General features: G+C 43.3%; 8 protein-coding genes and 1 pseudogene across 9 annotated transcripts; 1 reads left to right on the forward strand and 8 right to left on the reverse strand.

Annotated features, from left to right (window-relative positions):
* Positions 1-218: 218 nt before the first annotated feature.
* Positions 219-8236, reverse strand: LOC133922576 (probable cellulose synthase A catalytic subunit 1 [UDP-forming]). Its single transcript, XM_062368341.1, has 14 exons — positions 7995-8236; positions 7199-7394; positions 6822-7012; positions 6283-6367; positions 6006-6195; positions 5321-5587; positions 4859-5204; positions 4635-4772; positions 4417-4542; positions 4115-4327; positions 3783-4041; positions 3428-3624; positions 2929-3279; positions 219-1107 (listed from the first exon to the last, which is right to left on the reverse strand). Exons 1-14 carry the CDS (start codon positions 8070-8072, stop codon positions 520-522), a joined length of 3225 nt encoding a protein of 1074 aa, XP_062224325.1. The 5' UTR covers positions 8073-8236; the 3' UTR covers positions 219-519.
* A 7643-nt stretch (positions 8237-15879) lies between these two features.
* LOC133923510 (transcription factor HY5-like) lies at positions 15880-17278 on the reverse strand. The gene is made up of 3 exons (XM_062369100.1): positions 16905-17278; positions 16378-16742; positions 15880-16275 (listed from the first exon to the last, which is right to left on the reverse strand). Exons 1-3 carry the CDS (start codon positions 17020-17022, stop codon positions 16168-16170), a joined length of 591 nt encoding a protein of 196 aa, XP_062225084.1. The 5' UTR covers positions 17023-17278; the 3' UTR covers positions 15880-16167.
* Positions 17279-21742: 4464 nt separating this feature from the next.
* LOC133922433 (uncharacterized protein At1g15400-like) lies at positions 21743-22108 on the reverse strand. Its single transcript, XM_062367777.1, has one exon. It carries the CDS (start codon positions 22106-22108, stop codon positions 21743-21745), a length of 366 nt encoding a protein of 121 aa, XP_062223761.1.
* Positions 22109-23668: 1560 nt separating this feature from the next.
* On the reverse strand, positions 23669-28150 carry LOC133924346 (NADH-cytochrome b5 reductase-like protein). The gene is made up of 13 exons (XM_062370231.1): positions 27929-28150; positions 27755-27794; positions 26931-27006; positions 26561-26620; positions 26052-26102; positions 25789-25843; positions 25519-25589; positions 25392-25443; positions 25136-25213; positions 24772-24861; positions 24582-24695; positions 24307-24375; positions 23669-23965 (listed from the first exon to the last, which is right to left on the reverse strand). Exons 1-13 carry the CDS (start codon positions 28049-28051, stop codon positions 23909-23911), a joined length of 936 nt encoding a protein of 311 aa, XP_062226215.1. The 5' UTR covers positions 28052-28150; the 3' UTR covers positions 23669-23908.
* A 3478-nt stretch (positions 28151-31628) lies between these two features.
* On the reverse strand, positions 31629-34756 carry LOC133922740 (probable prolyl 4-hydroxylase 7; annotated as a pseudogene).
* A 1278-nt stretch (positions 34757-36034) lies between these two features.
* LOC133886670 (zinc finger CCCH domain-containing protein 1-like) lies at positions 36035-36904 on the reverse strand. The gene is made up of 2 exons (XM_062326449.1): positions 36424-36904; positions 36035-36294 (listed from the first exon to the last, which is right to left on the reverse strand). The coding sequence occupies exons 1-2, from the start codon at positions 36902-36904 to the stop codon at positions 36035-36037; spliced, it is 741 nt and encodes a 246-aa protein (XP_062182433.1).
* Positions 36905-40665: 3761 nt separating this feature from the next.
* On the reverse strand, positions 40666-43467 carry LOC133925151 (protein kinase PINOID 2). Its single transcript, XM_062371355.1, has 2 exons — positions 42254-43467; positions 40666-41800 (listed from the first exon to the last, which is right to left on the reverse strand). Exons 1-2 carry the CDS (start codon positions 42814-42816, stop codon positions 40927-40929), a joined length of 1437 nt encoding a protein of 478 aa, XP_062227339.1. The 5' UTR covers positions 42817-43467; the 3' UTR covers positions 40666-40926.
* Positions 43468-58390: 14923 nt separating this feature from the next.
* Positions 58391-62284, forward strand: LOC133927357 (monothiol glutaredoxin-S4, mitochondrial-like). Its single transcript, XM_062374084.1, has 8 exons — positions 58391-58538; positions 58925-58999; positions 60031-60207; positions 60350-60449; positions 60538-60604; positions 61623-61701; positions 61789-61864; positions 61973-62284. Exons 2-7 carry the CDS (start codon positions 58931-58933, stop codon positions 61852-61854), a joined length of 558 nt encoding a protein of 185 aa, XP_062230068.1. The 5' UTR covers positions 58391-58538; positions 58925-58930; the 3' UTR covers positions 61855-61864; positions 61973-62284.
* A 511-nt stretch (positions 62285-62795) lies between these two features.
* LOC133926091 (uncharacterized) lies at positions 62796-66775 on the reverse strand. Of its 2 annotated transcripts, XM_062372250.1 has the most exons (11): positions 66612-66770; positions 66301-66386; positions 66120-66215; positions 65908-66013; positions 65303-65339; positions 65113-65182; positions 64852-64956; positions 64423-64573; positions 64254-64336; positions 63179-63272; positions 62796-63092 (listed from the first exon to the last, which is right to left on the reverse strand). In XM_062372250.1, exons 3-11 carry the CDS (start codon positions 66151-66153, stop codon positions 63005-63007), a joined length of 768 nt encoding a protein of 255 aa, XP_062228234.1. In that variant the 5' UTR covers positions 66154-66215; positions 66301-66386; positions 66612-66770; the 3' UTR covers positions 62796-63004. The 2 variants fall into 2 exon arrangements, with proteins under 2 accessions (XP_062228234.1, XP_062228997.1); XM_062373013.1 differs by lacking the exon at positions 66301-66386 and having other exon boundaries at positions 66612-66775.
* Positions 66776-69330: the final 2555 nt, after the last annotated feature.

A 69330-nucleotide genomic window follows, 5' to 3' on the forward strand; every position in this document is an offset into this window, starting at 1 on the left:
AAGCCGAACTGCTCCTTTCGTCGACAGCGAGTCCAGCAGTTCAGGAGAAGGTCCAGCACCTGCTGCCGTGCGTTTTTCCTCTTCACCTGAGCTCACCCTTCGCCGGAGCAGTACTCGGATCATCAGACCCAACAGGGAACAGATACGCTGGAGCCATGCAAGAGACCACTATACAGATAGGGAATGCCCAAGCAGTTACAGTGTTCTCAACCGAACAGTTTAGTAGCTAAAGTTCTTATATAAATAACCTCACGGGAGTCTACAGTGAGCACATAGTAACCAAGTTATCGTCAGTCAGAAGCTGCTGCTACCTAGCAATAAAACAAGCAGCACACTTTTATGCAGCCACCTCCCATGGGCAGCTGAGGCACGGAAGAAGCTAACGACCAGAGGCATAGCTCAGATAAAACATCTTCATCTACCGACAATCTCACCTAACCTCCTCTGGTATTTACATGAGGGGGTAGGGTCGACTTTGATCGGGACCATGCCAGGTTACAATTCAGCAAGCAGTTCTGATCAGCAGTTTACACCGCATTGCCCAAGGGAAACAGCTTTCTGAGTAGGTGATATGAAAGGATCGATCTTCACCCACAGCAATGAGAAGATGGAAGCGAGGAGGATGGACCAAACGATGACAATGGTTGGTGTGCGGTTCTGCCTCCCCATGAGACCCTTTAGGAAAGGGTAAAGATGGAGGATCACCCAGACTGAGAAGAAAAGCTTCCCGAAAAGCGGACCCCAGGACTGGTAGCCACTGTTAATAGCGTAAGATACTCCTGCCACTATACCCACCAGGTTAATCACAAGCACGGTGGTTGGGGGAATTATAAGACTTGTCCACTTGAACACGTATAACTCAGAAAAATCACCCTCATCATCAGTTGCCTTTGATGTAACCGTGAAGTTTGTGTCAATCCCTGCCAACACTTTTAGTAGACCTTGGAACACAGCAAACAGATGTGCAGAGGTGCCACCAATGACCCAAAACTGCTCATTTCTCCACCAGTCCTCAATACCAACACCACTCCATTGAAGCTCCAATATACCAGTGAGAAAGATGGAAGCAAAAAGCAGAATGAACAACATTCCAGCATAATTGCTAATCTGCAAAGTACATGAGAGATGGATGTAATTTATAAGGAATGGCTTGTCTGAGAACATAACCTATGGCAGTTTCACAGCTTCAGTGATTTCACCACTATTGTGAACACTCCCTAGAGGTCTAGACCGGAAAATTGCAATAGAAAATCCTGTCTTGCTATACTACCATGCACCAGCATATATTGATTATTTGAATGGTAGTCTCAAGCACTATCACAAAAAGATATGCAAGATATTTAAGCACACAATGCAAAAAAAAAAAAAAAAGCCTTAGCCCAAGAAAACATGATGGAGCCTGTACTCTTCCCAACAAGTCTCCAACCAAGAAAGAAAACTGCAAATAAAAGTAGATAGGGAACATGGTTTTTAAGGCGGTAAGGCAAGGCGCGACGACCCACCCCCTTCCAACCGCCTAGGCGAGTATGGCACGTGGCGAGGCGACGCCATACTCACATCCTAACCTATAACTACTCTAGATTTTAGTAGCAGTTTCGCATATGTTCATGTCTTTTTTGAAACCTATGTTCAAAAATCAATTAAACAGAGATCTATGTTCAATTCTCAAGTGCAAAACAGGGCAGAAACAGGAGCTAAACATAGAACTAGAAGACCTAAACAGAGCTCAATTGCAAAACAGACTAAACATAGATTGCAGCAAACAAAAAAAATAACAAGGCAGCAATGCCATACATTGCAGCAAATAAAAACAGAGCTAACAGAGCAATACATTGCAACAAACAAGAAAACTAACAAGCATCTTTTGGTTTTCAACTACTTTCTACTGAAGTATAGTAATCAAGCATACTCATGGAAGACTGTCACTGATGAAAACTACTCATCTGAAATAGATCATATAACACAGCAACAGTGCATATGGGTTCTATTGCTACTAAAGGAGTAGAGATCTAAGAAACGCCACAAAGATATATGCATGAATAAGGGGAAAACATGGAAGACTTATGCAGACTGCCTTAAGAACTTATCGACATGGCGACAAGAGCCATTGGGTGGAGCAGCCGCTGAGCAGACCTACCGAGCAGAGCCACGCCGAGCATAGCCACCGAGCATAGCCATGCCGAGCAGAGCAGCCGAGCAAAGACACCGACCAAGAGTAGACTCACCGAGAAGGATCGGAGCAGAGCCGCCGAGAAGGACTGGAGCAGACCCGCCGAGAAGGACCAGAGCAGACCCACCGAGAAGAGACACCGCCGCCGCTGCCAAGTTCCTAAAGGTGCGTGCCTGACGCCCTCTCTCCCTCTGTCTCTAATTGAGTAAGTCTATTCCCTCTCCCTCTATTTCCCTCTCTTTTCCCCCACTCCTGTTTTCCCCGCGCGGCGCGTCCTACCTTTCCCGAGCGGGACTAATTTCCCCTCGCACGCGCTGTCGTGCTGAATGGCGTCCACCTCAAGCATTTGGGCGCCATAGGGATGCCATACTGCGCCTAGGTGACGCCACAGATGACAAGGCAAACACCATACACCCGGAGAGCAAGGCGAGGCCGATGCCCAGGGCTGCAGCCTGCCCGGGCGCCTAGGCGACGCCTTAAAAAGCATGATAGGGAAACAACAGTATGCATACTTCAATAAGAGGACTTGCTAATTTTGAAAGGTCAGAAAGAAGCACACAAGCAAACATACCCAAGGAGGAACAAAACACTAGTTTGCTTGACGTGCATATATGTTGTGCTAGTTAGTTCAATGTCATGAAACCATCGGGACAAGCCACTGTATGACAGGAACCACAAGATTCAAGTGCAGAAGAGTAGGCAGCTGCAAAGTTTTGGAATACAGTATAACGGGGCTTAAAGGATTTTGGGTGACTTACCTCGGGAATAATGAATTTGTTGGTGAGCAGACAGATAGCAGGAAGCACACAGTAGGCTATTAGTGGAATGGATGTAATTGGATAAACAATGGTGTTTATGTAGGCCAGTCTCTCCAGAAGCTTTAGCCTTCCATTGTAACCATACCAGATAGGACAGTGTCTGCTAAGAAGAATTTCAACTGAACCAAGAGCCCAACGTAGCACTTGGTTGAGACGATCGGAAAGGTTAATTGGAGCAGAACCCTTGAAGCAAGGCCGAAGTGGCATGCAGTAGATGGACATCCAACCTCTTGCATGCATTTTGAACCCAGTTAGAATATCCTCAGTAACAGAGCCATATATCCATCCAATCTGAAAGCATACAAGATGAAAGAAGAAACTCATTTATGGTCATAGCAAATTTATTAACAAGTAAACTCAAGTGTATATAATAAAAATTGTATAACCAAAGAAGAGAACTATTAAAGGGCAACAAACGAACTCTGCCTTCCTCACTGACCTCTTTCCCCCATTCTGACTTGTCCTCGTATCCACAGCTAATGACATGGATGGCTTCTTTTAGCAGGGAAGCTGGGTTTGTTGAAGGTGGAATGCCACCTTGAGTCATGAAGGTGGATGCAATAAAAATTGGGGACTGGCCAAAGCGTTTCTCCAAGCTCTTCTGGGACATAAGCAGTGACCTTTCATCCTCATAACCTAGTGGGATTCAACAATCCAAATTAGTACAAGCTAGCATATTTTAGCATGACAAGAACTTTAGTACCAGAATTGCAGTTGCATTCAACATCCGGAGTTGCTATTTTGAGCTTCCAGGAATATAAAGCAAGACTAAATATATAGCAACTAGGGCAGACCTTCAAAACCCTCTTCTATGTCTTCCATGTTGAAGATAGGAGCTGAAGATTCTGTTCTCTTCGTAGCACAGTTTTTGGTATCAATATAGCTCTTGTCCTTCTTCTTTCTGCCACCACAGCAACTTTTAATGATAATGTTCGGCTCCAAATCAGCTTCAGTCAACACAGGATCATAGCCATACAAGGCCTGCCTATTGAAACAGCAACCTGTTCCCACATACACAGGGCCTTGAATGCCATCTAAACCCTTCATGTTAATCTGTACAGGAAAAACCATGTAAGGAACATGAAATATTTGCAAATATAGTAAACAAAGGCACTACTGTACTTACATCAAAGAAGACAATGTTCCGGTTTGCATATCGATCATGCATGTCTATACCATCAAATCTTTGTGGAAACTGGACATAGCAAGTTTTCCTTCCTAGCGCTGGATCCATCATGAAGCACATAGCTTCTCTAAGAGCTTTGCTGCTATTGAAGTAGTGGTCACAATCCACATTAAGAAGATAAGCACCATTTGTCAGGACAGCAGATACGCGAATCTGTTCATTAATAAAAAGAGTTAGATCATAAAGAGATGGGCAAACAAATCTGACAGTTGTAAAGCTGAATAACTATTGTGAACATATACCAAAGCATTCATGGCACCAGCCTTCTTGTGATGCTGGAAACCTGGCCTCTTTTCACGAGAAACATAAACGAGACGTGGCAACTCATTTCCATCAGTGTCAAGCCCACCACTGTGCCCCAAGAATACCTGAGCTCAAAACAAAAGGAGTTGAAAACATAAGGACAAGATCTATAATGAACTGAACAGTAATGTCCATTTCAGAAGTTAAAAAAATATACCTGGATCATTCCCGGATGATCTCTTGGGTTATTCCCAGGCCAAGGAGTGCCATCAGCCATGGTCCAGCCTTCTTCAGGTATTTTTTGTGCTTTTGCTACAAGGGCATTGATCCGTACTTTGAATTCTTCGTACTCCCTCTGTCACAAAACACCTCCAGGGATCAAAATCACCCGACAAAAGTTCTGTAGAATCAGTAATCTAACTACTTGGCACCTTATCTTACCTTCATAGCCCGCCTTTCTTTCACAAAAGATGGTTGGATTTTGTCCTTCAGGTAATCTATCTTTTGAGCAAAGTAAAACTCTGGAGCCCTGGGTTCAATGTTGTGTTTCTTGCAAAAGGGAACCCATTTCCTAGCGAACTCAGCAGTTTCTGACAGTGATTCGAAACTCAACATAGCTGAACCATCATCGGAAACATAGCATGATACTTTGTCAACAGGGTAATCCACAGCAAGAATGGACAAGACAGTATTGGCAGTAATTAGAGGAGGTTCCTTAAGTGGATCCACCGTACTGACAAAGACATCAATTGGAGCCAACTGAGATGGCTCACCCTCCCTATCATATCTGCAAAAGTGCAAAGTTAAATCAGAAATCTCAATATGTAAACATAAGGACTCCTAAACATAAAGATTGATGCATTGCCAACATCCTGTAGAAAAGCATCAAGAAGTGCAACTTGCCTCAATGCAAGCCTATCAAGGTAAGTTTCACGGTTGATAGGATGCCACTTTGGGAACTGATCTAGAAGCCAAGACAAGGCAAACCAAACTTCACAAATAACAGAGACAAGCCACAATCCATAAGCATCACGCACTGGATGAGTTATACGATACTGGAAGAAGAGGCAGAGGATGATAAGCCGGAGAACGATCACTACTCGATATATGTTGATCTGATTAGCAGATATAGGCATTATGCGGCTTAGAGGCAGCCGTGCATCATCAGCCCTGCAGACCAGAGAAAAATGTAAGTAACTCAACAGCAACATTAGCTGAAATGGGGACAACAGTAAGCACCAATTTGCAGTTCCATTGTTGCAAAACAATAGTGGCAAGAGCATCATACATTCTAGTCAGCTCAGACAGATAAGCTAAAAAGGACTAAGTAGTTATTAATAAACACAAAATTAAGCCTGTAGAAAAACTCCCCCGCAAATTAAAACTAATGGAGGATTCCTTTTGTGGAGCTGAATGAAAAGAACAGGTTTCTGATAATATGACCAAATGCTCCTTGGCTTGCTGTAGTCAGCACGCAACACTACTGAGTTCCCAGGTTCAATGTGAATATTTTCTGTACAGAAGGTAGCATGCTAATCCATAACAAGAAAAGGCAGAGCAGATGAAAGGGAGGTCGTAAGGACCATACATTTGCAGATCTTCACCATTTGAGCCAGTTCCTTCGATATCCCCTTTCCCTTCTGCTGGATATTTATTAGTCACCTGTATCATATTTTTCTCCTGTTTAACTCTCCAGCTCTCGACTCTTTCTTTCCAGTCAACACTTCCAACCCCATAAGAATTCAAGTCCTTCGAGGGGTCCACAATCCTCACAGGTACTGATATCATGACAACAAATGAATGCATTCCAGTGAATCTGAAGAGGAACTGATATCAAGACAACTGTATATAGCATGATAGCATACCTGGAATGCTTGGATCAACATAGCTTGGTGTTGGGCTGCGGATAGAATGGCGATCAGGAGAAGCATCAGGGATATCTCCAGAAATCTGAAGATATGTGTCAACATTTCAGTGCACAACAAAGCAAAACATTCTTATCGCAGCATTTAAGTTCAGAACCATGAACAGCTAATCCATGGGAAATTATGTTGTGAAAAACATACTACAGGTTGGAGAGTATAGTTTCCGAAATAAAATGTAGGTTTCAAACATCAGTAGCCAGTATTCATTCGGCCCAACCATTTTTATCCAGTAACAGGTAGGGGCACCCATTCCTTGTATATGGCCTTATGTACAGCGTAGTAGACTCGTTTTTAAAACACTGAACTACCAGTGAGGCAGTGACTCAATGGCTCCATACAAGTTTCATGCTACAAGGCTAAAGCATGCTGGCACAACCAAGAACAATCTTCAATAGTGGGAACTTGTTGCTAAGATTACAGGACCAATAGCCCCTGCAAGCACCTGACTGGCATTGTATAGTGACCATATATTGTTATACCTGCTGCCCACTTGTCAGACGCGGAATCCTATGATGTGGTTCATGTCGAGAAGATGAAGAGAGATCAACATCTTCTCCTTGCCCTCGCAGCTGCCACTGTGGACCTTTGCCATTGCCTTGCGCATAGTTGAATTCATTATCCAAATCATCAACACCCTCCTCCTCATCATCTCCTGGAACTCGAGGGCTCCCTGAATTTAAAGTCCATGATTTCAAAAATTCAGGGTGATGACATACGTCATTCATTATCATTTAGACAATTAAAACAGTTGAATTTGCAATGTGAATTAGTAAAATTCATAAAGAAGTTGTGATTTTGATATATGTGAGTATGTGACGAAAATTAGTAAGTTCATTATGTCCCACAAAGAACAGACCTTTGTGCCTCTTGTATCTAGTCTTGCATTGTGGGCAGCACTGATTCCCCTCCTTGCGCTCATATTCATAACATGGCCGACAAACTGGGAAGGCACACTCATTGCAAGCAACAAAGACATCGCCCGTAGCTGCGAGCCCGAGAGTGTCACCGCAGATTTGACATATTTGTTCATTCTCGTTTTTCAATTGCTTAGCCTGCATCACAAACGCAGATGGGGAATAAATAAATAAAAAACTACAAACCCAAACAAAACTATAAAAACTCCTAAAAGCCAGCAAGCTGCAACTAATCTCCCACGCATAGTGAAGTGTATTAAATCGACCGTGTTGTGACTTGTGAGAAGTAGGATACACAAGAGAAGACATAAAGGCCGGACACATAGCTGAACAGCTTATTTTAGTATTCGAACTGAGCTACAAAGTTCAGATAAACCCCCAAAAAGGCGAGGCTGCAACGCGCTGAATTGCAGGACTTTGACCACCATCTGGCAGTCCATTTCAGCTCACTTTGTTCTGCATTTTTCGCTGACGCTGCCGCACACTGCTATCAACTGACTCGCCACCCGACAAGCACCCCGGAACGAAATCGGCCACGCGAACGCAACAAAATTTAGGCATCCCCACAACGACCGCACGGCCAGCCAATCCGCACGAATCCGACGTGCAGCAGATCCAATCCGAGCGGCGGCGTACGGCCACCCGCCAGATCCACGCCCCCCCCCCCCCCCGGCGCAAATCGAAACGAGACGGGTCGAAGCAGAAGAAAGTGCGAGCGAGCGAGCGAGGCAAACGCACCGCGGCGCCGTCGCCGTCGTGGCGGATCGTGACGACCCCGTCGCGGGAGCCAGCCACCATCCCCGCGTTCGCGGCCATCGCCGGCCGCGCCCGACGCCAATGCTCTCTTCCGCCTCCCCCACCACCTCGTCTTCACACAGCACGCATCCGCGTGTGCGTCAGTGCGTGTGAGCTGGTGCAAGTGTGCCCGACCGCTACTGCTCTCTTCCGTTTCCTCCACCCGGCGTCGCCTTCTACCGCGGCGCGTTCTGCGCCGTCGCATGGGGAGGCGGGTGGAGCGTGGGCCGTCGGATGGGGGAGGGTCAACATCGCCGCACAGCCTGTCGGCGCGTGGCGTCCTTACTTGGTAATGGACCCAATCCGAAATACCCCTCCTGTGCATTTATGGAACTTCGAGTCTTAATTTAATATGGATGCTTATATATTTTAGTGATTTAATCTCGAGAGAAATAATACGTACGCATGTGTGTATAAATATGTGTGTCCGATTTATACTTTAAAAAACTTACTAAAAATTGGCAACGCTCATAAATTTTAGCTACCAGTTGATTTGTTATCGAAGTTTGGCGTTTTGGCTGAGCGTCATAGCACATGCAGCTAAGCTACCAGCAGCTTATTAGCAACATATAATCGGTACCAACGCTCTGTTGGCTAATGTTGGCTGACTTAAGGCCAATCCCAATACAAAATGTCTTAAAAGGGATATTTATTCACTTCCACCTCATATGGCCATTAGTATAGAAATTCTCTTTTTAATACAAAGTTTGTTTCACATCTTATAAAATATGTCACATATTTTCTATTGGTTCATATTTATTTGCTTTGTTTCATAGAACACATGAACGTAGACATTGATCATCCTAATGCATTTCTTAGCTTATTTCTTGCGTTAGATTTTGTGCTTAGTTTATGTCTTACGAAAGACACTAACTCCTCTCTTCTTTATTTGTTTGTCACATCATAAAAAATTCTATGTGGTATGACCATTTAATATTTAAGAAATAAATCAAGGTAAAACATTAGAAGTGGCCCAACATCAATCTTATAACAAGAAATATGATAAGGTTCACTGCTTTTTATATGAAAACACTCTAGCAAATAAGCTAAGCTTGTCGACATACATGCATCAAAGGCCTCCTTAGGTACCATTTTTTGTCATGCTGCTACTCTTATTCATCCTGATCCCTGCAATATGCAAATTTTATATGAGTACATAAACAAATAAATTAACAGTTGTAGTAAACAAACAACTGAGGCATGAAATCTTTATGAGTGTACGTGCTTACATCTGAACCCGTTGAGATTCATATTGGCTATACAGTTAACATGCATGCCCCACTTCATTTCTGCCCATTCTTCTTCTTCACGGCTCATACGATTGTTGACCATCCGATCTTCTTCTTGAAGTGCTCGTTTTTCTTCTTCAAGCTCTAGTTTTTCTTCCTCAGTCTCTTTAAGTTTTTCTATCAATTCGGCCTTAGTAATAATTGGACTATGCAGATCTCTTGATTTTATTCTTCCACCATATACAACGACATGGCCACGCCATTTTGATGGAAAGCACTTGTCGATAAGTTGCGCGTTAGAAAGAGAATGATCTGAACACATTTGCTCCCCAAACTCTGCCTGTGAATGAAAGCAATCTGAATTCAGCAGCTTTGTACCAATAAGTATCTATTACTATATTGATGCTGATTTGATAATTAATAATAAATAATTTATTAAAAATGCAATATAGCATGATGATAGTGTACCATTACACATGTATATGTTACCTTGTACGATAGGTTTAATAGCCTTCATGAGGTAAACAAGACATGTACGAATATTTCAAGCAATTCATCGTGTTCCGTAAGAAAACTAGCCCCGCATTATGAAACAATCTTTCTGATAACACAATCCGAAAAAGTTACACTCAAGATTTTGAGTATGATACTCCTTCTCGATCCGATTATACAATAAGAGGGTGTCTAGGAGAACATAGGTCGGATAGAAAATAGAAACAACCTATTAAAATTTACAACATATTCGAGTCATGATTGGATACATCTAACATGAGTTTCAGGATCTAGAACATAAGAGTAACTCGTTGTGATTCATAGGAGTAGGTCTATACATACGCTCATTATAATTGTCTTCTCCTGAGATTAATAAAGGCAATACAGGACGTAGAGCTATTATTTTAAAGGAGGTATGAACCTGTATAAAATATCATGACTTACTCTTTGATACGCATAGTTGATGAATAGGTATCTCTACTTTAAATAAATATTTGCATAATTGAGTTTACTAATCATCAATAACTATGATTTAGCATAGAAAAAAAATCCATATAAATCTATAAGCTTAGATGCTTGTTGTAGGTTTCAGCATCCGCGGAAGTGTCACCCTTTATGTGAGTGATAAAAAATAATGCATCCAAACTTGGAAGGTTGTTTGCATTAAGAACATATGTATAATTAGAGTTGATATGAAATGAAAAATTAGTGAGCAAGGTAGTCAATACATACATTGTCCCAAATGATCTCTCTGTATAGTTTGCTACCGCTGTGATGAACAATTTTTAAGTTGGGACCATTTTTGGAAATTGTCTTCCTCTTTGCCTACAGTTTTATTAAAAATAACATTATTCTCCACACTCACAACAAGAAATCACATGTAAACCACTAAAATTATTGTTATATAAGCAACAAGATTCTTGGGCATAAAACACGTGGCAAGGTATGTGTTCTGATCTTGTGCACAAAACACGTGCCGGAACTACCGGGACGATATTCTGATTAATCGTCGAGGTTATGATTATGAAAAATGATCCGCTTGATGATTAATTTGAATACCATTTGAACAGTTCCTCATATAGTGAGTCCCCTATGGGCAATAGTTGTTTAATCCTAAGTGTGGAGGTTGCTCGCATTCCGTACAAAAATCCCTCATATTCGATAGTATTATTAGCGGCTAGAAAATATAACTGAACTACGTACCTGAGAATGTCGCCGGTAGGTAAGGTTAGAACCACTCCAGCCCCAGCTCCCTTTAGTGTGAACGATTCGTCAAAGTGCATGGTCCAGTGTTCGTTTGCCTCTGGTCGTTGCACCTGCTCGGGCTCAAAGGACGACCACTCGGCTATAAAATCGGTTAGTGTGTGGGTCTTGATAGACGTTTGGGGGATAAACTGGAGATCGAGTCCCCCAAGCTCTACTACCCACTTTGATGTTCTTCCTATCGCATCTCTATTATGGAGAATTTTTCTAATTAGGAATGAGAAAATTACCTTGGTTCTGTGAGTCTAAAAGTAGTGTCTAAGCTTACAAGAGGTCATTAGGATGGCGTACAACAGTTTCTGAGCCTATGGGTGCCAATCCTTCACATGGTGCAGGACCTCATGACGTAATACATTGGTCGCTGGAGACCTTCCCACTCGACGACCAGGACCATGCTTGCAACATGTGGTGTTTAGGTAACATAAAGCAAAAGTTCCTCGTCAGATCGAGGTGCAGTTAGTATGGGAGGGGAAGAAAGGTACCTTTTGAGCTCTTGGAATATTGTCTCTGCCTTCGGCGTCCATTAAAAGTGGTCGTTTTTCTTTAAGAGTTTGAAAAGCGACAATCCCTTCTCCCATAACTTTGAGATGAACATGCTCAAAACAGCAATGTATACTATTAGTTTTTGAACCTTCTTTAACCTGATCAAGGATTTCATCTGGTCGATGACCCTGATCTTATCAGGATTCGCCTCTATCCCTCGATGATACACAAGGAATTCGAGCAACTTCCCTAACGGAACCCCGAACGTACACTTCTCCGAGTTCAGCTTCATACGGTATTTCTGGAGATTGTCAAACATTTCTTGAAGGTCTATGACCAGGTCTATCTTGGTCCTGCTTTTAACGACCACATCGTCCATATATATCCCAATATTTCTTCCAAGCTATGATCGAAGAATGAGTTGAATATACCACACTAACTCTTGGCAGCCGCACGGCAAGCTCACAGCCATTCGCCGTCAACCACACCTATACTCTTGCCTCAAATACCACATTTATACTCAGCTCACACATCTACGTCACTAACTACACTATCTAGTCTCTAGGCACTCCATGCATAATCCAACTAACACACACCACGTCTCCTCAAGACATGCTCCACTAAAACAACTGACCGCATGCAAACTAGCACTACTGCAAGGCTAGCACAGATACGTGCTCTCGCTATACAATATCATGATTATGGCTAACAAGTACCTGGTCATTTTCTTTTATTTCCTTTTTTTACACCTCACGAGGAATCTGGTTCCGATTTGAGGCGAACACAACAATAATCGTGAGGGCGATCTATGTATACATCCTCACGTAATCGTAAAGCGTGGGAAGTGACTATTATATATAGATTTTCGGAGAAAGTTAAACTGGCCAATAGCTGGTAGGATCGGAGCATATAGCATCAGAATCAGTTCATTTATCTTAAAGCACGTTTGACAATGTAATGACTAAAGTTCTGGATAGACCAAAACCAAGCCTTGGCTAGCTTTGACTTGATGGTTAGTAGAGTGATAGTATATTTGCTCATTACAGATTAAAACCCATATTTGTTTTTTTTTTTTTTTTTTGCGCTTCACTAACACAGAATTATCTTTCGATAATAGATGACATACCCGGTGAATGCGTGCAAGTTGTATTGGTGTTTGAATGTATATGCGTGTCTACAAATTACATTAGTGTTTGAATGTGTGTGTACGCGACTACAAGTTATCCTCGTATTTCTAAAAAAGTTTTTGATTGGCAAGTCGATTAGCTGATCATTATTGGTCGCACGATCACGGCCGATGCATGTAGAAACAGGGCGGAGCTAGGGAGGGGCTATGGTTGATAATTTCTTCTATATGTTACTAGATCTTTTAATATAAAATAGAAAAAAAAAATCCTATTTGATATTCTTAATATTCCGCTCTTCCTATTTAGCCTCCCGGTGATTTTTTATCGCTCTGTCCCCCTCCGTAGAAAGTTATCTTTGATTCGTCCCTGGTTGATGAAAAGGTCTATCACGGGGTACCAGATTTCAGATTTGACAAGTCCCTACAGCACTGGCTTTCGGCAGCTAGCTAACTGAGTAGGAGTGCTGCACGAAGGATATGTGACCCAAAAATGGCACCTACAAAATATATGGAACCCCCAAAATATGATAGAGGGAAAGCGGAGCAGTTTAGGTAGGAATTGGATCCACATAGCACTACTTCACTAGTCAAAAAATGTTGCTGGGTGTCACTAACATTATACTATGCATAGTTGTATGCGTTGCGCATGGCTCGTAGCATTCCTAAAAGTTTAGAAGGCGCCAATTTGTTACACTGATAGCAATTCAATATTTTAGGGGAAGTCTATGTGATTTCAGTCGACGGCCGCTGCTGGGCGACCGCCAACCAAGTTTGGTACCAAGTTTAGGGTTCAGGTTTGGGTAGGCACCAGGCTTAGAGGAAAGATAGTGTAGGTAGGCCCGGTGGGGGTAGGACGTCGATCGCCTCCACAGTGATGCGGATGGGAGCTGGATCGAAGTGAACGGTGGCATTTTTGTGGTCGGAAAAAAGTCTCTATTACTGTTCACAGAGTATATACGTGGATACAAGAGAAGAAGAAGAGTAATGAAATGTAGAAAATAGAGTAGCGGTTGAGGATAGAAAAAAATAAGAATACTGTAATAGTGTTAGTGGATATTATAATAGTGTTATAGAGAATAAAATTTTAAAGTATCTATTGAAGATAGTCTAAATCACTATAAATAATGGAGTTATCCTCCCAAATTCCCTTCCTTGTTCACTGAAATTCCCATACCCACTAACGAATTAAGAAATTTTGAAATCTTTATTTTTAAACTCGCATCCCGTTCAACCAAATACCGTGTAACCATCGTTATCACATTTTTTTAGAAGTATCAAGGCCAATGCAGCTGCAATATATCTCCTCCCGGGGCCAGGGACGAGACGAGCAAGGTTAATCAACCTCTCTTTTCTTCCCCTAACCATCTTCCTCTTTTAATTCTTACATACGAAAGGCATCGCCCCATGCCATTACGAATGCAATCGGAACCGAAAGATCCCGTAATCTTTTTCCACTGCAGTCTTTTGGCCTTGTCACCTGTGGTAAATCGAGTCGCCGAGGGAAAAATAACCCCCTCCACCGTCACGGTTCGATAACGAGACACTAAATAATACGTTGAATATAGATACTAAATTTGTAAATATGATAACATGTTATCTATTTTAGTAAATACGTTTATATATGTTGTCTAATTTTGGATTTTTTTACCTAATTTACTGTAGAGTCGATTTGTACTATTCATCAGTTTTTTATCCGATGACTCGAGTGGCCTTAATGCATTACACCGTAGGTTGACAACTGCGAAGAGGATCCGATGACTCGAGTAGCCTTAATGCATTACACCGTAGGTTGACAACTGCAGAGAGGATCCGATCCGACTTGAGGGCAGGGGTATTTTAATTTTTTGCTATTTTTATGAGGTGAGTGGTAACAAATTTGACATCCTAATCTACATTCAGTGACTTAGGTGGTCCCACATATCAGTGAGAGATCGAATTAACACATAATAAAAGTGACAAATAGTTAAATAATCGGGGGCGTGGGGGCGGCAATGTCTTGCACCACAAGAGCCAAGACGCGCGTAGCAGCCGCCTTTGACCGCCACCACGCGCGGCGACGTGTCGCCTACATAAGCCCTCGCCTATCCTATCCTGCGCCTCGATACTGACCTGAGCCACACATCGACAGATGCCCGCGGCCACGACTGCGCCGCCTTACACGACGGCGATGTCAGCGACACCGGCGGGCGTGGGACCCCTCGTCTTTTTCCTGCAACATCTCTTCCTCCACAGTGCGGGCACCGTGGCCCACGTCCTCCTCGCGCTCGCCGTCGCGGGGCGCATGCTGTTCCGACGATGCCGCCTCTCCAGCGTAGGCCGCGCCAAGAATAAGGAGGTGCGGGGAGGCGCCTACCACGGCGGCGGAGGCGGGTTCCAGTGCCATGGGCTCGTGGTCTCCACCACATGGGCTTTGGCGGCTGCCGAGGTCCTGCTCATCGCGTATTCATGCTACCTGGGTGTTGGCGCCGGGTGGTCGCTCAACGCATTCACAGACCTCGTGGACGCGGTCACGACTGCTACTCGCGGCATACCTGCAGTTCGACTTCGCGCGACAGCGTGAGGAGCAGTTCCCCGCCCCTCTCAGGCTCTGGTGGGCGCTCTTCCTGCTACAACGAGTGGCTATATACCACTTGCCCTGTCGGTCTGTGTCATCGCTCCCACACGCGCGCCATTCTTATCACCTGGTCTGCCAGATCCCGTCCTCACGCGTCGTCTATGTTCTTGCAAAACCTACTGTCACGTCTTGTTAGATCATCCCGTAGTGTTTAATACTACAAGACGAAGCACGATAAGCCTGTATCGACTACACCCAGGTCTGCCCGGAAGGATGTCCTGGGTAGGACTCAAGTACGTAATAAAATTAGACTCATTAGTTATATACTTGCCCCGCGATCAGAGAAAACTAATCGTGGGGTTTCTTTCTGAGACCTTGGAATTGATCGAAGAAACTGGTTGCATGGTCGTTGGCTGGACGCACCGAAGGATCATGCTCCTGCCCAATCATAACATGTAGAAAATGCCAATATTTAACCGTTGTAAATCCTTTTTCAGAGGACCTTATTATTCTTTACACCGATAAGCTTATTTGAGCTTTAACTTTGCATTCATTTATACCAATATATCCACTCATCAGTGTTATAAAATTTTATTCATTCGAGTAACCAATTATCTCAACTTTTATATCTACTTATACGATCTCAGATTCTATTACCAAATAAAAATTTAACTCAACCTATCCAAACAAATACATCAATCAAAATACTCTTTTAAATATGATCCTACTCAATATATTCCCGCTTATACCATTCAGCTCTACAATACCTCTTCCGGGAACAAAGACACTCTACTAGTAGTACCACAACAGACAGGCCTGCGCTAAGCCGACGAACTAAGGCACAGTAGGAAAGGGGTAGGGAAAAAGGAGATAAAGAAAACGTCATCTGCAACAGCAACAAGCAAACAATGTCCTAGCATAACGATGGTCAGATCAGACGAATAGTTCAGCTCCTAGCACACACCAGCATCAGCTCTTGGCGAAGTGGTGCTTCTTGCCGCCGTCTCCCCCCTTGCTGCTGCTGCCGCCGCCGCCGCCGCCTCTCTTGCTCGCGTGCGCCGTCGTGTTCTTGAGTATCTGCGAGGCATCAGGGGTTCAGGGTTCAGAACAGCAGCAAGAAGAATTTTCTCATCGGATCGCGATGAAAAGTGAAACCAAAGAATCGAAGCGATTCCGCACCTGGCGGAGCGTGTTGTTCTCGTTCTGGAGCGTGGAGACCCTCTGCTCGAGCTCGGCATTGCGGACCTCGAGGTCCTTGGCCTTCGCCTCCAGCTCCGTCAGGTACGCCTTCTTACGCTCCCGTGCCTGCTGCGCCGACACGCGGTTTCGCAGCAGCCGCTTCAGCCGGTTCTGCTCCTTGTCCCCCGCGGTGCGACCGCGCTTCTTCCCCGCCGCAGGTGGCTGCCCCTGAGCCCCTCCGGTCGCCGCCTGCTGCCCCAGCTTGCCGTCCTCCTTGGTCCGCTCGTCCGCACCCGCCCCCGACGATGCCGACGCGCCGCTGCCTATCTCTGGCACCCGCCGTATCTCCTCGTCGCTCTCCACCCCTGCCACCGCACAAACACATGCACGAATCAATTCAATCTGCAGAATTTAGCGGCAAAAGGAGCAAAAAATCTCAGTTTCTGAGGGCGTGGCGCCTCTTTGTGAAAAAAAAAGGAGCAAAAAAATCCAGGAGGCTGATGGATGGGCGCGAGCGCGACACCTACCTCCTTCCCTGAGGTTGTTGGGAGCGGAGCTGGAGGAGCGCTCGCTGCTGGAGGGAAGCGAGCTCGTGGTGCTCGTCTTTGCCTGCTGCTTCTCCTGCTCCTGCTCCTGCGCCGCCATCCTCCTCTTCCTCCTCCTCTCTCTCTCTCCTCCAAGAACAGATCAAGATCTCCTTCCTCCCACTACCAGTCCTCCTCAGACTCCGCCTCCTTAACAAAAATCAAATCTTTGGGCACACAAGAAGGGACAAGGAACAAGAGGGGGAGGAATAGGATAAAAGCAGATGCAGATCAGATGAGAGAGGGAGGGAGGAGGGAGAGGAGAGAGAAAGAGTCGGTGTGCGGAACGAGGAGAACAGGAGGGAGGAGAAAAATGGAGGTCGGTGGGGTTGGGGGGTTTTGGATGAGACGCGATCCCCGCCGTGCACGGCACCGCCATCCTACGGCTGTGACGACGGAAGCGTGGCGTCTTGCCGCACCATGCACGCCTCCACCGCATCTGACGGCGACATCTCGAACGCGTAGCTGCGTGCCCATCCCTCCGATCAAACCCACTTGTCACTTCCAATCACGCATGCCTTTTTCTTCTCACTGACTGAAGTAGGGACTAAAATTCTGTTTGGTTGGCCCTTAACTCTGTCATAATTCCTTAAAAAAACAATGTCATAATTCAATTAGGGAAATTTACACATACCAACAAAGTGGCACGAGTAAAATTGGCGCCACAACGATAACAAACTTAGCAGAGAAACTAAGTCTTGTTGCGTAATAGTTCATTGTGTGTCTAAGGTCTAGCGTTGTGGCAATACCAAGCTTTAAACTTTTTCTAAAAAAATGCCAGACTTTAAAACAAACAACCTCTAATCCTCAAGCACAAACTGTCAATAATATCATTTGTACAGATAAAATACGAAGAGAAAAAAGCGAAAACCCATAGAGAATATTTTTAAGATGATGCCCCAAGATGTACACCAATTATAAGGGTGACAACTATGCTACATAATGTATTCCTCTAAAAAAGAATAAGAAATGGAATAATCTACCGACACTGTGGTGATCATGTCCACTGGCTACCTACATCGACCATGCGTGTTCTCATTCCCCTATTTTCTATTTTTTGGAAGGAAGTATGAAACATGTGACATCCAAGTATCATTCGTCATGGGTGGCGGTTTGATAACAGGCCATGTGACTCTTGAAATTTTAATAATCATATATGTTTTTTTATTTTTTAAGATGCTCGCATATCGCAGCAAATTGTAATAGTGAACTAGCTTAGGTGCACTAAATGGTGTGGAGACCGAAAACAATGTTTCTATATAAACAAACATCAGTCATACGCATAGCACCAATTAGAGTAAAGTGTTCTTAATTGAGAGTATTAGTGCATTACTTAACACAGGTTCCTTTGTACCCAAACAACAATTAGGATGTTCCCGAGAGTTACTAATGGCGGCCTTTTCAGTTGGTTGGAAGATACTTGTCTTAATCATGTGAAAGCAACTTAGTACTTTTAATTGTCTGACATCATGGTTAGAGTGCAGTCCCATAGCAGTCATAAATCCATTCGAAGATGCCCAAATTAATACTATATTAACATACAAAAAGGTGTATAGAGCTACAAAGCTATTGAAGACTTAACCAACCTGCAGATCCATTCATATGCTGACTTCATTTGCTGTTGAGGGTAGTATATAAAATCCAAAATAGAAAAAATGTATTAAGCATGCTCCAAACCAAGGATTGCAGGATGGCTGGCAGTCTAATGAAGTCAATACAAAATAAAGCAATAAAAAATGTAACTCTTTTCAGTCCAGAACAACGAAAGGGCAATAGGAGGAGATCTAGCAAACTAAAAGCAGAGTCAAAATCTGTTTTGCAGGTAACTCCAGCATGATAACTACTCCCTCCGATTGCAAATGTAGGTTGTTTTAGATTTGTACACAAGGATTAAGAAAGTAGATCAAATGATCTTGATACCCTTTATTTATTCTGCATTAAAAAAATAACTTATTCATTTGTGAGAGTAGTAATATTTATTAAACAAGAGTAAGATGGGAATAAAATAGAGAAAAATGTATAAAAGTTCGAGAATAACTTATATTTAGAGAATAGTTGAGAAGGCTAAAACGACATACATTTACAAATAGAGAAAGTATTAAGTAAAAATGGTTCACAAAGATACCCATGGTAGTACTTTAGTGGTTAAAGAACACAAAGATGAGCCAGGAAAGTACACATCACAAGCCCTTTCTCAGTTTCTAACCGGAAGAAAAGTTGCAATATTGCAATAAACATGCGCAACGAAAAGAAATATGCATATGAGACACACTTTTTAGCGAAAAAGGAACTAAAAGATCTATAAAATAAAATTATATATAAGGAAAAAAAGATGGATGTGTGGAGATCCTGCTTGACCTTTTAAGCAATTACTGACCACATTAAGTGCCAGAAAACTCGTGAATATGCAGGAAGGTCAACAGCTGGTTGCATGTTCCGAAAGAGGATAGTGACAGGGACTTTACAAAAAAGCAACATAACTTTATGTAATCTAATTATCCTATTTGTTCGACATGTAAAATATATTGCTTGAGCATAAACAGTATGGAGAGCAGAAAAAATCATGTAGAGGACAAACAGAATCTCTAAGTTTTTGTTAAATCAACTTCAGACGAAAAGGCCGTCACGATTCTAGAATTAGCTGCAGTGTCAATACAACTCAAAACTTGAACTCAGCATAATTGCCTGGTGCTACTCTCACATGTTTTCAGAATTACCATCCAATTGTGCTTTCTACGAGTAATCTCATGAAGTATTGCTACTAGCCATTTCATTTTCCTGGTGATAATATGAGAAAATCGATGTACCTAGACATACATGACAGGCAGGACTGAACTACTGCCCTCATCAGAGTTCTGGTTCCTCTGCTGCAGGTGAGGAACGTATTTAGTTGACCACATTAGCTAGTTTATTATAGAATTATCCAAAGTAACCCCGAAACAAACATATTTTGTTACCAGAAAGGAAATGCCTATACTAGGATATAGCCCATTCGTCCTGGAACCAGGGGTAAAGTGCATCAGGCCAACTTGTCCACTGAAAACCACTAAGGGATAACTTTATTTGTGGAAATCCCATTCATACTCTTCAATCGTGTGCACATACTCTTCTACTATTTCATTTCAAGTCTGCATGAGACAAACCATACGCACGACTTTCAAGAGTTCCATAGCTACGCCGAGAGAGAGAAAAAAAAAGAAAGACACTGAAGAATAGCCAGGCATACAAAACAAAACTGCACTGTAACCAGCGTTGTTCAATGTATAAATAATACTGTAATCAGTGGCGGACCTATATCGGCACATGGGTATGCAATTGCATACCTAATTTTTTTTGGAAAAAATCGATTATATGTAGTATATATTAGATATACGTGTAGTACACAGTTAATTAGATCTAAAACTCAGAACATTAGTTTTCTATCAGGCGTCCACTGTCGGCTCATCTTCACTTCCGCATGCTCCCATCTGTCTATGGCTCACACACGAATGCATCTAGTCACCAACCAGTTTAATTACCCTTCGTTAATTCGCTTCCTTGTAATCTTGCATACCCAGCTAGAAATACTGGTCCGCCACTGACTGTAATAGCAATACCAGGTGCTTGTGCTACTTACACGCATCTGAACACCGAAAGACAAGAAGACCAGATCGAAGATACTATGGGCAATAGACTTCAGGTTGCTTTTCCGAAGAAATCATTCCAATCATTGACTAGGCAATAATTGAAACAGCCAAACTACCAAGCAGCACATCCAATGCCAGCCTCCTTGACAATCAACCGGTGAATATCCTAATGTACCCACTGAGTATTTTTTTTTTTCTACCAGGCCCCTTACCCGGGGTCTGCATTTGAGGCTAAATCGGGATGTTTGAAACCCGGGAACCGAACCCAGGTGAGCTCGGCCATATCCGTGTGACTTGCTACCGAGCTCTGTACTCGTTCGTCCCACTAAGTATTCTCATTTCTCACAGTGTTCTATGATAGTTCTCATCCTAGAAACCTGGTTTTAACTAATAAAGGGAAATTCATTGACTGATCGGGAAAACATTCAAGATGTCCTTAAAAATCGATCAAGATCATGAGATTGATTTCTATCAAAAAGGAAGGGATGTTGCAGCATATCTGGCAAAGATAGACGCTTCTTTTACACCTACTCTTGAATGGTTCCTGAGGGGGCATAAATGTATAAAATTCAGAACGACTTAGAAAGTCGATACAAGGTCAAACAAGAGAATTGTGTTCATATACAAGAGCATAGACACAAGATCGAACAAGAGCATCATGTTCATGTACAAGGCATAGGCACAATATCAAACAAGAGCGTCATATTCATGTACAAGGGTGTATCTGTGTATACATATATACAATATGCTACAAAGAGATGTACATACTCTATCATGAACAGGGTGGAAGAGGCGGTCATTCGAGAATACAGTTTCTGGGTCGAACTGCAAGAGGTAGAGCGATAGAGGAAAATATAGGAGGTAGATCGATAGAGGAAAATATAGGAGGAAGAAACACACGAACTTGTCTAAACTACACACGACCATATCTCATATCTAGCATTCATATACGACGGACTTGAACTTTGCAGGCTCAAGAAAACCGGAAGTCCTGTCCCCAGCTCCCCATATAGTTTTGTTTCGAGGAAAATACAAATGGGAAACACCGGCATCGAGCAGACTCGAACGCGGTGACATGGGCACAACAACGCACACTGACTAACTGCGCTAGGCGCAGCTTCAGCTCCCCATATAGTTGGAAAGATATACAGCACCCTAGTACCTTCTGGGCTTAGATGGCTCTGAAGCTCCTGCCTTCCTGAAAATTCCACAGAAGATGCAACCAGGAACTTTGGGTGAAGGTGGGTCTAGAGCTGGGGGTACACGTCGAGTATGGAAGCCCTGGTTGTTGTTGTTCCACCGGCTGTGATCCACGCCATCGTTGCGCCTGCGCTGCAGCCCAATAGACCCAACACTACGGGAGTGCCTTAGCTCCTTGAACTCCACGGCTTCATCCTCTGGTTCCCCTGAGGTCCTTTGGTCCCTCTGGTTGCTATCCCCTGACATGAGCATCTCATCCCAGACCAAGCCTGATGAACCAGACCTCCTGAATGTCTGTGAAGATCTCTGCAGCCCTGCCATCTTCCTCACTCTGTGGTTTGTGTCTAAGGAGTAGTATGGTGTACAATGAGGACCGAGGGAGAAAGAGAATTGTTTGGCCTTACTAAGTAGCATGCATATCCATAGATGTGAAATATGGCAAATTGCAGGGATAGGGGTCCGATGATCGTGACGGGCAAATATGTGTATGGATTAGGAAGGCAGAAGGCCTGTCTGCACTCTGAATTGACATCAAGCAATGAGTTAAACCAAGACAAACCATCATCTATCTTCTTAAACTAGTTGAGCTGCACCAGGATTTTGGTTCTTATCTATTTAAGTGATGACGAAAGATGAGCGCAATGAATAAACCCTATGCAGAACTGGACCGATCTTGACTTGCATATACCAAAATTCTCATTGAGCATGGCCATCAAGACCGCTGCAGCCATCCACATTAGCAGTTCTGCATATCAGTCACCTCACCGATCGATTAGTCAAATACGAATCACAGTAAGCGTCGGCATATGCCCCAGTCGCTGCCATGTTCGGCGCCTGTGCCCCAGTCGCCCTCGCCGCCTCGCGTCAGTGCCCCAATCGCCCTTGCTGCCTCGGCCCGTCGCCCATCAGCCCGTGCTCCAGTCGCCTTATGCCCCCATCGGCCGCTGCTCCCCTCCCGACCAGTTGCCTCCCAGCCGCCGTCAGATCCCAACCGCTGCCTCTTACACTCGAATACGGGTGTGGGTAACCTGTCGGGTACGAGTATGGGTAAAAATTATACATATGTGTGGGTATAGGTATTATAGCGATTGTGTTTGTTTGATACGGGTACATGTATAGATTGCTATTACCTGACAGGTCTAGACCTCTTGCCATCCCGATGAGGCAGGGCCAACAATTACCAAGGTATGCACAGTTTATGGTGAGGTTAGGGGAATGGGGTTTGCTGTCACACCGTTTTCAAGAAAGGCAAGTGTGGTGAGGACAAGGAAGTGGACACGTGTGGTGGCCACAATGCTTCTCCCCTCCTCATCTTCTATTGCCGCCACCGCCCCACCCGCCCCCCTCCCCCACACCAGGCAAGAGGAGTTGGATATAATATTACCTACAAACGAACACGGATGTCTAATCTGACTCTGATTCGAGTATCATCTTAACTAGACAAATCTATCTCTCTCCCTTCCTCATTTCGATGATTGCGTCAAAACGTTTGGTACCAGTAGCAACTTCACATACAGCAATGTCGCCATGTCGGGCAGCAGCATCCTCTCGACGAGAATACGAAGCAGATCAACCTTATTTAGGCTCCGTTTTGCATTAGATGGATTATGGTAATCTGGTTCAATACAGCTAGTAAAATTTAGCGTTTGGCTAACTGCCTTTTCTTTTTCTTTTTCTTTTCTAAATAATGTCGTAAACAACGTTTATTAAAAGAAAGTGGTTGAATTTGAATGCGAGAGAAACAACAATCGATAAGCAGAATTTGTTAACTCGATCAGATTTGCCAAACAAACAACTAGATTTTTCATAACTTTCTTTTGCAGTAGATTCATAGACAAACACCTGGGCAACACAGCAAACCAATCGCAAATTGACACTTACTGGTCCTCATCAAACATGTTATAAATGGCCAGAACACCCGGCGTTGGATAACCAAACGTCGCAGGACTCCAGTTATTCAGGCACATGGAATGCAAGCACAAGGAATGCAGGCACATAACCAAACCTCGAGTTCTCAATGAACATTATTCAAGGGAAAAAGAGTCAGCGGCATAACAAAAGGTGTCTTATTTCTTGCCATGGCAGCAAGCATGTCAGCGTTCTACTGTCTTCATGATTCGCTCAGAATTTGTATACCATCTCCGCCGTGTACCCTAAATCTTTCAAAAGGCCAGAGAGCTGCACAGTGCAGGTAAACCAAAATGGATGAGCACATGAGCATGAAAGAAAAGCGCTATAAAAGGATAAGCAAGAGGTATGTTCGTGTTCGGTTGGCAATGTAAATCTAGTGCACAACCCAGTGCTTTAGTTCACTGGAATGCTCCCTGATAACTGAAGTGCAAATCTAGTGTACAATCCAGAGCTTTACTTCACTGGAATCCAGTGCTTTAAAAAAAAGGTATTAGTGTACTTTCCTGTTATCCTACTTCTACTGTCTTTCTCCAATTAAGAAACATTGAATTACTAGGTTTGTAACTTATTATCAGAAGGAATATGAATAACAAAATAATGGGCAATACCTCGCCCTGTAATCTATCCTTTGCCTTATCACCAGATATATGATTCATCATTCCTGGAGGACCACAAACCTGACCAAACAAATACCATGAGTGGACAAGGTTTCTAAGTAATCCAATATTAATAATGAAGTCAATGATATTCATAAATGAAGATAGTGTTGATTGAGATAATAAGCAAGCAAAAGAGGAACACAATTGATCATGAAAGTTTGTTAGAAACATAAACATTCAGCATAAGTGGATAACTCTACGCAGATATGTCATAAACCACTCACAAGAATCAGAGAATCCTCCCCTGGGCCTGGCAAACCCTTCAAAATCATGTCTTTTGATACAAAACCAACACCACCCCTCCAGTCACCAGATGGTTTATCAACTGTATAAAAAACCTGAAATTTTGCAACAATGTTACACTCAGAAATAATTTTATCCAGGTGCTGGTGGACAACTCACTGCAATACTAACCTTGAAATTTGGATAGCTACTGGCAAGTCTATCTAATTCCCTTTTCAGCAAGATATCATCTGGTGACACATTGGCATAAATTAAGGAAACCTAGATAAGAGTAATAAAAAAACCCATAAAAATACTATTAGAATACAAAAGAGGAAAATTAATCCAATGATGAAACTATTATTATTATTATTTGTGAACATTATATAAAAATAGAGACACCAATCTGCTCTGGTAGGATGCCTAACTGAGGCACACATTTACGAGAATAATGTTAAGAGTAAAACAATACTTTGTCAAAAGGATGCCGAAGCGTCACAGAGATGCATGGAAGAAGCAATGGGAAAAAGCTTCTGAATTTGTGATGACAACTTACCTGAGTGTTGTCATCAGGGTTTTTGAGGATAGCCCTGACAACCTGCAGCATTGGTGTTATACCAGTACCACCAGCAATCTGGTATCAAAGAAATGCACGTTATTAAACAGCTACAAAATGGTCACAGGGTTATTTTCTAATAGAGATATTAAACAGAGTTAAACCAAAGGCATGAATAAATATCATTGATCCAGATTTCTCCTTTCTGGGATAAATTCAAAAGCTAGTTCCTTGGGTCTAGTTGAGGCTGTCTTACCATGCCAATTTGTCTTTTCATATTTGGGCTATATCTGAGCTTTTCAATGGGCCTAACAAAAGAACAAAAGGGTTCAATGACATGAGGACATCTAGAGAAAGCCAATCAAATTTTCACGCCACTTCACCCTTTGACTTCAACAACATCTCCTGGCTTCAAATTTGAAAAATACTGACTCATTTTCCCATCAGGATAAACCTGCACAAAGTGCAATCAGAAAAGAGAAAACAGTGCAGAATTTATGCAGGCCATTGCCTATGAACAGAAATCAAATATGGCAGAGATCTCTTTTCTAGTATTTCCGATTCTGTTTTCAAGACAAACTTACACCAGAAGTCTGATGATTTACAGGAAAATAGAAGGTTCTGGAATTTAGACAATATTTTTTTGTGGGTACCTTGATTAATAGGTCAAAATATCCTTTAGAATCTGGATCGGAGATAGGTGTGTACCTGCAGAGAACAGGATAAAATACTAATTCAAATCTTATCGAAGAAAACGGGAGAGCAGCTTGCACGTCTGCTTCTTCCTTGCTTGTGCTAATGTCTTTCCAAGAACTCATGTAAGTTTCAGGAGGATGTTTAGGCAGATGGCATGTGAGATGGGCTATATCCACATTGGACTCCATCACACTTTGATTAATTTAGCATAGTGACTTACGGGCGAATAACAAATTTTCTTCTTCCCTCCACTTCCTCACCAATAGGAGCCCTACAATGAGTTCAATTACGTAGTCAGCACCCAGGAAAGAAATACATATAAATAACTAGCTCATAGCTCTCAGGAAACGAGGTACAAACAAAACAAATCATCCTTTTGGAAAATTAGAGAGGAGGAAGGCTCATCAGATTGGTTGCTAAAATGTACGCAAATGGTCTACAAGGCAGTCCAGCACTCTCTAGAGTCTAGACTATATATACTAAACTGCTAAAAAATTGCAGTGATAATGAACAGATAACAAAAAGCATCGTGTTTTTATTTACGTAATACAAACAAAGTCTTGCTTTGCGCAATGACAGTTATTATGTAGAACTTTGGCTTCAATCAAGATAATAAATATCATGGGCATATATATAGCAATTGAAAAATAAGCTTGATTTCATTTAAATTCGATAGAAAAGATTCTCCTAGTAAAGATATCTATGGCACCTAGCATGTGAAGGAGATACCTTGTGATGAGACATGAAGCAACATCAAGGCCCAGCTTAGTTGATGGGTCAAATGAAAACCTGCAAGGCCAATTACTAGCATAAGTCTCAGGTTAAGGCAAACAAACTTAATAAAATAAAATGATATGATTAAGATGATTATGAACTGGTCATCTTCATCAACGAAATTGATTTCGAAGTTGAAAAACACACAAAAACAAATGGTAAATGCAATAACCAATACTTACAAACATCGCACTGCAATACTACAGGAGATTACAAAATAATCCACTCAGTAAAGACATGACCGTCTATCCCATCAAACAACAAGAAAGTAAGAGAAAAACTTATTTCTGCAACTATGTTATCCAAGAGCTTCTGCAGTCATTACCTGAACAACTGTGAATTGTGGCTAACTGTGGCCTTCTCTTGGAGCTTGAACTCTAACCACTTGTCAGGGTTAAGTGCTGAGAAACAAGAGGATGATCACATAAGCTTAAGAAAAGCAAAAATGATACAGCGTGTGCTGAATTATCTAGATTTTCGGACCTGAGAAGTGAGAACTACTTCAAAAGATTTAAGAAAAAACTACAAATCTAACTCACAATATGGAATTAAGGTTCCCTCACTTTGAACATCGATGTATTGGTGGTAATAAGTAATTGTAGGCAACAATACCCCTTAAAGCAATATCTAGGATGCAAAGAAATTCACTTTGCAGCAACACAAATTGCCAGAGTAGGGTGAAACGTACAGACAAGTCCACGACAAAACTGTTAAACAGTTGTTCCCTTGTTGGCACTGGACTGCACCATTTATATAAGCTCATGTTAAAAAGTCTAAGTTCATCACTGACAGTGTTAGTTGATGCATTATTATCTGTTTCTCAAAAGAGGCCAATTATCCCTTTATTATTCAACAGTGGTATGCCTTGAGCAACGCATTAAGTCAATTAGTCATCGTTAATACAACAGCCACGGTTTATTTTTCAATTAGCTCTCAACTGCCGCATGTCCGTTTCAATCCCAACGAAATTCCTCCAGAAATCCTATGTACCAAACAATGTGGAAATCCGGGCAAACATCGATTGCAGCTCGCACAAGCACATGACAAATGGAGCATAATTTCATAACCAGATACATAAAAAACTTGACCAATCTACACATGCATGAAACCTATATCGGAGAAAAAATTGGAGGGTGGTCTGCAGCTCACCAACTTTATCGGCGGCTTCTTCGCCCTTCTCCAGGTGCGCCTGCAATCATCCGGCAGCGTGAGTCAAACAAAAAAGCGCATCACCTTCTCTATCAGCAGCAGCTAGGGCCTAGGGGCGGAGAAAACAAAACAGGGACACGAAATGGAGGCGATGAGTAGTTCTCAGTTTCGTACGACGGTGAGGGGCGACGAGGCGCAGAAGAGCGCGGCTCCACCGCAGGCGGCGGCGGCGGCGGCGGCCAGCGGCACGCGGCCGCGGTGACTCCCGGCGAGCCTACGCAGCAGCAGCGCCGCCATGGCGAGGGGATGAGAGGTCTTGCCGAGCGATCCGATCTGATGGGAGCGGAGGCTTTCCACACGCTGTCACGCACCGGCGTGGCTTCGGCTACCGATGGCCTGCTTACCAAATTAACTGGTGAGAGAGATTCTTACCGGATTCTATATATATTATTTATCTCATAATTTAATAGCTAGATTAGATAAGAGAGAAAATAGATACGTGTTACTATAGATGATAGTATCCTATACAATTTGTTTCTATAGTCTATAAGTTTTTTCCGGTCACAAAGTTTGCACAAAATATAAATTTAGTTCATTAGCATTTTCACGCTCGTCTACACAAACATTTTAACACTCGTCCATTGTTCATAGCTAGATACACTTAGTCTATACTAGGAATCGCAAAATCTAGTATAGTTTTTTTATATTTTGTGACTCCAAGTGTAGTTTTGTAAAATTTGTAATTCAGAGTGTACATGACAACATACTACTTATATCACTGTAGTAGGACAGGACGGCAAATATGAAACAAGTTTGTTTAGGTGTTAGACATGTCTTGAAGCTGTCAAATTAATTTGAGTTTCGTATCCGTGCAAACCCTAATAACATCATCCCAAACCCTAGGTCCCAACCTTCTACCCAGTCTCCCCTACCAACACAATCGTGATTAGAACTGTAAAAAAAGCTCGATGTTTACGAGCTACTCGAATTCGGCTCGCTAAAAGTTTGATTTGAGATCGACTCGTCTGAGATTCGAGCCTAGCTCAAAGCTCGCAAGTCTAAACGAGTCGAGCCGTGAGCCTCTTATCCTATTTAATAATTTATATGTTTGATTAAGAATAGAAAAGAAAATCTATTAATAATTTATTCGCTTGATTAAAAAAGAGAAGAAAATTAATGAATATTATCTATTAGCGAGTCTACTCGAACCTACTCGTGTCAAGCTTCAGTTGAACCGAGCTTAGAGGTTATCTCTAGGCTCGATTGGAAACTCAGACTTGCTCAAGCTCAGCTCAAATTTCCATCAAGCTCGAGCTTGCCATATCAGGCTCGCTCAAACTCGGCTCGTTGATAGTTCCTTTCTTTTTCTTTCATGGACTTCTAAATCTTAATAAGAGCACCAATCTTCTACCTTATCTTCCTGCCAACACAATTGCGTTGCCTTTTTCTACCCCACCACAATTGTCGCCGCCTCTTCCTCCACTCAAATCTCGCTGCTATTGTAGCGGCCCCTCAATTTTCTTCATGTGTCGTCAGTTCTTACCATGTTGGCTCTACTTGTGAATACCACTCCAATCTCCCTATCGCCCCAACTCTACTTCTCCTCTTTGCTCGCTAATTTTTTCTGGAGAAAATCTACGATTTGCCATCGAATAACTACTGATTCTACAATCCGCCATCGAATAAATTCTGTTTACTTCTATACCATCGAATAAATATTTCAGTTACTTATATTCCATCGGCTTCCGATACTACCCTCCGCTGCACTGTTCATGAACAGTACCCGTGAATAAAAAAAGTCACAAAAAATATGTCGATTTTTGTGCACGCTCTATAATTCATAATCAACCCGTTTTAACTGTATTCACCTAAAAATACTGTATAGAATTCAAACTAAAATTCTTCAAAATGTACTACTTTTGTAACTTCTTGCAATTTTTAAGCCTCATAAAAATTTACAAAAAATCTGAGAAAATTTACTAATATTCCTCTAATGTGATGTAATAATTTCTAAAATTATCTCTCGCAGTGAAAAAATTAGTTCTTTGTAATGCACAGTATTACAAAAGTAGCTCATTTTGAGAAATTTTAGTTTGAATTTTACATAGTATTTTTAGGTGAATACAGTTAAAATGGGTTGATTATGAATTATAGAGCGTGCATAAAAAGCGACATATTTTTTTGATCTTTTTTATTCTCGGGTACTGTTCATGAACTGTCAAAAAAAAATATGTCGATTTTTGTGCACGCTCTATAATTCATAATCAACCCATTTTAACTGTATTCACCTAAAAATACTGTGTAAAATTCAAACTAAAATTTCTCAAAATAAGCTACTTTTGTAATACTGTGCATTACAAAGAACTAATTTTTTCACCGCGGGAGATAATTTTAGAAATTATTACATCACATTAGAGGAATATTAGTAAATTTTCTCAGATTTTTTGTAAATTTTTATTAGGCTTAAAAATTGCAAGAAGTTACAAAAGTAGTACATTTTGAAGAATTTTAGTTTGAATTTTATACAGTATTTTTAGTGAATACAGTTAAAACGGGTTGATTATGAATTATAGAGCGTGCACAAAAATTGACATATTTTTTGTGATTTTTTTATTCACGAGTACTGTTCATACTGTTTATGAACAGTGCAGCGGATGGTAGTATCGGAAGCCGATGGCATATAAGGAACTGAAACATTTATTCGATGGTACAGAAGTAAACAGAATTTATTCGATGACGGATTGTAGAATCAGTAGTTATTCGATAGTAAATCGTAGATTTTTTCTTTTTTGGGGGCATATCTCACTGCTTCCTTGTATTTCCAATAGAACTGGTTCTAGAGCCACCTACGACCACGTCCATCACCATGGCAACACCTAACTCGCTGTTGCCTTCCATTGACTCTGCCCTCTAGGGTTTGGACTACACCAAATACAAAGATCTAACTTTGTGAAGTCCGACTCTACCATTTAATCTGAAAGTTAAATGATACGTTGTTTGCATTACAAAATGGTGCAGCCATAAGCCCATAAGGCCAGAACACCAGATGACCAAACTATTTATGCACCAGAAAAATGGTGCTTAAATGTAATTCTGAATTAAAAAACTCGATTAGCCATGTCGGCATAGAAAAAAATGTCTGATAGAACCAAATTTACTACACATTATTTTTATAGTCTGGGAAGAATCTAAGAACTCAATTAGACATCGAGACTAAGTCACAAACAGAATACGGGCAACTTTAAACTACCGGCTATTTGGTTCTCGCCACTAATAAGTAAAGCCAAAATTTGGCTTCCATTTGGTTAAGAGGCTATTTGGTTAGAGACTGAAGGGAGTCAAACCAAATTTTGATTGTGCCTCAAAAATTTAGCTTTAGTTTGGTTTGAGATCAAAATTTAGTCATGTCTCCAAAAAATTTGACCAGCCAATTTTTTTTTATAGTGTTTCTAGTCAAATCTCGAATGACAAAATCGTCCTCCACAATTTTTAACCGACCAAATTTTAGCTTAATCTCTAACCAAACGTCATTGTGACGGCTAAAATTTAGCATTGCCTCTGATTTAGCCTTTGGTCAAATTTTGGTTTAGTCTATTAGGATCAAAAACCAAACAAACTCTAAGTCAAAATTTGGCCGTGTTTGGAAAAATTGGCAGGCCAAAAATTTTTTATAGTAAAATTAGGTAAGATTTTAGTGTTTAAAATGGTCGTCCCGATTTTGTCCAGTCAAAATTTTAACTTTGTCTTCAATCAAACACTACGACTAAATTTTAACTTGCTTACTGGGCGTGAGAACCAAACAACCGCTATACACTTTGTTGAGCCATTAGAGGCCTACAACATTCACGTTTCTACTCAAGAAAATCTTAAACACTCAGCACGCACGGCAGCTCTTCCGACAAGTGCCATAGTAGTCCGGACTGCCTATCATGAATACCGGATTCCTGTCACATTCACCGCCAGCAGCCCAACTGACACATCTATATCATCTTCATCATCCTCATACGCCAGTGAAGATTTTGGAGTATCAATCTTTCTCAAACTGATGTGTTTTATGGCCAGCCACTCCTCGCCTTCAAGGACAGAACACACTTCATATTGGCTATTCTTGTCTAAAACTCCATCAGACTTCAAATGGAACTCGGAATTGCATTGCCCTTAACAGGTTGCACTGCATAACCGGCACATTCAGATGGCGTCCCCTGCTCACCTTGGGTACCCTTCAGTTATCGAAATAGTTTGTATAAGATTCTTTAACTTTCAAATTAATTATTACTACTTAGAAAGAAGACATCATGCACATAATTATAAAAGTGCATAATTATCCTGAAAAGTGGTTCTAACAAGTAGGCCCTGTGACAAACAATATTACCTCGGATCTTGGGAAGACAGTTTCGCCACCTCGCTTGACATTAGAAAGATACATCAAATTTGTCACAAACCTGTCGATGACACTTCCTGATTCAGGTTCATAATTCTTATAGTCACTTCTGTCACCCCATATTTCAAAATATGCATACTGTCTCCATGGTCTGAAGGCCACTAAGGATGTCAGCAGCAAAATTACACAGAATTACAAAATAGTAGACCATATGAAACGTGTGATACCTTTTGGAACAAAGCACCATATTGATATCTTATCTTCGATCTTTGAAATAATTGCGTCCTTCAAGAGGATAAGATATATAGGTGCAAATTAAATTGAATGTTTAAAAATAGAACAGTCCAGTACTAGTAACAGTTCAAAAATAGGTAGTATATTCAACCCTCAAATGTGACTAAACTTTGACATCTACGATTAACTAGATCCTAAATAATGATGAAGAAATACACATTTGCTTTGCGGGTTGCAATATAAAACAGGAGCAGAATTCAATTTCATAAATCAACATATTTAAAGAAGATTGATAGTCTTTCCTTTGTAGAAATGATTATCAATGAAGATTGATAGGATTCGACGCAGGTTCCTATGGAAAGGAGACGAGTCAGAGAAAGTGAGCGGAGGATATTGTCTAGTCAATGGGGAGATTGTATGTCGGCCTAAAAGTTTAGGTGGGCTGGGAATCTCAAACCTACATAAATTTGATTGAGCTTTGCGGCTTCGATGGCTATGGTTCCAATGGAAATAAGAAGACCGACCGTGGGCAGGAATGCATATTCCATGCGATCAGATGGATAGGGATTTGTTCAACGTATCAACGGTGGTCAATATCGGGGATGAAAACAAGGCATTGTTCTAGCATTTTAGCGGGTCCAGCCAAGCCCCAAAGAACATAGCATCAGCCCTATATAACAAGGCAAGGAGGAAACATCAAACGGTCAGCAAAGAACCGCCAGATCATAATTGGATGCGAATCCTGACGCAAATTGGTACACCTCAAGAACTGGACTAGCTTGTGCGGTTGTGGGAGAGCATACAAGACGTGGTTATACAGGCAGGAGTCCCTGGTAATATCTTATGGCGATGGACAACAAATGGAGAATACACCACTAAAAGTGCTTATCAGATGCAATTCCAAGGATCAATACAAACGCCATAATATGAAGCATGTTTGGAGAGCGCATGTGGAGTCGAAATGTAAGTTTTCCAAGTGGGTCTTCTACAGCAAAAGATCCTAATGGTGGATAATTTGGCTCGTCGTGGATGGCCACACGATCTCACCTGCAAATTTTGTGGCAGCGCTGATGAAACGACATTACATTTATACAAAGATTGCCCATACACCAAGGAGGTTTGGGCATTGGTTGCCACCTGGTTTCACCTAACCACCCTGCCAATCCTAATAGAGTATCGCACGATCAAAATATGGTGGTGAGAAGTAAGCAAAAGGATGGACAAACAACATAGGGATGAAGTCCTACGGCTGGTGACTTATTTCTGGTGGAACATGTGGAAAGAGCGGAATATGTGAACGTTTCAAAACCAAGCCGAACCACCAATGCACATGGCTCACGGCATCAAAGAAGATTTTGATGAAAGGAAGATGACATTTCGGGGATAGGGCAGTAGCAACTCTTCCCATGTAATCATAACTAATTCACATCTTTGTAGTTACCCTGGTGGTGGCGTGTGTGTTGAGCTCGCATCTGGGGGCTCTAGGTGGCGTTACTACGGCCCTCTTGCATTTCTATATTTTCATCCTTTTTAGTCGTCCTAATAAAAAATCGGTGGATCTCCTGTCGTCCGTTTGGAAAAAAATCATTTATTTTCACAGGTCACAACTAGTTACTAAAACACAAATAAAATGGTACTGAATTGTTGATAAAAGAGAAGGTCTCCATGTGTGTACTTTTCAGCATAATCATGAAAGAATGTTCATCGGAATATCATGAAAAAGAAGTATGTGTACTCACTTTGCTATCAGCCAGGTACACCTTGATGCTTGCATCGATGTTGTCCTGAGAACTATTTCTAGTACCATCATTAACAACTAAAGGAGATTCTATCTTACCATGTGCCTGCAATAATGAAAAATTAAGCTTCAATAACGAGAATAATTAGGATTGATCTGTGATAAACATAATGGGATAAAGTACCATAGATATTAATTAGTCGCACTCCATGTCAGAAAAGAAAACCTTCATACAAGAAGACCCTAAATTAAGGTAAGAAACATGGTAGTTGTCCACGTAAAAAGAAGAATCAACAGGAAACATCCGAGTATTAAGATAATCAAGTCAGAGACAGTTCCAGGCACACAATTATAAGTACTACAAGATCGAGGTCTTTCATGAACCTTGCAATCAGGATAACAAATGCATCAAACTAGATGGCAAGGTTCCTGATTGCAACAATCAGGATAACTCATTTAGCAACAATCAGGATAAATAAACAGGGAAACTAAATGAGTTGTTCCTTTATCAAACTAGATGGCAGTGGGAAAAGACGACAAACCTTGGATGCCATGAGAGTCGCTTTGATTTTGAAGAGTCAAAAACAAATCGTGAGCTTGAAGAAAATGTGGAGTTTACTATGTCCGGATGTGCAATACTCAAATCAGACCAGAAAAAGAAATAATCGAATCAGAGCACACTGTTTTCTGCTCAAATCATAGAACTGTGCTTTAGTGTTTCATCATAGCTCCCTGTCTTTCGTATTATTAGCCCGTTTTCTCCTTCGTTATCCCCCTCCTTTCTTAGATTTTTCTACCCCCATTTCCTTGATTCCCCAGCTCCTCCCTCTCACAGCTCTCTTTAGCTTTCACTCACATTCTTCCCCCTTTTCTCCACTTCTACGATAACTTTAATTGAACTGACATGGCTCTTTCTGTAGTTGATGTTTAGTTTGCTTTTATCTTCCGCTGGTCATTTCTTAGACCTAATTGATGATGTGAACTGTGTGATCATCTGAGCATTTCATTCATATGTTCTTTAAATTTGCATACTAAACACTTTAAGATTTGTTTGATATTGTTTTGTTTGATAGTTTACTTCAGGCCTTTTGAATTGAGCCTCAAGTCGTTATTACCATTCATAATCAACTCAAAATGATGAGATTCACCATATCCCAGATACATAAAATGTAATTAGACTACAAAGAACCTGCTGTTGTTCACCGCTACGATAAGGTTGGGGCAGTTAATCGGTATGGTCATGCATAATTCGCAAGGTTGCCCAAATCAACAACTGTTATATAAATGACAGGGTAACCCAATGTGATCCTATCCAAGAAAATGAAATCAAGCTAGTCCAGCACAAATTACTTTCTCAAATAAACACTAATGGAGATCCAGATCCATCAGACATGCTGCAACAAGCACCAGTAAGGCTTCAATCTCAGATCCCATGCTCTCCTTTCCTCTCCTCTCCTCTTTTCTTCTCATCCCCTGCAGCTCTGGAAGATTGGAACTCTGCCCCCTTGGGATCCAATCACCTGCAAATTGACAGATCCGAAACTCTCTATCCGCTGTGAGCGAAAGGAAAGAACCACAACCACTCTGCAAGAAGAAATGGCGTGAAAGCCCAATGGGCCTTATTCAAACCATGGAGCCAAAAGGCCCATCGGCAACAGAAAGACGTCCTCAACCACAAGTGAAAGCAACAACACTGATAAAATATTCTAGTCTTGCAAAACCAAAATGATGGCATCATGCAATCAGGTTTGCTTAGACGGATTACATGCACAGATTGAACAACAACCGAAAGACAAGCACAGCAATGGAGGAATTGTTCGCTTCGAGAGATAGCAGATTGCTGGATCAGTTCTTTCTTCTTCTTCTTCTTTTGTCACTGTGATCGATGGTAGACATGGAATCCATGGACGATGCATGGTGAGCACTCTCAGTCCTCCTCCGGCCAGTCGCCGTAGACGCCGCTCAACTTTCTGCGGCTCAGAAGCTCCAGTCGGGTGACCTTGGCATCGTCCTGCCCGGCCGCGGCAGGAACAGGTGAGAACGCCCTTGCGGTACCCGGCGCATAGCTGCCGCTGCCGCCACGCGTCGCCCCGGCCGCCGCCGGCCCCGGCGAGAACGCCCTTGCAGGTGGCGTCGCGCTCCTCCTCGCCGGCTCCACCAGCCTTGGCCCCCCAGGGTAGCGGATTCCTGCAGCAGAACGCAAGGGCGACTCACAGATACTCAGATCAAGGCATGATTTCGCGAGATCCCGGCGCGATCGGCCATGCACACACGTACGCACGGGAGCGATCGAGCTAGAGCGGCGCACGTACGTACCTGCGGCCTCGGCTGCGGAAGCATGGGCGTAGGCGCACTTGGCCCCCCAGTGGCAGGTCCCCTTGTCCCTGAACTCGAAGCACACCTTGCCCCCGCCGGGGAACCCAGCGGGGCCCCTCCCGTTCTCGTGCTCGGCGGCCGCCATCCGCCGCTTGACAAGCGCGGGCGGCACGGGCAGCGGCGGGCGCAGCTCCGCGTGCCCGTGCGCGAACGTGCACCCGTCCTCGTACGCGCACCTCCCGCCCGCCTCGAACTTCTCGCACAGCTTCGTCTTGTAGTACACCTTCTCCGGCGGCTCCGGGAACTCCCCGATGATCCCCGCCGCCGATCCGTGCCCCGACACCTGCTGCTCCCGCTGGTGGTGGTGATGGCGGTTTTGCCACACCGCCGCCGACCCCGCCGACAGCACGATCACCCCGTCCGGCGACGCCTCCCAGAGGCCAGCACCAGCAGCGGCGGCGGCGTTGCCCTCCCTCTCCATGACCACAACACCAAACCCTAGCCCTAGCGCTAGCGTGACCAGCCGCCGAACAGACAAGGCTAGAGATTTATAGCGGGAGAAGAGGAGGAGACGGCCGGGATGATTCGGGGGCGCTCCCCTTGGCGATCGGGGCCGGGCAGGAAGGGGATCATCCGTCTGGCTCCAGGTTGGATTCGATCGGATGGATCAGCATTGGGGCCGGGTCGACCAAGCGCAGGCGCAGCACCGCTGCGAGACATGCCCGAAACGCCTCCTCGTTTTGTTTGCCATCGAACTCCGTGCGCGTCTGGAAGCCGGAAACGGAAGGTGGTTGGTGACATGGATTTCCATTTTGTTTTACTATTTTGGCGAAAACATCGGAATTTGTGTAATTTTACTGAAATTTTGATTATTTTTTCCCTTACTCTGTGAGTCGCACGTGTTACTGAAAAAAATAAATAGAATTAGATATTTCGTTTTATTTTGAAATTCGTGCAATTTCAATGAAATTTTAATCCCTAGGTGGAGGTAACTTGCATCGGAATTTTTTTAATTTTTTTTCAAAAATTGCAAATATGTGTGCCTGTTTTAAAATTTTGCAGATATATACATCTATCTTCGTAGATCTTTAAATTTTCAAAACAGACACACATATTTGTAAATTCCGAAAATAAAAAATATAGAAATAAAAAAGCTCTTGCATCGGAGCGTCGAGAGCATCGGCGAACTGGGCTTGGGCCCGGACTGGGACTAGGGTTTGATGAGGCCAGTTGGGTTGTGATAGGCCGGAAATTTGCTAAATGATGGATTGGGCCCACTATTTAGTGGGCCAGAAATTAGAAGTACAAAACAGAAGAAGCCTGGAATTCTGCTTTTTTCTGCGTGCAATGAAATTCTGCTCACGAAAGGACTGAAATGGACCATAGAGAAGGATTGGGCTTGGTATGTAATAGGGCTCAAAAGTCCATGCCACAGAGTTCAATGAAGTTCTTTCTTGTCTCAAGCCTCGTGTGATTTACTATACAAATGAAGGTATATTTTGTTTTGATTTACTATACAAATGAAGGTAAAAAAGTCAACCTTTATAAGTTTTGATGATAATGAATCAAATTATATGCATATTTACTATACAAATTTTGTTTCAATAGATTTATATCTTAAAGTACTTTTAATATGATGTTGATTTTATCGCAATTGGCAACATATTATAAGAGAAATTATCGCAATTGGCAACATATCGTACATTCTTGAACAGAGGGATTGGATTATTAGTGTATTACAGTAGCTTTTAGGTCTTCGTTTTATACGGCTGATCGAGTGATCGGAAGCCAATTCGTGAGTTATTTGCTTCCCTGTTACTGGTACTACTTGTTTTCAAGCAGAGTTGCAGTTGTCAGCGATTCTTTTGTCCAGGTTTCGGATTACGGTATATTTCTGGAAACTTGGTCTAATAAAATACATACTCCTAAACAGATCATCATTGGCCGCTTTTTCTCTTATTTCATCTTACGCTGCGGCGCGTGTGAAACATAATCGAAGTGCTGAACTATGAGCGTTATCTGGTTTGAGCCTATATTTTCCTGTCTATTTAGACTTTCGTGGAAGACTGCCCGTGCCTGATCATCGTCTAACGCATGTATGCACAGTTCCATTCCAGACGTTGGAGGCACGCGTGGCGAAAAAGGATCAGATTTTCACGTTTGCAATCTGCAACCGGGCGCTGCTATCGATCACGGACTGCCATGATGTGTTTGCTATAGGCCTGGCACTACACGAGAAGGTAACGCAGGCTGGTTGTTGGCGAAGCGAGAGAGAGAGAGAGAGAGAGAGAGGAAATGGACGAGTAAAATAACCAAGGAGTGTGCGTGTAAGTGCGAGCGAGACTGACATGGGCATGCAGTGGACTGAACAGTATCTTCCACATCCGGCTATCATGCAGGTTGCCCAAGGGCGTCTCATCATGATTCCATGGCCTTCATCATTCGCCCCTCGCCGTTCTCTGAGTCCTCTCTCCCTCCCTCTCTCCCAAGGGGAGTGAGTGAACCGTTTGCAGACACATCATCGCAGTACTATCAGCGATGCAACTGGAGAGAGAAGAGAGACAGAGAGACAGAGAGCAGAGAGACAGAGCAATAGCTGAAAAGAGCTGCGCACGACGGTCATTCCGCGTCATTGTCTCGATACGCATCCATTCTTCTCACCGTGCCCAACTAACAGAACAGAGTAATCACATACCTATGCGTAGACCGATCGATTTTTTGTAATCAAGGTAACTTGGGAAGAGCAACCACTCAAAAAAAAAAAACTTGGGAAGAAGCAATAAGGAGGAGAGGAAGATCACAGGTCATTGGAGATCTATCCTGCCCGAATATATTGCTCATCCTTTTCCACGGAATGATTATACGTATGCGGATAACTCTGACACGAGCATATAGATAGGTAGCCCTTTCGATCTTTTTTCTTCAGCGCACATACACCACTATGCATGCACCCTACATACGAGTTCACCTTCTACATCACACGTCTAATGCACTCGTGTGTAGATATGTGGGTTTAATCCTGGCAATACATGCACCGTTCTACGAGTGACCTAATACATAGGGACAGAGGAAACAGAGAAGACAAGTTGATTTGAGCTCATGTATGGAAATTGATTTTATTTGCACTCATTACTTTCCAAATGATCAGATGAGAAATCACATCACGTCAGTGACATGCATGCAAGTGCGCCTGCGTTGTTGGTCGTCTGCGCCGCAAAGATCCAATCGGATGGATGCGACGTGCAGGCAAAAGGCCGCAGAGGCGCGGTACTGACGGATGTCTCGGTTCCCGGCCGCGTTGTGCCCTGTACGGCGAGAACGACGACGGCGCCCCTCCCGCCACAGCGGCCCGGCCGCGACAGCTCTCCTAACCCGATCCAAGTACGTGCACGTAGTCCACTCCAACGGCAACTGCACTGCTGGTAGCTTGCTATCGTCAGTGCACTGTAGCCGTTCTACTTCTTCCACACTGATGTGTTACAAATCAACGATATATGTCTTCAATCATAAATACTCGATGTTTTGAATAAGATTTTAGATAAGATATAGTAAATTTGTGAAGCTTTGATTACTAATAGCTTTTAAGATATTTAATCCAAAAATATAAAAAATTTATGTATAAATTTGTCTTTAAAAATAATTTTATAATATTGTACGTTTATTAGATTTTATAAATGTATTTTAATAGAAAAGGTTGTTAAAGGTACACATTGGTGATGGTCTCATGTACGAATGGGTCCACCCAAGGTTTGGTTCGCCTGTGCTGGTCCATGTGTCAATGAGAATGACAAGTGGGTCCACCCCAAGTGTTTGCCTTTGCTGGGCCCACGTGTCAATGAGAGCCGTAGGCACGTCCGTTCCGGCACAGATCAGGAGGCTTTCCCGCGAATGGTAATGCAGGGAACTGCGTGCACCGAGAGAGAGCTCAGCTGACGGTTCGAGACAGCAGCAGGCAAAGCTGCATCGATCGGGGATGGTGGCGGGTGAGTGCGCGCGCGCGACCAGGTGGTGGGGGCTCGGGCGCGAGCACGGGGAAACGGGACAAAACGCGCGTGCGCGAGGGCGCCATGAGAGCCGACCGGCATGGCGTCCAGGGCCCGCCCGTGGCTGCCGGCCTCGCTGCACCTCCACTGCCGCCCACTCCGCAAATGGCACCGCGCTCCGTGATTCTCTCTCTCTCTCTCTCTCTCTCTCTCTCTCTCTCTCTCTCTCTCTCTCTCTCTCTCCCCCCGACCTCCCGGCACACTTGTGCTGCAAACACACGCAGCCTCGTACACTGTACCGCCATCACACTGTCAAACAGGATTCTTCTAAGAAAATCGATCATCTTGTCAGCGAAATTAACTAACAGCAAAATGCTAGCCGAATTGAGGAGCGATTTATTAGGTAGATGGACACGACTTCCACAGCCTGATTGATTCTCCGGTCTCCAAGAGTGTGGTACTGATCTATATACACTACACCTACACTAATCTGCTGCTCTTCAAACAAAGATACATGCAACTAAAAGTACTCGAAACGGTTGTCGGGCCGGTAATTGTACGGCTCTTGCCTCTCCTTCTTGCTCATCATCAGCACCTTCTTCTGTGCTGGCACCGGCACCGGTGGCTTCGGCACCTCCGGCGGCCGGACGGACCTCACGAGCGCCCAGTTCACGCCCTTGAAGAACTCGTGCCTCTTGACCTCGGCCGAGCCCGTGCAGCCGCCCAGCCTCTTCTTGGGGTTCTTCACCAGGAGCTGGCTCATGAGGTCCTGCGCTCGCAGCTGCTCGTCCCACTCCTTGCCGCTCGACGCCGTGATCCGCGGGAAGCTCAGCGGCTGCTTGACGATGTTGACGAGGGTCTTCTCGTTGTTCTCCCCCTTGAACGGTGTCCGGCCGTAGATCATCTCGTACATGAACACCCCCAGGGTCCACCAGTCCACCGCGCTGCCGTGGCCCTGCCCGGAGATAACCTCCGGCGCCAGGTACTCGTGCGTGCCCACGAATGACTTGGACCGCGCCGAGACGGGCTCGACCACCAGCTCCGGGTTGGTGTCGAGCTCCGACCCGTCGGCACTGTCCGCCTCGCCGTCGCCGGGCTTTGGAGTGCCGTCCTTTACATGGCACTTGTGCACGCCGTTGAAGAAGCACGACAGCACCGGCTGGATTGGCGGGACGCAGGACGGCTTGCCAGTATCAGCTCGGCCGGCATTGCGGGGGAGGCTGTTGTGACGGAGCAGCCTCGGAACGACGTCGCACTTGAGGGAGAGGTCAAAGTCCGAGAGCATGATGTGGCCGTCACCGCGCACCAGGACGTTCTCCGGCTTGAGGTCCCTGTACACCACCCCCATCATATGCAGGTACTCCAGCGCCAGCACCGTCTCCGCCACATAGAACCTGATATTATTCATTTCGAACAATGCCAGTCAGTTCACTGTCAAAGATAATCCACCGTACTTTCACGCAAAAACAGCAGTTTATAACCAAGTTAATGTGCTTCTCTTCTTTTGATCAAAGATAATCAGCTATCTTTAAGTTGCATTCAGCAATGATTTGGAAAGAAGAATATCTCGGCATACATGTCGCTATACATGCAGCTCAAATCATTAGCTTACATGAAGCCCCAGTGGTTGCAACAGATCTGTTTAGATTGACAGTGCAAGACAAAAAGCGTCTGCTGAAAGCTAGCACCAATGCACATGAAAAGATGATCACAAACTCAAAGCGCTATGCTTTTACAAAAGTGACGCTGAAACAAAGCTTGACCCTGAAACAGAACTTCTCTTCTCATGCCTCAGCTTCATATGTGGGAAAAAAGACGTTCATGCTAGTTTGGAAAATGGACAATACCTCGCGGAGGAGATGCTGAACCGCCTGCCCCGCTGCCGCTGCCGGGCCACATGCAAGTCCCCGCCGGGGCAGAACTCCATGACGAGGCAGGCGTAGTGCGAGGCGTCGAAGTCCGCGTACAATGTCGGCAGGAACGGGTGGTCGAGCGTGCGCAGGATCTCCCGCTCCACCTCCGCCCGCCGCAGCTTCTTGCGGAAGGCCAGCGCGTCCTTGTCCACCACCTTCATCGCGTACAGGCACCCCGTCGACCACGGCTCGCGCAGCTGGCACAGGTAGACGTTCCCGAGGTCGCCGCTGCCCAGGCGCCGCACCAGGCGGAAGTGCTCCAGCCCGACGCGGCCAGCTGCGGCGCGGACGCGCCTGATGGCCTCCCATTCAGCCTGGTTGGCCTTGTGGGGCTTGTGGCGGGATGACGCGGCTGGTGCGTCGCCTCCGCCGACGAAGGAGCGCACCGAGACCGAGCTGGAGCTGCCAATGTCACTGATCCAGCTCCGGCGGGAGCCTGGCGCCGTGAGCGAGGACCGGCTGCTGTCGTAGTCGGATTCCTCTCTGATGGCAGCCATGGAGGCTCAAGACAGAGAGGCAATGCACTGAGAAACCAAAGTGAAGGCTCTTCTCTTCTCTCTACCTCCCAGCTCCCTGTGTTACTATATAAACAGCTGTGGACTGTGGTTAACTTGAGCTACTGTGTGGTCGTGTGGATGGCAAATTTAAAACGCCTAAAGTCACATAAGCCAGCTTTTTACTCTAGAGTATCTAGTATTTGTTAAGTATATAACTATTCCCCAGGATCTAACAGAGTTGATTCACCTTTTTCTCCACTTGGATGGATGATTATAGGCAAGAATCATTGGACCCCAAGACTAGTTGGAAACTAGCTGGCTCAGTGTCCTCAAGCAGCTAGCTATCAGCTGCACCAAGGTAAAGCCATGCACGCAGTAAGAACAAATGGGTAAAAAGCGTATGAAAAAACAACAAGAGGAGAACTGGAATCACGCAAAGAACTCTGTAACATTGTAAGTGTAAGCATGGTGGCATTGCTTTATGCCTGGATGGGGTCACATGAAGAAGAAGAACCAAGAGAAAGTAAACCGGAGGCCGCTTTGGGATTAAAGAAAAGAAGATACATGTTAGAGCTTGCAGTTGAAAGTTACACACGCATCACCCGTGCATGTAGGTGCAGCAATAACACCCACCTCACAACGCTGAAATTATAAAAGATGATTGACCTTTCCTTCCTCTTACTCTCTTCTCACTCCTCTCTCTTTTCTTCCTCTTTTGACACAGATCTTTAAGGGTTCATGCGAGTCCATTTAGTGGCCACGTCAACCACTTAATCTTTCCATCTTTTTCTCCCATGCCTTGTTGCCCAGGCTGTTCAATTCGATTCTGTGCGTGTGAAGCAGGAAGGCTACAATAGCATCAGGCTTTAGGCCGATTAGCCTTATCCATTCTTTCACTAAACTGTTATCTAAGGTGTTGGCTCTCCGTCTCCAAATACATCGACCGACTGATATCCTGTTGGCAAAGCGCATTCATTAAGGACAGGTGTATTCATAACAATTTATTTTATGTACGCAATCTGGAGTGATTCTATCACCAAAACCGTACCCATCCCGCCTCTTCAAGATGGATATATCAAATGCCTTCAACATGATATCCTAGGAATACATGTTTGAGCTCCTACAACACAGGGGTTTCAGTGAGCGGTGAAGAAGTTGGTTAGCTGCTCTCTTCTCTTCTTCGGTTCTCCTCAATGGAGTCCCCAGCCTAGAGATCCAACATGCAAGAGGACTAAGGCAGGGCGACCCATTATCCCCTTATTTTTTCATCCTTGGCATAGACACCCTGCAACGGCTTTTTGAGATGGCCACAGAGGAAGGAGCCCTTACCCCTCTGCGTGGGCAGCAGGCAACCTTACGCTTATCGCTTTATGCCGATGATGCAGCTGTGTTCACAAACCCAAACAAGTAAGACATAAACATGATGATGGACATTATCCAATACTTTGGAGGAGCTACTAGGTTGCAAATTAATCTCAATAAGAGCGCAGTGTCTGTCATTCGATGCCAAGGCTTCGACATGGTGGCAATGCTTGAGAATTTCCCTAGCCTACAGACATCCTTTCCGATCACCTATCTAGGATTGCCTCTCACACTTGGCCGCCTTCGTCTTGCTCACTTACAGCTGGTCCAAGACAGGGTAAAGACTAGATTGAGGGGCTAGCAGAGATGGCTTCTCACGCCGGCTGGCAGACGGGAGCTCGTCTGTACCATCCCGAGTGCACTGCCCACCTATCTCTTGACAGGGCTCCAAACACCAAAAGGTTTCATCAAGGAATTAGATAAGGTGCGTTGACGCTTTCTCTGGGTGGGTGACCAAGAGCTCACCGGCTGCAAGTGCAAGGTCAACTGTAAAATGAACAAGGGTTCCCGATCTTCCGAAAGGTTCTGGTAACTCTCGATTTGGTGGAAACGAGACACAAGTCGATCCGGCTTCCGAACAACACGATCCGAAACCCCGCAATCGCAGCACCACGTCTCCTCTGGTTATCAACCGGCGTTGCACGGTTGACCTCGCCAAGAAGGCTAAAATCCTTGCCTGCGAATCGAAGAACACAAGCAAGAACAAGGAAGAATGCAACCAAATTGCAGATGAATGATTAATCTCACGAGTTGGGGTCTCACAAACCGACGAAACGGCGAAACTGTTCTTAACAGAATAATCTAAGCAAAACCCAACCCTAATTAGGGCGGCGGCTACTGTATATAAAGGATTAGGGTCGGCCAAGGACCCCTGGACGTGTCCCTAATGGACTCCAACACGATACATGGCCCAACTGACCAAAAACGGTGACGCAGCACCGGGACAGATTCTGGACGCTGACTTGTTTCGACGTTTCCCGTTGATTCAGAAGGAATTTGGACCTCAAACCAACGCCATTGGTTTCCTTATGAAATTATCTTTCCAACCATATGTGAATCGTCGAAAACGGAGTCCGGATGAGTCCTGGACGTCCGTTTTACTGCTCGCTGGTCCTGGAGGTCGAGGCTGATTCGGACTCGAGTTGGACTGGACCTCCTGCTGTTGTTGGACGTCCTAGCTGCTCCTCCACGCCTCCAAGCCTTCCTCTATGTGTCTCCTTGTCCTCTCCATGATTCCTAACCAACACATAATCATTAGGTAGTAATCTATTCTCAAAATTATATAAAGAGTTGCTTAGGAACGAGCTCACCTCTAAATTTAATTGTCGTGCGCGAGCTCTTGTGATTGGACCTTGAAAGTTCAATGGAGGATCATTGTATGTATCCGAGGGAGTGATGTCCTCATCATCCTCCCCCTCTTGAATTGGAGTCGTCCTCGACTCAAGCTCATCATCGGCTCCCAAGTAAGGTTTCAAATCTGCAATGTTAAAAGAAGGACTAACCCCGAACTCGGGTGGCAACTCAAGTTTATATGCATTATCATTTATTTTCTCAATTATCTTATAAGGACCAGCAGCTCTTGGCATTAATTTAGACTTACGCAGCACTGGAAACCTATCTTTTCTTAAATGTAACCACACTAAATCACCTGGTTCAAGTTTGACTTCTTTCCTACCTTCACTACCAGCAATTCTATACTTTTCATTCATCTTTTCGATATTTATTTTAGTTGTTTCATGCAACTTACGAATAAAATCAGCACGTGCACTAGCATCACTATGTGTTCTTTCAGTGGTAGGTAAAGGCAAAAGATCAATAGGAGCGCGAGGGGTAAAACCATACACTACCTGAAAAGGACTTACCTTGGTGGTAGAATGTGTTGCCCGATTATAAGCAAACTCCACGTGGGGCAAACATTCTTCCCACATCTTCAAATTTTTCTTCAAAATAGCTCTCAACATGGTACCCAAAGTGCGGTTCACTACCTCCGTTTGGCCATCAGTTTATGGGTGGCAAGTAGTAGAAAACAATAGTTTTGTACCCAACTTATTCCATAGAGTGCGCCAAAAGTGACTCAAAAATTTAGCGTCGCGATCTGAAACAATAGTAGAAGGCATACCATGCAAGCGAACAATCTCTTTGAAAAAGAGGTCAGCAATATAAACGGCATCATCACTTTTATGACAAGGTATAAAATGTGCCATCTTAGAAAAACGATCCACAACAACAAAAATGCTATCCCTCCCTCTCTTAGTCCTAGGCAATCCCAAAACAAAGTCCATCGAAATATCTGCCCAAGGAATAGAAGGAACAGGAAGAGGCATATACAAACCATGTGGATTCAAGCGAGACTTAGCCTTTTGACATGTGGTACAGCGTGCCACGAACCGCTCAACATCTCTCCTTATCTTTGGCCAAAAGAAATGTGTGGCCAACATAGCCTCTGTCTTCTTAGCACCAAAATGTCCCATCAATCCTCCTCCATGTGCTTCCTGCAACAACAAAAGACGAACAAAACCAACTGGAATGCATAGACGGTTAGCTCTAAACACAAATCCATCATTGATCACAAACTTGTTCCATGTACGTCCCTCTTTACAGTTCAGCAATACATCTTTAAAATCAGGATCAAGCACATATTGTTCTTTTATTGAGTCAAGTCCAAAAATTCTATAATCAAGTTGGGACAACAAAGCATATCGTCTAGACAAAGCATCAGCAATTATATTATCCTTCCCTTTCTTGTGTTTGATAACATAAGGAAAAGATTCAATAAATTCAACCCACTTAGCATGTCTACGATTCAGATTATTTTGAGAACGAAGATACTTAAGCGATTCATGATCTGAATGTATAACAAATTCTTTAGGCCACAAATAATGACGCCACGTCTCTAAAGAACGTACAAGTGCATACAATTCCTTATCATACGTAGAGTAATTAAGAACAGGGCCATGCAATTTTTCGCTAAAGTATGCAACGGGCTTACCTTCTTGCATCAAAACACCTCCAATGCCAACTCCACTAGCATCACATTCTAGCTCAAAGGTCTTACCAAAATTTGGAAGTTGCAGCAATGGCGCGTGCGTAAGCTTGTCCTTCAAAGTGTCAAAGGATTCCTCTTGTGCCTTACCCCAATGGAACACCACACCTTTCTTTGTCAACTCGTGTAAGGGGGCAGCAATGGCGCTGAAATCCTTCACGAAACGACGATAAAAACCTGCAAGTCCAAGAAAACTTCTCACCTGTTTGATGTTTTGGGGCACCGGCCAACTCTTTATGGCTTCAATTTTCATCTCATCCACCTCAATTCCCTGTGGAGTAATAACATAGCCAAGAAAAGAGACTCGATCCGTGCAAAAGATGCACTTCTCAAGGTTACCAAATAAACGTGCATCACGTAAAGCATTAAAAACAGCACGTAAGTGATCCATATGTTCATCCAAAGACTTGCTATAAATCAATATGTCATCAAAGTAAACCACCACAAATCGTCCAATAAAAATTCTTAAAACCTCATTCATCAAACGCATGAAAGTGCTAGGTGCATTAGTTAAACCAAAAGGCATTACTAACCACTCATATAATCCGAATTTAGTTTTGAAAGCTGTTTTCCATTCATCTCGAAGTTTCATTCTAATTTGGTGGTAACCACTACGCAAGTCGATCTTTGTAAAAATTACAGAGCCACACAACTCATCAAGCCTAGGAATAGGATGGCGATATCGAATAGTAATGTTATTGATGGCTCTACAATCAACACACATACGCCAAGTACCATCTTTCTTAGGAACCAAAATCACAGGAACAGCACAAGGACTAAGGCTCTCACGTACATACCCGCGGTCCAAAAGCTCTTGGACTTGCCGCTGAATTTCCTTAGTCTCCTCGGGATTGGCTCGATACGCAGCACGATTTGGCAATGTTGCTCCCGGGATCAAATCGATTTGATGCTCTATCCCTCTCATAGGTGGCAGTCCCGGGGGTATCTCAGCTGGGAAAACATCCTCATACTCCTGCAAAAGGTTAGTGATAGCAGGAGGTATCGAACTAATAACATCATCAAGCGAATACAAAACTCGTTTGCAAACCAAGGTGTAGCAAATATCATTATTAGAAATTTCAGCAAGGTCACTTTTTAGTGCAAGCATAACACCACCCTTCAATTTTATGCCCTCTACCTTAGAACTAGGTGCAGACTTATCCTTTTTAGGTGGGTAAAGAGAATTAGCAACTTGCTGATTTTCAGATTTAGTATCACGCAAATTAACAGCTCGTTCTTTATCAGCTTGTACAATTTCAGCAGGGGTCATAGGAACCAAAGTAATTTTCTTTCCTTTATGCATAAAAGTATATGTATTACTTCTACCATGGTGTATAGCATCATTATCAAATTCCCAAGGTCGACCCAATAAAAGTGAGCAAGCTTCCATAGGTACCATATCACAGTCAACATAATCAGCATAGGAACCAATGGAAAAAGAAACTCTGCAAGTTTGTGTTACCTTAGCTTTTCCAGCATCATTAAACCACTGAAGATTATATGGATGGGGGTGTTGGCGTGTGGTCAAGCCAAGCTTCTTGACCAAATCTGAACTCACCAAATTATTACAACTACCTCCATCGATGATGACACGTGCTCGCCGATTTTGGATGACGAAGAAAATCTGGAACAAGTTATGGCGTTGCAGCTTCTCTGGTTGTTGTACCTTTGTGCTGAGCGCCCGCTGCACAATGATGCTCCTATAGGTCGTTGTGTCATCACTGCTCAAGATTTCGTTGCTCTCCTCAACAACTGGTTCTTCTTCTTCTTCAATGTCAGAGGCGCTGATGTACCCATCTTCCGTTGCAATGTATGCCCGCTGACTTGGGCAATCCTTCTGCACATGACCGAATCCATGGCAGCGACGGCATTGAATACCAGAGGTGCGTCCCGTTGATGCAACAGAGGAAGCACTCTTGGAAGGTCCCTGCAAAACAGAATTTTTACCTGAGCCCGAAGGTCGTGTAGTGACAGGATTTGGTGCCGTAGCTGCTTGTTGCTTGCTCGCTGGTGAGGGAGCCCTGTAAGTGGATGGTTTGGACAGCCCAAATGATGGTCCTGTGCGCGGCGTGTATGTGGTGCTGGCCTTGTACTTGCCCTGCTGCTCACGCCCCTGCAACTCCTTCTCTGCAAGCATAGCAAACTGAAACAACTGGTTGACATTGTTAAATTCTTTATAATCAATAATATCCTGGATTTCACGTCTCAAACCCGAATAAAATCGACAAATAGAATCTTCGTTTCCCTCTACTATGCCACAACGCATCAAGCCCTTTTGAAGCTCACCATAATAATCCTGCACAGATTTATCTCCCTGTTCTAAGCGCATCAATTTCTTACGCAAGTCTCTATGATAAGATGGGGGAACAAATCTATCACGCATAGCAACCTTAAGCTCTTCCCAAGTACGAGGTGTGGCATCATCTGCAGCTAAACCAGTCCACCAAATAATAGCAAAATCTTTAAACTCACTAGTGGCTTGTCTAACTCTATGTTGTTCAGGTACTTGATGGGCACTAAATTTTTGCTCTACTGTCATCTCCCAATCAAGATATCCCTCAGCATCATAATGTCCCGAAAAAGAAGGTATAGTAAATTTAACCTTAGCATAAGGATCTTCAGGAGCTCGATTATACATACCTCGATGGTGGTGGTGATGTGGAACGCCACCCATACCTGTGGTGTTAGTGCGAAGACGACGCCGTAATCTGTTTTGCAATATCGCCGCTGGATCAACATTAACATCGTCATCATACAACTCATCACCGGTGTTGCTTCCATTCACATCTTCGTTGTGCACAGGACAGTTTTCCAAAGCATTTACCCGGTCGGTGAGCTCGGATAACCGTTTGTCCACCCGCTCAACCGCGTTTGCGAGTTTCATCTCAATTATCGCTTCAGTTACAGCCTTGATGACTGTCTCCCTCATCTCCTTCTGAGCATTGTCTACAACAGCTTGTAGCTGCTCTTGGCTGACACACTCCTTGAAGTCCTTTGGCGTTTTATCTCCTTCATCTGACATTGTGGAAACAAACACAACAACAAACAGTGAAGGTTATCCCTAATAATTGTACTACAAAGATGGAGTGGTGCCTCTCAATCAAGATCAGCAAAGGTAGACACCTTACCAAGCTCTTACCAGGGTTCTTACCAGCAAAGCAAAGGATACCTGGAAGGCGTGCGAGCGATTGCAGGGATACAAACCAGTGCTGTTCAGAAGAATCTGTGGGGCTTGGAAGGCACACAAAGAGAACAAATATGTATATGTGGAACACAAATCAGAAACAGATAGTAATGCTGAATTATAGTCCCAAGTACTTGTTCTCGTTGCTGGCCTAAAGTGTTGCAAGTACCAAGTATGTGTGTTAAACAAGGTGGAGAAACAAGTATGATGGATAGCAAGAGCAACAGAAACAAAGAACTAAACAGCACACGCTAACACAGCTCACTTTGCCCTTCTCTATGTGCTCCTCTAGATATTGTTCCTCTTTTGCCCCTCTCTTTTTTCTATTTTTTGGGGCTGTCGTTGTTTTTTTGGGAAAATTCGACTTTTTCTTTTTATTTTTTTGATATTTTTTTCACTTAGGAGCACACAAGAGGGAACCACAGAAAATTTGAGCTTAAACAAGTGAAAGACGTGACCTGTAGAATTTTTTGAAGTTCAGCCGTAAAATGAGAAAAATATTTGGAAATTGAAAACTCAAACTTCGGAGGCGAATTTGGGAATTCTGATTTCGCCGAACCCGATGAAGCGGGGGACGAACGGATCCGAAACGCTGTTTCGATGCGAAAAACTCTATGACTTTTCTGAAAACGGAGTTCGTATGCGAAAGTTATGCCCGATTTGAGAAACGACTCCGAATTAGAGGACAAAACGGGAAGAAAGTGGGGAAAATATGCGACGGAGGCTAGGGTTTGATGGAAACGGTGGGGGAAAACACACGAACTGGACTCTAACACGACCTAACCAGCAACAAGACCTTGACCAGGACACAAACTCAACACGACGAACTCTGAAACTGAAATATGCAAAAGCTAAAGGCGCGGAAGGGTTGTAGGACAGGAAAAAAAAACGATATGGCAGTGGACTATGGAACGAAGGCGAAAACACTCGAAACTAAGGGTAGATATGAACCTGACGGTATACCTGAAGCTCTGATACCACTTAAAATGAACAAGGGTTCCCGATCTTCCGAAAGGTTCTGGTAACTCTCGATTTGGTGGAAACGAGACACAAGTCGATCCGGCTTCCGAACAACACGATCCGAAACCCCGCAATCGCAGCACCACGTCTCCTCTGGTTATCAACCGGCGTTGCACGGTTGACCTCGCCAAGAAGGCTAAAATCCTTGCCTGCGAATCGAAGAACACAAGCAAGAACAAGGAAGAATGCAACCAAATTGCAGATGAATGATTAATCTCACGAGTTGGGGTCTCATAAACCGACGAAACGGCGAAACTGTTCTTAACAGAATAATCTAAGCAAAACCCAACCCTAATTAGGGCGGCGGCTACTGTATATAAAGGATTAGGGTCGGCCAAGGACCCCTGGACGTGTCCCTAATGGACTCCAACACGATACATGGCCCAACTGACCAAAAACGGTGACGCAGCACCGGGACAGATTCTGGACGCTGACTTGTTTCGACGTTTCCCGTTGATTCAGAAGGAATTTGGACCTCAAACCAACGCCATTGGTTTCCTTATGAAATTATCTTTCCAACCATATGTGAATCGTCGAAAACGGAGTCCGGATGCGTCCCGGACGTCCGTTTTACTGCTCGCTGGTCCTGGAGGTCGAGGCTGATTCGGACTCGAGTTAGACTGGACCTCCTGCTGTTGTTGGACGTCCTAGCTGCTCCTCCACGCCTCCAAGCCTTCCTCTATGTGTCTCCTTGTCCTCTCCATGATTCCTAACCAACACATAATCATTAGGTAGTAATCTATTCTCAAAATTATATAAAGAGTTGCTTAGGAACGAGCTCACCTCTAAATTTAATTGTCGTGCGCGAGCTCTTGTGATTGGACCTTGAAAGTTCAATGGAGGATCATTGTATGTATCCGAGGGAGTGATGTCCTCATCAAACTGGTCCTGCGTATGTCAACCTACTGCAAATGGTGGCTTGGGTATCACAAATCTTGATTTCCTTGGCCGTGCGCTATGGCAACGCTGGCTCTGGTACGAGTGGAAGCACCTTGAGCGTCTTTTGCATGGAATGGGCCTTCTAGTCAGCTTGACAAACATCGCCCTTTTCAACGCTGCTACCTCGGTCCAGATTGGTGATGGCAATAAGGCCTCTTTCTGGCTCTCCTCCTGGTTGCAGGGTTCGGCACTGGCATATCTCTTTCCCTCCCTTAACAATCACAACAAGTGTAAAAAGCAGACGATTGTTGATGCCCTTGCTGAAGATAAATGGATTCGGGACATTGACAATAGTCTAACCCTGACCCTCATCTCTGAATATGTTGAACTTTGGATGCTAATGTAACCGATACAAATGAATATGCGAGGCTCTTCTTCGGACTTGATCACCTAGATGCAAACAACTTCAGGGGAGTACTCTGTCCGATCGGCCTATCTCCTTCAGTTCGAGGGCGCCAAATTGACTGAGATGGAAAGCCATGTATGGCGGCCTTGCCCCCCCCCCCCCCCCCGGTTGTAAGTTCTTCCTTCGGTTACTACTCCAAAAACACATTTGTACTGCAAATCATCTACAAAGACGTGGATGGCCCCATTGTTACTTCTGTCAATTATGTCTGTGTAATCTAGAGACGGTGGATCATCTGTTCTTTGGTTGCGCTTTTACAAAGGAAATCTAGAACAAAGTTGGCCTATGGTTGCGGCAAGCTAGACTGTTGCCGTGTAATTGGCAACTGGAAGCACCTGGGCCATGTGTGCTTCAATGGTACAAGTCTCTCAGTCAAGCTGTTGCAGATCACGCTAACAAGGGCTTACGATCGTTATGCATCCTGGTCATTTGGCATGTTTGGAAGGAGAGGAACAACCGTGTCTTCAATCGCAAGGAAAAGACTATAGTTCAAGTTGTCTCTGAGATCCAAGACGAGGCACACGAGTGGGCAATGACGGGTGCGGAAGCTTTGGCTGCAATGCTACCGGTGTTGGACAGTACCATACCTTAGTTGCTCTCTCCCTACCTCAGGTTTGCTTAGCTTGTAGCTCTTGTAGCATACCTTAGCTTCTCTCTCTCGTTGTGGAGCGTTTAGTTCAGACCTCCATCTGAATGCTTAGACTTTTCTATATGCAGTATGTGTCTTACATACTGCTTGCTACTTGATCTCCTCTTAATTAATCTAAGCCTCAGCAGATCTTTTAAAAAAATACAATAGCATTTAGGCCATGTCTTGCCTATCGCCGTTGAACCATGGCTGGTGTTGATTCTTGCAGCAAGTAAAACTTTAGACACCCTAATTCCAAAATTTGCAGGGTACTGTAATTCGCCATATAGCTGCAAGAAACAAAATACAATTACATGAAAACAAAGAATACAGTCATCATCGTACTAGGAAAAGGATCAATTGTCATATCAAACTAGCAGTGGCAAGTAGGATGCATTTCAGTTCTCACCAGGCATATCGGACCAAACATTAACTTCCAGATCCCCCAGATTTTCTCTGCTTTTTTATTTGTACCTTTAGGCTTCTGCCAGTACCAGCATAACAGCCATACGTCATACTTCCCCTGTATCAGGTCGTCGATGTATTGTACAATCTTGCCTGTTTTATCACATTATTGAGCATGATGAACTTGCTAGGGCATCTCCAAGTAGGATTGTGGGAGCATTGAAAACACCAAATCTTCATGGCAGATTCTGCCTGCCAACACAATGTTTGGTCGCTTTGGACAGACCCCTTTTGCAGTTTGCAAATGCTATCTGACCACGGTTACTTGCATCTGTCTTTTGTCCAAATATATATATATATATTAGCGATGGGTGGAAGGAGAGGTGGCAATAGCTGGAAGCAAAGGCGTGAGGGCTTGGGAGTGGGGTGGAGGTATTAGTTAGGGTAAGGGATATGTCAGTTGCTGTGCTTGGATGGGTTAAAAATTGACAGCCCAATACATCTAATGTTTTTTCTTTTTTCTTTTCTATTCTTTTTTTCTTATTATAAACACGTGATGCATTTACTCTTAGATTTATGTGGATCAATCATAAATGTGAAAAAATAGTAGTTATAATGCAAAATTAGTTTCACAACATATTTTCTCTAATTTGATTTTTCTATTATTATTATTATTATATGCACCATATTAATTATTTTTAAAACATAGTAAAACGTATCCGCATATCTAGTTTTTTTTAGGAAAATACCATACCCGCGTATCGGTATCTGCCTAATACCGATACACTTATCCGTATTGGTGCTACATAGTTAGCAACTAGCAAATGAGAAATTATGTTTGCCGATGCGAAAAGGTTGCATGATCATGTCCTGCATCTACATTGTAGATCCCCCTCCTATAGATTCTGGGAAGATAAAGTATGGTTACTGGCCCAAAACACATACAACCTGTATAGATTCATCTGCACAAACAAAACCACCCCACTCACAACTTACAATGTAGTGAATTAAGAATTGAGGAAGAGGAGAACTGACCAACTGAGGAAAACATATAATCAAAACCGTCAAGAAAATTAAACATGGAAGCCCGAGCTCCATCCATACAAAAACAAGCTAATGATGATTGGTTTCACAACTTGAACATATGCATCATGCTACTCAATGGCGTTTATGTATGTAAGAATGCAAATCATGCAGTTACAACATAAAATAAACTTTTTAACTGCCATTCAACTTCATGGATTCAGAGGTATAATCACATTCTACAGTACTGTGTGCAGTGGATCACTCTCTAGGGCCACAACCACTTTTTACTTTAGAGGACGAAACCATTGGGAAACACAAGAGAAAAAGTTTCCTACAGTAAAGCACAACCCATTGGAATCATTGCCAAACAAGTCCAATTCAAAAAGTGTTCTGATCAGGGTGAAAAAGTTTTGTTTCCCGCAATTATAGCAACACTGCAGGTCACCAGATACCCTTGCAGAAGAGCTCCAGTAATGCATGACCACACAGCAGGTCCACACTCGACAAGCAAAAGGTAACAAGACAATAATAGAACGAAGGGAATATTCATTGGAGGAGCTGTCTAATCAATAGGATGGTGATATAGCTTAAACCTCTAGCTGAGGATGATATTTAGGGCTGTTTGATAGGTTCCAGTTTTTCTCACTTTGTGAGATCGTTTGGCTAGTTGGATAGATTCTGATTCTCGAGAGAAGATGACAGTTGTAAATGAGAAGAAACTGATTCAGAAACGGGAAAACCCACCTTTTGCATGTTTCTCCCTCGTAGTGTAAAAAAGATAAACATTTCTCTTGTTTTGGATTCAAATCACTTGCCAAAAGCACTATTAATTGTGGCTTGTGTAACCTGTATAGTAATCCACGAGTCACTGTAGGGTGGTCCTGGACCCTATACTAAGGACAATTGTTTACGTAAAAAATGATTAACTGAATAAAACGTGTGTCATAAACTAATATGGACAACTTGAACAAATGGTCCCAGGCCAACAGTGTCTAGAATTTGTTTTTAGTGAGGCAACAATAGTTACAATCATTCTGTCTTGGGCCAAAACTGTAATCTATGAACAACAACTTTCACTCATCGGCATGTTTTCTGACTTTGTCTGAGTCGGTGGTCCACAGTAGGAAGTATGCTGCAGATACAAGCAGGTATGGATACTTGCTTGGTCTCCAACTAAAATAAACATATAGCTGCCATATGAAACAATGAAACATACCAGTAACATACATACACAATGATAAAACAATAGTAAAAATGTAGAATTGTGAAATAATCGATAGATTTGAACACTGCTAACAGTTCTAAAGAAGATATGTAGGAAAAGGTAGCAAGTTCCAGAAGCACAACACAGAGTAATGCAGCATTTCAAGACTTGCAAACATGTCAAAAGAAAAATAACAAATATTTGCTGAGTCAACTGAAAAGAATAAGCAGGCCACAAGGATTTCAGATGGGCAGTTGGACTTCCAGGAAATTTGAAATGTCGACAAAGTTAAGTTGTCCGGCAAAAATAAAAATAGAGGGTGGGTATTGGCGGAAGTACTTGAAAATTCATAATTACAACTGAATTTTTTTGTGAGATTGATTTTCTTCAAGAAATTGCAACACCTAACACAAGGGCTAATTAAGAGAAACTAATATAAACTATGATGTTTTCTTTTTTTGAGATGAACTAGGAAGTTTTCTGAACACACCCTATTTCATCACAAGCTCCTTTACAGTACCCATAAAACTATGTGGACCATGCCTCCTTTACCAGGTATAAGGAACGACCTAAAGGCTGTCTTGCTTCTAGCTCCCTAGCTTGCTATGCCAACTTGCATGGTTTGTAGCGGCAGGTTCAAAGATTTTGCTATTTCGAACAGAGAACATCCTGCAATAGCGGTTAGATTTAAATTTGTACTATTGGTATTTGGAGACTACGAGGTACTGTTAAGTTTCTCTACATTACCGAGCAACATACAAAACACATACCGCACATACGAATCACTAACCACATTCTGTAACTTCTTTTCCTTTGAGAAATTTAGGTTCATGCCATCGTGTCAATTGCAGTTTCGGTTTTTGCCATCGCTTGTGTAATTATTCGGTTCATACCATTGGTTTTAAAACTTGTTAGGCTCATGCCACTGTTGGATCAAACCAGTGGTATAAACCGAACAGGTTTTTCGGTCTAAACGCACAACTGGTGGCATGAACTGGAGAATTTTTACAACCAATGGTATGAACCTAATAATTCAAAAAGTAATGACAAAAACCGAAACAACAATTGAAGCAGTGACATAAACCTAAATTTTCCTTTCCTTTTCTGTTTGGCAAATGACTAATCTACCCATAACTATCTAAGAACAATTAACTGAGCAGCAAGTGTAATAGGAGTATTTCAATATTAGCAAATGTGTAATACCACTATGACATGTTGTAAGTATTAGTAGCTGCAAACAATCGAGCACACTACTCTCCTGCAACACTCCATCTGACAACTCAAGGGCAGCTTCCCTACACAACCAGATCACCGGCTCGCCGCCCCCAGCTGCAGGCAAGGCACGGCGATACTTCTATCCTCCACGGCTTTTGCACCAAATCAGATCCTACACAGCCCGGATGACACAAGAAAGCGGTGCCCACAACAACATCGTAGATCTGCATTCCTCAACCTCAGCCGAATCCGGCTGCGAGGGGGTTTGAACAAGCAAAGCAAAGTGCACGCACCTCCGGGAGATCTAGATGGGCACTGAGTAGGAAGGAAACCCACGGAGAACGCCGCGCCGCGAGATTTGATAACCGATCGCGGCAGCCTCCGCCGCCCTGGATCCTCTTGCCGGCGCCGTAGAACCACCGGAGAAACCTCGCTGCCACTTAGAAGGGGAAAAAAAAAAACCCGAATCACCACCTCTCCGACTCCGAACTGGTCGGCTTGTTTCCGGATTTTTTTATATTTCGAAAATACAAAAATATGCGTCAATTTGAAAAAAAATACAAAAATAGATGTAAGTAGAGAGACATGTTTAAAAAATAAACATATCAGGTGACAGATTAAAAAATAAAAATATTTTTTTTCACTTACTCTTAAAATTCAAAACACTATCAAAATTGTTATGAAAAAATCTAGAAATTTTGTGGTATGCAAGATATTATGATCTATCTCTCAAACAAGTTTCAAATAAAAATATAATATGTGCAATGAGAAAAAGACAGATTTTATTATACATAAAATTTCTTTTTTCTCATTGTAAATATCATATTTGAAGTTGAATTTTTTTAAGCTAAATTATAAGATCCTCTGCACCATCTATTTTTTCAGAGTTTTTATAATTATTTCGATATATTTTGAATTTTGGAATATTTTTAAACCTGTCGACAGGTGCCAATCTCTCTACCATATCTATTTTTGTAATTTTTTTCGAATGATATCTATTTTTGAATTTTTTGATTTTCGAAATATAAAAAAATATTGTTTCCGCGACATCTCAGTTGGGCCGTGTGCGAACTCAAGTTGGGCTTCTGCCTGGAGGCTTATACTAGGCCGATCTAGGCCCGCTACGGAGGAGGATGAGAAGTTCGATCTGGGCTCGAGTCCGCAACAGCAGAGTGCGGCGTCTGCTCCCTGCTCGTCCCCTCGGCGACTTTCCCTTCTCCTCCGCGGCCGTCTCCCGACCCCGGCGACGCCTCCTCCCTCCTGCTCCTCCTCCTCGTCGATCTCGTCGCGGTTAGTCTCCTCCTCCACCTTCCTCCTTCGTTCAATCTGCTCGTGCCTCCTTCGTCCACTCCGGCGCCGCCCACTTCTCCTCAACTTGCATCGTTCGGTCGCGCGTGGGCCGGAGCCGCCGCGCCATCACCGGTATGGTGGGAGTGGGGTTTGTAATCAGGGTGAATGAAAAATTTCTTTCTATAGTTCTCTCTGCTTGCCAGACCTGCTCTAGGGTTTAGCTCCCTTGTTTCGCTGCCCTGCACCAGGTGCTCCGTTCGTACTGATACTAGCGTGTAGCGCGAGCTCCTTGTTGCCGCGACGAGATTCGGTTGTTGATTTCTCGGTTTATTCGGTACATCCATCGCTTAATCCTCATTGTTTGGTGCTGTATTTTTCCACCGCAGGGTACCATGGCGAGGTTGGTGTCCACCGCCCTCGTGAAGGGACTCGTGAGGTCGTGCCGCGCATCCAGCACAGCTGTAAGGCCCTGACATTCATTCCTCGACGGGTTTCTATATTCGTCATCTCTAAGTGCTACCATAACGAGATTGTTTGATAGAGTTATTTGATCTTACTTTACCTCATATTTCTTTCAAGAATACTACTAGTACATATGGGATTTTGGAATTTGGAGTTGAGTAACTGTATATGAGAGTCCCGGAGCTCCAATACACATACTTAGTAGATTTAGTTCACTGTAGCTATCATATCTTTGGACACTGTGTTGTACTGTTACCATTTGTGCTGCCTCTGTGGATAAGCAAGAAATTATTATATCTTAACAAATGTAATGGATGCTACAGGGAACTCGTTCAGGGTCGTCATGACACAAGACCATGGTTGTCAAAATCTCAATTCTATCGTGCGATTTTACAACTTTACAGTCTAAATTGACTGGACTGACTCTATGATTTTGATCAGTAGAATCTTTGATTTTACAATTCGGATAGTTATGATTCTACAATTTGCGATCTTACGGTAGGACTTCCGATCCGATTTAGAATCTGCGATTTTAACAAGTTTGCACAAGACACGCAAGTGTTTGATGTGCCATCTAATGGAAAATGCTGTTTGCAGATGTACTAGTTTGGTGTGGGGGCAATCTGTTTAGTTCCGGCATAGACATGATATGCTGTTAATGTTTTAAGTTAGTTACGGTGTAATGAATATCATTCTCTGTATGCAACCTTCTAGTTTCCAGCACCTGTATCTCTTAAAAGAAACTTTTCGGCAGCTGCATTGAACTTTTATCCCTGTGATATGTACGTTTCAATCTTTATTTTGTAAGCTATGTGATAAAGAACCAGCCAACCTTGCACTGTTAGAGTTCGGCAAGCCAAGTTGTACAGTTTAACTTCTTTGTGTGAATATGTGATATGAGATTGGCCACCTTTCCCATTTAAGAAAGATCATACTGATGCATATGCTGTATTTGGTGTTCTATTAGTGCTTCATTTTTTTTTAATTTTTCATGACGCATCCTTGTTTTGCATGATAACTGGAAGAGTAGGCTGTTGTGTCACGACCAGCTATCCAGCAGTTTATGAACTACTCATCAAGTCTTGGCAGAGCTCCTAATGCAAATGGGGAATCTACAACACGAGTAGCTGCTGATCCTGATACACATCAAGATTTCCAGCCAACAAGCAAAAGTTCAGGCATGTCTTTGCACGACATCGTCGCTCAGGTATTTACAACCTACAAATGAATTTTCACAATGTTTAGATTAAATCACTTAACTTTTGACGGAACTAGGCACAACCTGAAGCTTATGTTTCCATCATTTTGTTTGTGCCATTTGTTCATTTGAAGTTAAATCCTTTGGGCAGGACATCAAGGAGAAACCAGTCTTGATCTATATGAAGGGTTATCCTGATTCTCCAAGGTGTGGGTTCAGTGCACTGGCAGTTAAGGTCCTCCAGCAATATGGTAAGTTGGCTCTGAGTACTGGTTTTCTAAAATACAGTCGTCTCTGCGGCGCTCCTTAAATTCTTAATCCATATCTTGTCTATTATAGGTGTCCCTATCAGTGCTAGAGATATTCTGTCAGATCTCAAGCTCAAAGAGAGTGTTAAAGCCCACACGTAAGTGACTTCTTCTACCTCCCATATCATGTGTAGATGGTAAGTGGTAACAGTAACACACTTGTGTCCAGAAGGGAAAGGAACTAGACTACAACAACAAAGCCTATCCTAAGTAAGTTGGGGTAGGCTAGAGATGAAATCCACAAGATTCAACTAAAAAGTTGATGAGAAAACAATAATGATAATAAATGTACTAGTAATAGTAAAAAATAAAAATAATAACGGTACAAGAAGACTGATGCATAGGTTATGGTTCTGGCATGTGGATTGCTAACTTACACGTACTTCTATCTGTGGATAGTTCTTTGGGGATATTTCATCCCTTCAAGTCTCTCTTTACAGACTCTTCTCATGTTAGGTTTGATCGACCTCTGCCATTCTTCACATTATCCTCGCGCCGCAGTATCCCGCTATGTACATCTGATTTTGGAGGCCTCTGTCGGATATGTCCAAACCATCTCAACCAATGTTAGATAAGCTTTTTTTTAATTGGCGCTACTCCTACCATATCACGTATATCATTATTTTGGATCCGATCTTTTCTTGTATGGCCACAAGTCCATTGCAACATAGACATATCTGCTACACTTAACTGTTGGACATATCTCCTTTTAGTTAGCCAACATTTGGTGTCATATAACATCACGGGTCGAATCGCCGCCCTATAGAACTTACCTTTCAACTTTTGTGGCACCCTCTTGTCACAGAGGATGCTAGAAGTTGGCACCATTTAACTTTTGCATGGCAAGAGAATTGTATGAATTTTATGGTGAAGTGGTTTTTTTAGTTTCACTGTGCGACACAAGAACCAGCTTTTACAAATGATTACTCTAAAATAAATTTTCAAAAGGAACAAAATTAGCTCGATTATTGAGAATGAGTTTAATTACTAAGTTGACATTTCAATTTATGAAATTAAGAAATGGATTTCCACACAACTTTCAGTTGGTTCTCATGCCAGAATCAGGGAATGTTTAACTTTGTGAATTTCACAATTTATTATGTTTTGTTCGTGCAGTAACTGGCCTACATTTCCACAAATATTTATCAAAGGAGAGTTTGTTGGGGGATCCGATATCATACTAAACATGCACCAGGCAAGTGAGTTCATCATGGCTGGTTTTAATAACCAGATAACCTGGCCAGCATTCAACTGTTATTGATTTCTTCACAATTTTATTCAGAAGGGTGAACTTAAGGATCTGCTCAGCGATATCGCGCAAAAAGGCGAACAAAATGGTGGCTCATGAACAAGCCACAGTATGTTATTTTTACAACTCAAACTTCACAGCAAGTGTGTTCTTTATCAGATGATATTTGGCTAACCTCGCATTGGTTTCTTTTTTTTTCTTTTTCTTTTTTTTGCAGCTTTGGATGCGTATTTGTGTTCCTTGTTGTTTGATCTGGTCGTGCCAACCGTGATGGAAAATCCCTCAGTGGCTCAATTCCAGAACTCCAGGAGTATCCCATGTTCTCTTCAATGACAAATAAACACCACGACACTTCTTTGGTGTGCGCTGTGCTTTCCGCCTGATATCGATCATTAGTTTCAAGATGCATGGGGTGCATTAGGCTCCTTTCCTTTTGAGCTGAACGATAGCTGCAACAGCAAACGATGAGGCTATGCCATACTCATATGTGATACTGTTCTCTACCAGTTAATTTTGCTTGTGTTCTTAACTGCCTTCCACCAGAAAGCACACCAGGGCTGTGCTTGTTGCGCTACAAGAACTGATCTGCGTTCGAGCTACGTCATGAGAAATATTAGAAACTGATTGCATTCATCTAGAGCCTGCCTGCGTATGCTACCGCCAGCGTAGACAAACGAAATGGCATTTTGCGATTTCCAGTAGACATGGTGTATCTGGGAGGCCTTAAGCACATAATCAACCGGTATATATCAATATGTCTACATACGAAAAGAGTCCTCAAGTACACGATCTGATTGGTAGACACCACACCGGAACTTTTCTTTTGCTCCCAGATATCACGGTGCTGCCATCGTTCATGGAGAGGGCAAAACATTTCAAGGGGCACCACACCGGAACTTATCTTTTGCTCCTAGATATCACGGTGCTGCCATCGTACATGGGGAGGGCAAAACATTTCAAGGGAAAGCGAATGGAAAATACGAAATGCCAAACAATGAAAAACATCACTGCTATGCTACCACAACCAAATAGACCTAAGCTGTCACTCCAGAGGGAAACACAGACCAAATTATGGAAATTTCAAGCGTACAAGATTCACCGAGACAAGTCTTGCGTAATGAAAAGCTACAACATGGCCGTATACCCGAGCCCAAGTTTGCTATTAAACCATTTATCCCTTGAATTTTTGGAATAACAACAGGTATTATTTGGACAGCACTACGCGAGTCTTTCTCGTAGCATTTTTCAATTAAGATGACGAAGTGCCGATCCCCAAGTTTTCTGTAAGCCATTTGCCGACTTCGTCCATCTCCTCTGGAACGGTGTAGTGTCCAAGACTTCACGAAGGAGAGTATTACCATGAGAAAACAAGATAGAAAATTGCTATGTAAGTGGAAAATAGCTGAATCGGGGGGCATCGAACCTATTGTACGACTTGAAGGCCACCTTGGAAAATCCAGTTGACTTCAAGGCACCAGCGGATCTCTCCCCATGCTTGTAGAGAACTACGTCATCAGCTGCACAGAATGAAAATGTAACATAAATTACTAATGGAGGTAATTTCTTGTTTATGGATACACAGAAAGAACCTTTTACAACTGGGTTCCTTGTGCATTATGAAATCAAACTAAATCGTTGTCGAGACACATGATCTAAATAGTATGGTCCTGTAAGCTCCAATATGCCAGGGACATCCAGTTTATGTCCATGAAAACTAGGCCCCACCTGAACTTCTGCCAGAAATCGCCTAGCAATATGGGTGTGTTTGGTTGGATGTTCTCTTAGATTCTTAGATTTGGACAGGTAATCACCTGCATTCACCTTTCTGGGACTCTTGAGGCAAAACATGAGGCATAGACAAGTTTGGGCGATTCAAAGATAAAGTGACACAAGTTTTCTGACAAGTGTTGACTATAAGTATTTGGGGAGAGGTTACAAATATAAAAAACTGCCGAAATAATTGACTGGGAGTCCCAATTCCACTCCATGTGCTACAGAGAAGCAAATTCAGGCAATGTGATAATCCCCATCCTAAATTTTTGAGAAATATATATGATCATTTCTGCTTTGCACTATAAGTACTACCATCAGGGGGCATGGACAGTTTCTTTTGAAATGGATGGCATCGTTAAGATAGTGTAGCCAGAGTTAGGATATAGTAATTTATGATATGAGATGTCGAAACTTGAAAGTCATGCACGGATAGGTTATTTTTGGTGCGAAGTGTTACAAGCGAGATAGACTCATTAGCTAGCCCTTTTTTTCCTGGGAATAATTATATATGCTCGTTTTCAAAACTTGAGGAGTATATTAAAATAGATTATGCCTTCACCTGTACATATAATGCTGGTTTGAGTATCATGTATAAACTCTATACTGCCTCCAAGCTGAATGTTAGAACTTAGAACCTTGCCCATCAAGATGCTTATATCATGCTAAGCATAGAACTATGATAGAAATCCTAGCACGTTGAGTTAAGATATAGAGCAGATATGCACCTTTTCCATGACAGAGAAAAAGAGGTATGGATGAAGCCTTCTGTGCAGCCTCTTGTGAGGCTTCAATTTTGTTCTTCAAGGTCCTGAGGTGACCACAAAGCATAAAGTGCACCAGCAAAAAGGCAGCAGTTTCACTAAAACATATATACATCAAGATCCTAGAACAAACCTGGCACATGGAAGCCAGCCACTAAGACCAACGGCCAAACTTAGGTTCACAGGGTATGGATTGCCATTTCCATATTTTCCATGAGCAAAGCAAGTTGCAGAGTAAAGAGCAGTAGCAGCACCCATGCTAAACCCACCAACACCAAGTTTGACTGCAATCACAAAGGTTATAGAGATAAATATGATATTCACAGTAAAGAGAAACTAACTTAGCTTCTTTCTGCAGGAAAATGCATGATATATTATAGAAGCCCATTGGTTTAACGAAGTGTATAGAACAAATTCAAAAGTGCCCATAACAGAATAGAGGGGACATATGATAACAAAGGAATAGTGGGCAATCTCATATCTGGTGTTTGCTTGACAGATGGGTTCAAGGAAATGTTATGCCATCAGCAACAAATAACGGAGAATAACTCTGGAATCATACTGTCAGCAGGTTCAGTTGACAATAAGTTTGCAACATGTGCTGCTGAGGCATCCAGCCCCTCAATGTCATCAGGAGCATCCTCTGAAAGATCAGCAACATCAAACCCTGCATATCCAGAAAAAAGAAAATAAAACAAAATTATTTCTGGGACAACATTCCACATACATGCACAATGAACGTGGAGTGCACAGAAGTGCACATGTGAAAGGATTTGATAACGTCCTGGAGAAGGGAGACACATGTAGATAACACAAAACTTACATGCTGTAGAAGGGAATCCGCCAAATAGTGACACAGGTCTTGTAGGCGCGGTTGGGCATATCCATTTTATCTGTAGTTAAGCAAAGATACAGAAAGAAAACAATGTACTGCTTTAGCAATAGATGTACCAGGTCAAACCACCACAAGAACTTAAACATTGTGAGTATTTAACATCTAGATCCTAACTTACATTTGGAAGGGGAAGAGTTTCCAATAGTTGGGACCAACTGCAAACATAACATAGAATCCATCATTTATGACAGTGACTTCCAATTCTTTTGTACTTGTCACAATGCATTACATAGTTTCTTTAGCATCCGAAATTATCCTACTCGGAAGTAATAATCTAGCGTCTTTATGTGCAAAGAAATGCATGTAGCAAGATGCCCATTAACAGTGAACAAATAACAATGGCAGCGGTGTCATTTTGTAAACCATAGGAAAATTCAGCTCAGATGCTACTCCAATGAACAATGAAAATGGTGCAATAAATCTTTATCAGTATTAAGTATTTACACAATCAGATGACTCCAACATTCAGTGTCACAAGCATACAGAGCTATATGACAGGAAATTGATGTCAATAAACTGCTACTATAATCAATATAAATTCGATAGTGAGATCTGGGACGTATGCGGTACCATAATCTACAGTTAGTTGATAGCAGTTGGAAAAGGAACAAAGTTGGCTATGGCTCATCAATTCGTCTAATCTAGGCATACAGCAAGCACATCAATCACAACGAAACGCGAGGAATTGGCTAGGGAACTCGGAAGGCAAGGCGGATTCTATACCTGGCTCCATTGTCCCCGAGGCCGTGGAGCCAGACGATGGTGGCCTTGTGCGTGCCCTTGGGCCTCACCACATGCGTCCTCCCGTACTCGAACGGCCTCTTCGCACCTGCATCCAATGCATCCCATTTTTATTCCACTCAACCTCATCCCAGCACCATGAAACTAAACCCGTGCACAAATCACCAGCGACCACCAATCAAAATACAACGTACCGGACGCAACGGAGCTGCCGCCGCCGAAGCTCATCCCGCGAACAATCGCCGCCGCGGCGCCTCCTCGCCCCCTCCTCGCGACGACGCCCGCCAACGCTGCAATCCCAACAACAACAACAACGATGACAGCAACCCACTAACACCAGAGGGAAGCAGATAAAGGCGAGGCGCGCGTGCGTACGAGGGAGCAGCGGCGGGGCTTGGGGATGGGGAAAAGGCGGATTTGGGCGGCGGAAAGGTGGGCGCCTTTTGGGAGGTGGTGGTGGCCTGGTAGGTGCGGGAACGGGGAATCTATCAGAGATCGCAACGCAGGAGGGCGCCACCACTCCGCAGCCCGCTCCACCACTGCGCCACGCCACATGAGCAAGTGGTGGTGGTGGCAGGCACGCGCGCACGGATGGAACAGTGGCTGGTTGCACGGATTCGGAAGAGCGGAAGCCCGTTTGGGGGAGGAGAGAGAGTGGGGGGGGGGGGGGGGTGGGATTCGCGCACCTTTCGGCGGTTCTCGGCGGCGGTGAGGTGGTTTGACGGCGGAGCCGAGGAGGAGGAGGAGGTCGTCGTCGCGGGGCACCGGCCGAGGCGAGCTCCTCTCGTGCTCTCGTTCGTTGTCCGGATCCTTTGGCTTCCGCGCTTGGGGATTGGTCGGGTTTTTTTTTAGAGGAAAATCGAATTTGTCGGTTTTTTTTTAGAGGATTGGGGGCCGTGTTGGACAAACCGAGGGTACGTTTGGTGTGAGTCCTCCATTTTTAGACGAATGTCCTCGAATTTTTAAAACTTTGATCATGCAGTGCTAAGATTAGTTATACAAGTGGTATTAGTAGATGTCAGATATCATTATGTTCTTATTGAAAAAACGATATCATTATATTATACTTCAAAATTAATGGTCAAATGTGTATTTTGAAGAATGCATTTGATATCTAAAACGACCAGTAAGAAAGAATCGAAAATATATAATAAGCAGACTATGCTTGTTTTTTTTCCCCCCTCCACACGAGTAAGGATGTGTCTTGCTTGTTATTGAGGATAATGTTTTTTTTTTGCGAAATTAAGCAGGAGTTCTACTATTTCAATTAAGATAAGAAAGAAAGGGGGAAGGATTTCTTAAAAGTTGCAGTGAGTGGAAGGCATAGTCGGGATCATTAATTGTTACATTGAGATCTGTGGGAGGGCACATGTGCTGAAATTTTGATTTTGAAAAAATGGAATCGAGTAGGGGCAACAACGGAATGGTGGGTGGGTGGGTTGTGGACCAAGGTGCAAGAGAGACAAAGAGTTAGAGGTAGTGGTCGTTCTGTGGTCCAAAACGATTGACTGAGGAAAGAAGATGTCCGTTCGGAGAGACTTGTGTGGTTCCTGCGTACAAGTTTTTGGGCAGCCCATTCTCCCCTTCCAGATTGTGCTGCCTTTATTGTTAGGGCAGGAGAGTCGCCGATGGCTGGGGAGGTGCGTTTGGTGCCAGCAAGGAAACCGATGGCGAGAGGTGTAGGGTGGAGGTGGCAGCGGCAAGAACTGAAGGGTGGGCCGAGGATAGCAGTCGATGGTGGAGAGCGGAGGCGGCGGTGTCAACGGTGGAGCACGGTGGGCACAGTCCGCCGTGCAAGATGGGGCCGAGAGATCGGCCACGAACGCTCCGTCTGGTTCGATCACGAGTAGCATGAAGGAACCTCCTAGATATTGTGGCATGGAGAGCAAAGGCACTCATCCAGGGTACGATAAATGGTAAGGCAATGTTACAGTACGAAAATGATCTATGGATTTGTTAGCCGCATGCGTTGGTTGTTTGATTGAATGTACGAATGAGTGGCTTGTATGTTTGGAAAGTGATTATAGTTTTCGCCGATAGTAGAAAAGGTAGTAATATGAGTAAGACTAGTGTGTTTAGGGCACGTTGCAGCTACTAAATTGTTGTTTGTTATGCTGCACAGTCGATGTTGCAAGAGCGGACTGAGCGAGCGGGCGTATGTTCCTGGGCATGTCAGTCCACTGGAGCATGCATTGAAAGGGTTCGGACGTGCAGAATTTATATTGGAGCCAGAGGAAGGAATGATTTTTGATTCGGTGAAGCATTTGAATTCTATAATCTATATTCATGGGAGAGAGGTTTTGGGTTGCGTTATGCAGTTCGACATGTTAACAATTATGGATACCAGATGATGCAAGAGTTAGTGTGCGTATATGAGGTATTGGAGGGATGTATAGTTTTACATTGTGCATGGACATGTGCTTTTGGTAGGAATGATTTAAATTTAGCATTGCCACGGGGGCGTCCAGAGAAAAAGGAGACATCTTCAGTATGCTGAGGGTGCACAACTATGATGCGGCTGGTAGAACAGATGACCATTGGTGGTACATCCGTCTGCACTGGTCAGAGCACAACCATCACTTGTCTCAGAGTTGCGGGGAGAAAAAAACACTAGCCATCGCACAAGCACCTTGATAAGTGTAGTAGAGAAATAATGAAGTTCTCTAGCAGAACAATGTGAACCTGGCAAAGGTTTACTCCATCATGTCGAGTTTTTTTTAGTTTAGTCCGGGACACCCTGCTTGTAAAGCGCAAGCTGAAGACTTTGTGTGGTGCATTAGCAAAGGAGAATGCAGAAGATGATGTGCAGAAAACAATGCAGTTGTTCATGAAAATGAGAGATGAAGACCCTCATTTTGTTTACAAAGTTGACTTTGATGAAGTTGATGGATCTATAAGAACATTGATGTGGACAAAAGACCGTAGCCAGCTGCAGTATGCACTTTTTGGTGATGTTGTGACATTTCATATGACATACAAAATAAACTATACAACATGCCATTTGGTATGTTCGTAGGTGTTAACAACCATTTTCAGATTGTGCTCTTTGCCGGTGTACTGATGTGATCTGAATCAATCGAGAGCTTCAAATGGATATTCACGGAGTTTGTTAGATGAAGCGGGGCAATGAGCCACAAACAATTCTTACAGGTAATTGGCTATAGATATGTGCCTGGGCTGCTGTCTTTGCTTGTAATGTTTAGCTGACTCTATATTTGTTTCGTCATTAGATCAAGTCCATGCCATGGAGGTTGCTATTGTAGAAGAACTGAAGGGAACAATACACCGTTGGTGCAAGTGGCATGTTCTGCGGCTTGAAAAAAAAATCTTGCGACATTCTACAACAGGAGCAATGGATTCAAGGATGCCTTCCACAAGAAACTGTGGATGAGTTTGAAATTGCAC

The sequence above is a fragment of the Phragmites australis genome, chromosome 1 (genome assembly GCF_958298935.1).
Source record: "Phragmites australis chromosome 1, lpPhrAust1.1, whole genome shotgun sequence".
Taxonomy (NCBI): Eukaryota; Viridiplantae; Streptophyta; class Magnoliopsida; order Poales; family Poaceae; genus Phragmites; species Phragmites australis.

What these genes read in the sequence shown, in the direction of transcription:
- LOC133922576 (XM_062368341.1), bottom strand. Translation starts at nt 8,072, where the DNA reads ATGGCCGCGAACGCGGGGATGGTGGCTGGCTCCCGCGACGGGGTCGTC. An exon ending in AAGAAAGGCGGGCTATGAAG is followed by an intron (nt 4,773 to 4,858) that starts GTAAGATAAGGT and finishes GTTTTGTGACAG; the next exon opens with AGGGAGTACGAAGAATTCAA. An exon ending in GGAACATTGTCTTCTTTGAT is followed by an intron (nt 4,042 to 4,114) that starts GTAAGTACAGTA and finishes TTTCCTGTACAG; the next exon opens with ATTAACATGAAGGGTTTAGA.
- LOC133923510 (XM_062369100.1), bottom strand. Translation starts at nt 17,022, where the DNA reads ATGGCGGCGCAGGAGCAGGAGCAGGAGAAGCAGCAGGCAAAGACGAGC. An exon ending in CAACAACCTCAGGGAAGGAG is followed by an intron (nt 16,743 to 16,904) that starts GTAGGTGTCGCG and finishes GTGCGGTGGCAG; the next exon opens with GGGTGGAGAGCGACGAGGAG. An exon ending in AGAACAACACGCTCCGCCAG is followed by an intron (nt 16,276 to 16,377) that starts GTGCGGAATCGC and finishes GATGCCTCGCAG; the next exon opens with ATACTCAAGAACACGACGGC.
- LOC133922433 (XM_062367777.1), bottom strand. Translation starts at nt 22,108, where the DNA reads ATGGCAGGGCTGCAGAGATCTTCACAGACATTCAGGAGGTCTGGTTCA.
- LOC133924346 (XM_062370231.1), bottom strand. Translation starts at nt 28,051, where the DNA reads ATGGCGGCGCTGCTGCTGCGTAGGCTCGCCGGGAGTCACCGCGGCCGC. An exon ending in CCTCGTCGCCCCTCACCGTC is followed by an intron (nt 27,795 to 27,928) that starts GTACGAAACTGA and finishes GGATGATTGCAG; the next exon opens with GCGCACCTGGAGAAGGGCGA. An exon ending in AGGATAGATTACAGGGCGAG is followed by an intron (nt 23,966 to 24,306) that starts GTATTGCCCATT and finishes TGCACTGTGCAG; the next exon opens with CTCTCTGGCCTTTTGAAAGA.
- LOC133886670 (XM_062326449.1), bottom strand. Translation starts at nt 36,904, where the DNA reads ATGGAGAGGGAGGGCAACGCCGCCGCCGCTGCTGGTGCTGGCCTCTGG. An exon ending in TTCCGCAGCCGAGGCCGCAG is followed by an intron (nt 36,295 to 36,423) that starts GTACGTACGTGC and finishes GTTCTGCTGCAG; the next exon opens with GAATCCGCTACCCTGGGGGG.
- LOC133925151 (XM_062371355.1), bottom strand. Translation starts at nt 42,816, where the DNA reads ATGGCTGCCATCAGAGAGGAATCCGACTACGACAGCAGCCGGTCCTCG. An exon ending in TTCAGCATCTCCTCCGCGAG is followed by an intron (nt 41,801 to 42,253) that starts GTATTGTCCATT and finishes GAATAATATCAG; the next exon opens with GTTCTATGTGGCGGAGACGG.
- LOC133927357 (XM_062374084.1), top strand. Translation starts at nt 58,931, where the DNA reads ATGGCGAGGTTGGTGTCCACCGCCCTCGTGAAGGGACTCGTGAGGTCG. An exon ending in GCCGCGCATCCAGCACAGCT is followed by an intron (nt 59,000 to 60,030) that starts GTAAGGCCCTGA and finishes CTGGAAGAGTAG; the next exon opens with GCTGTTGTGTCACGACCAGC. An exon ending in GAGAGTGTTAAAGCCCACAC is followed by an intron (nt 60,605 to 61,622) that starts GTAAGTGACTTC and finishes TTGTTCGTGCAG; the next exon opens with TAACTGGCCTACATTTCCAC.
- LOC133926091 (XM_062373013.1), bottom strand. Translation starts at nt 66,153, where the DNA reads ATGAGCTTCGGCGGCGGCAGCTCCGTTGCGTCCG. An exon ending in CGGCAGCTCCGTTGCGTCCG is followed by an intron (nt 66,014 to 66,119) that starts GTACGTTGTATT and finishes CATTGGATGCAG; the next exon opens with GTGCGAAGAGGCCGTTCGAG. An exon ending in GTCAACTGAACCTGCTGACA is followed by an intron (nt 64,574 to 64,851) that starts GTATGATTCCAG and finishes TTGTGATTGCAG; the next exon opens with TCAAACTTGGTGTTGGTGGG.